Source organism: Triticum aestivum, chromosome 6B, assembly GCF_018294505.1.
Source record: "Triticum aestivum cultivar Chinese Spring chromosome 6B, IWGSC CS RefSeq v2.1, whole genome shotgun sequence".
NCBI lineage: Eukaryota > Viridiplantae > Streptophyta > Magnoliopsida > Poales > Poaceae > Triticum > Triticum aestivum.
In genome coordinates, this window is record NC_057810.1 from 21,822,790 (window position 1) to 21,894,878 (window position 72,089).

The window sequence follows — 72,089 nt, forward strand, 5'->3', positions numbered from 1 at the left end:
GTTTTACATATTTTCAATATATTTATTGCAGTAGATTTTGCGGTAAAGTTTTTTCTATCTAGCACAGTTGTTAGTTAATTTCGATCACACATGTGCTTATTTTGCAGACTATGCATGCTCAGTTAGTGGAGTTGAAAAGCAGTTAGTCATGCATCAGAATATTGCCATTAGTGTGTTTTTCTTGTTAGTGCTGAGTTCCAAGTTTGAAGTTTGGACCGATTCTCATGCAGGTTATCAAGGCGGACACCATTGATGAGGCTGTCGACAGGATTCTTGTTGAACTTGGAGAAGACACTACAAGCAGCAGAGAGAATGCCATCTATTTTGATGGATGGGATGGTCTTGGGGCATCTGCCGTTCTGCAAGTCGTAGCCAAAACCCTTGGAGTATCAAATGAGACGTCAATGAGGCCTGGAGAAAATCATCCACATTGACTGCTCAAAGTGGGAGAGCAGAAGAGCAATGCAGAGGGAAATTGTAGAGCAGCTGAACCTTCCCAATTGGGTGACGGAGATATTTGACAAGCAAGATGAGGACAATGATTTCAATGGGTTATATCAGGGCTCCCAAACTGAGATAACACAAGTTGTCAGAGAGATCTATCAAGCCACACATAATCAAAGATTTTTGGTGATTCTGCACAATGTAAGCAATGAGGAGATTGATATATTTAAATTTGGTGTCTATATATATGGATATGCCAACAACAAGATGTTGTGGACTTTCCATGGCAGGTTTCACCTTGACCCCAAGATGTTACATAATGTGAATAAGAGCATGTCAACTAATGTTGTTCTTTCAGCTTCAAGTGACCAACGAGATCCGCATGAACTTTGGTCTTATCTAGTGCATCATGAGGCTGCACAAGTTTCCTGCAATAAGAATGGCCATGGTATCATTGAAGCGGTGATTGCTGCTGAGTGTGTCTTGTACATTATGAAACAATGCCACATCGACTCTCACATCATGGACTATGACTGGGCTATCCACACCAGTAACTATTGGGTATGTGATGGGATCATCACATTGACATACACTGACAAAGCGTGGCAAGTTGGTGATGTCCTGCAACACAAGGTGCGGTTGTTGGACATTGTTGGCGAGTCAACAACAATATCTTCCTCTCACTTGGCAAGGTCTACCAAGCATATGTCGTACTGGATTTCAACACCAACTTGTGGATTTGTGTTGAGCCCCTCTGGTGCTATTGTTGACATCATGTTTCAACATTACCACAAGCTCAGTGTGCTCAAGCTCTCAAGGTGCACCTTCAGTTTCTCATCGCCCCCATTCCTCTATTGTCACAGCCTAAGATTCATGTGGCTTGAGCACTGTGCAGATCTCCTAACAAGAACAAACACCATAGATCATCACCAAAGAGATGCAGACAAGGAGGGGGAATTGGACAACAGCACCATGACCTCATGGGAATGCTTCCAAAGCTTGTGGGTGCTTGACCTGCGCTACACAGATTGGGATCAGATCTTGTCCGCAAGGGTAATGGATCTCATGACTCAAGTCAGGGAGCTAAACGTGATGGAAGCCAAGAACTGGGGCATGAGCCATTTACAGGGATGACTGCCTAACATTCCCAAGCTCCGTGTAACAAAGTCCACGTGCTGCTTCAACAATAATGTGTTGTCAGAGATGGAAAACATGGAGCTTCTTGATTTTTCAGGAAATACCATCAGACAAGGCATGACAAGCTTATCAGGGCCAGCAAACAACAGTAGCCTTGAGACTATCTCTATTGGTGGATGTGATGGGTTAAAAAGTGTCACTTTTAGGTGTTGTAAATAATTGAAGAAACTGTTCTCTAAAGGATCTTTGGGGAGTCTTGAGGAGCTGTAACTCTCAGGCACAAGAATGAAAACCATCAACCTGAGAGGAGTGGAAGATAGATCATCGCTCCCCAAGCGGGTCATCCTACTAGGCTCCGAGAAGCTCTGTGCAATATTCTGGCCACTAAGTGTGACAGAGGAAAGGTTGCCGGAAGTGTTGCACATCGACACCATCACACCATCAACGTCTGCTTATGGATGTGAGGCATTACTTGTGCATCCACATGCTGATCGATCCCTCCAGCAGCAGAAAGAAGAAATGTTTAAGGGTGGATGGCAGATTTCTCTCACGGATACAAGGCTCCTTAGGTCGCTTTCTCCTGTAAAAAGTGATTTAGAAAGATCATACTTACATATTGATATTTGTTCTGCAGCTACTGATGGTGGTAGCCACATCCAAGGAGAAAGCAGTAAAAAATTATTGCAAGTCCAACAACATACAAGTACCTTAATGGACTCCAAGTACAGAGATGCCTTGAACATGAAGGATGGCCAAGTTGCAGCACTAATGATGTGGGACTGCCCAAAGATATCTCCTTGGACAAGGACATGTATCATAAAGGTTATGATGCATGGGCATGTCAACAAGCTCTTGGAGGATGATCCAGGTGCTAGTACTAGTTCTTTATTATTGCCCAATTTTATATGTGACAAGGTTTCATCGCTCCACGTGTATGATAACCCATCCATCACCAGTGTCACTGCACCTCCTGACACGTCTCCAACGTATCTATAATTTTTTATTGTCACATGCTATTATATTACCCCTTTTGGATGTTTATGAGCTTTATTTTACACATTTATATCATTTTTGGGACTAACCTACTAACCGGAGACCCAGCCCGTATTGTTTTTTTTTTGACTATTTCAGTATTTCGAAGAAAAGGAATATCAAACGGAGTCCAAACGGAATGAAAACTTCGGGGCGTGATTTTTGGAACGAACGTGATCCAGAGGACTTGGAGTGCAAGTCAAGAAGCAGCCGAGGCAGCCATGAGATAGGAGGGCTCCCCCCTGTAGGGCGCGCCCCCTGTCTCGTGGGCCCCTCGGGCAGCCACCGACGTACTTCTTCCTCCTATATATACCTACGTACCCCGAAAACATCCAGGAGGCACCCAAAACACAATTTCCACCACCGTAACCTTTTGTATCCGCGAGATCCCATCTTGGAGCCGTCGCCGGCATTCTGCCGGAGGGGGAATCCACCATGGAGGGCTTCTACATCATCAACATCCTTTCCCCTCCTATGAGTTGTGAGTAGTTTACCACAGACCTATGGGTCCATAGTTATTAGCTAGATGGCTTCTTCTCTCTTTTTGGATCTCAATACAATGTTCTCCCCCTCTCTTGTGGAGATCTATTTGATGTAATCTCTTTTTGCGGTGTGTTTGTCGAGATCCGATGAATTGTGGGTTTATGATCAGATTTATCTATGGATAATAATTGAATCTTCTCTGAATTCTTTTATATGATTGGGTTATCTTTGCAAGTCTCTTCGAATTATCGGTTTCGTTTGACCTACTAGATTGATCTTTCTTGCCATGGGAGAAGTGCTTAGCTTTGGGTTCAATATTGCATTGTTCCTACCCAGTGACAGAAAGGGTTGCAAGACACGTATTGTATTGTTTCCATCGAGGATAAAAAGATGGGGTTTATATAATATTGCTTGAGTTTATCCCTCTACATCATGTCATCTTGCTTAATGCGTTACTCTGTTCTTATGAACTTAATACTCTAGATGCAGGCATGAGTCGGTCCATGTGTGGAGTAATAGTAGTAGATGCAGGCATGAGTCGGTCTACTTGTTATGGACGTGATGCCTATACACATGATAATGCCTAGATAATCTCATAATTATTCACTTTTCTATCAATTGCTCGACAGTAATTTGTTCACCCACCGTAATACTTATGCTATCTTGAGAGAAGCCTCTAGTGAAACCTATGGCCCCTGGGTCTATCTCCTATCATATTTGCTTCCAATCTACTTTTATTTGTATCTTTATTTTCTGCATCTATATTATAAAATACCAAAAATATATTTATCTTATCATACTATCTCTATTAGATCTCACTTTTGCAAGTGGCCGTGAAGGGATTGACAACCCCTTTGTCGCGTTGGTTGCGAGTTCTTTGTTTGTTTGTGTAGGTTCGTGGGACTTGTTGAGAAGCCTCCTACTGGATTGATACCTTGGTTCTCAAAAACTGAGGGAAATACTTATGCTACTATTGATGCATCTCCCTCTCCTCTTCGAGGAAAACCAACGCAAGCTCAAGAGGTAGCACCTCCCCAAGGATCAAAATGGAATAGGCTAATATGGTGCCGGGTGGAGAGGTGCCCCAAGTTACATATGGTCTTAACTATTTCCCGTGGCAACCATGTGGATAGCTTTTGGTTTCTGTAGACATTATGGGCGTCCGAACTCCACTCTGCACGCTACATCTTCGACATGCTAGTTAAAAGTTACTTTAAGTTCCTGAAGTTCTTGCACCTGGACCACTGCCCGAGGCTCGTACATGTTCTCCCGTTCTCCACATGGACACACAGGAGAGATGCCGCCTCCATACTAGAGACATGCACCTTGGATTACCTAGAGACCCTCGAGATATTGTACTGTAGTGATCTCAGGGAGGTATTCCCTTTGAGCCCTCATATTCAAGAGCAGGATAAAATTCTAGATTTCCCCAATCTCAGGCGCATCCACCTTCACGAGCTCCCAAAGTTGCAGCGCATCTGTGGACGCAGGATATTTGCACCTAAACTCACGACCATCAAGATCAGGGGCTGCTGGAGCCTTAGGTGCGTGCCTGCCGTCAGGCAAAACACCAAGCCGCCCAAGGTGGACTGCGAGAAAGAATGGTGGGACAACCTGGAGTGGGATGGGTTGGAGGAGAACCACCATCCTTCCCTCTACGAGCCAACCCACTCGCCGTACTACAAGAAGGCCCAGCTACCCAGAGGCACCATACTCAGGTGGGCTTTCCATCTAGTTCCACTTGTATGTATGTTCCTTAGTATATACATACACTGTGCTAGTAAGCTCTTGTGCTGAACCTAATTATTACTCTCTTTTTTCTACACAAAAATTCAGCCTAGTACTGGAGTAGTATGTGTGGTTAATCATTCATACCATTGCTGGTTTGTATGCTGCAGGTAATTGATCTTGAGATTCTTTCAAGGAAATATGAATGATTGGTCATCAACCATGCAATGCTACCTCCTACATAATAGAAGCCTTCCCGCCGTGTGTCTCTGTGCGTTGCTTAACCTACTTCCCGCTTGATTGGTTTGTGGTGTTCTTCTCTCTACATCTGTGTTGCCTTGTTGTGCCGGTGCGTCTTCCAGTTTGATTTGGTTTGATCATCTTTGCTTAGAGCTCTCGAGAAAATGTGAAATAAATCAGAGTGGGCATTCAGCACATGAGCTCATGAGGGCTCGTGCCCGTGCTTTCTCATTCTGCATGTGTGGTTCCTTATTACGGTATGAATTGTCGGGTATGGGGTGATTGTAATTTGTAAACATAAACGATGATGCTGGTGAATATATGTGTGTGTGGTGTCGTTTTTTGTGGTATTATGAATATTGTCACTTGTTACGTGCTGATTGTAAGTAATTAGCTGGGATGGTGTCTTGTTCCCATGCCAGTTTTATATATGTGCATTGTGCCATTGTGTACTTGGACCTGATGTGCTATTTTACCTATTAGGCTGGCATATATGGAGTAAAGCTCATTCACCATCTTTCAGAGATAGATGGTGTGCCACTTGTTAATATTGTGTTGGGGCACCGACCCTAATACATACTGTCCCTCAGTATAATAAATGGTTTTTTATCATTTATGCCACTGGTTACTGATACTTCTCCAACGTATCTATAATTTATGAAGCATTCATGCTATTTTATTATCTGTTTTGAATGATTACGGGCTTTATTATACACTTTTATATTACTTTTGGGACTAACCTATTAACCGGAGGCCCAACCCATATTGCTGTTTTATTGCCTATTTCAGTATTTCAAAGAAAAGGAATATCGAACGGAGTCCAAACAGAATGAAACCTTCGGGAGCATGATTTTTGGAAAGGATATGATCCGGGAGACTTGGAGTTCAAGCCAGGGAAGGCTCGAGGAAGCCAGGAGATAGGAGGGTGCGCCCACCCCCCCTTGGCGCGCCCCCTGTCTCCTGGGCCCATCGAGGCTCCCCCGACCGACTTCTTTCTCCTATATAAGTCCATGTACCGTAAAAACATTGAATACGAAGATAGATCGGGAGTTCCGCCGCCACAAGCCTCTGTAGCCACAAAAAACCTCTCGGGAGCCTGTTCCGGCACCCCACCGGAGGGGGGCTCCCTCACCGGTGGCCATCTTCATCATCCCGGCGCTCTCCATGACGAGGAGGGAGTAGTTCACCCTCGAGGCTGAGGGTATGTACTAGTACCTATGTGTTTGATCTCTCTCTCTCTCGTGTTCCCTCTATGGCACGATCTTGATGTATCGCGAGCTTTGCTATTATAGTTGGATCTTATGATGTTTCTCCCCCTCTACTCTCTTGTGATGAATTGAGTTTTCTCTTTGAAGTTATCTTATCAGATTGAGTCTTTAACGATTTGAGAACACTTGATGTATGTCTTGCCGTGCTTATCCGTGGTGACAATGGGATATTCATGTGATCTAATTCATGTATGTTTTGGTGATCAACTTGCGCGTTCCGTGACCTTGGGAATCTATGCATAGGGGTTGGCACATGTTTTCGTCTTAACTCTCCAGTAGAAACTTTGGGGCACTCTTCGAAGTACTTTGTGTTGGTTGAATAGATGAATCTGAGATTGTGTGATGCATATCGTATAATCATGCCCACGGATACTTGAGGTGACAATGGAGTATCTAGGTGACATTAGGGTTTTGGTTGATTTGTGTCTTAAGGTGTTATTCTAGTATGAACTCTTGAATAGATTGATCCGAAAGAATAACTTTGAGGTGGTTTCGTACCCTACCATAATCTCTTCGTTTGTTCTCCGCTATTAGTGGCTTTGGAGTGACTCTTTGTTGCATGTTGAGGGATTGTTATATGATTTATCTATGTTATTATTGTTGAGATAACTTGCACTAGTGAAAGTATGAATCTTAGGCCTTGTTTCCTACCATTGCAATACCATTTACGCTCAATTTTACCACTTGTTACCTTGTTGTTTTTATAATTTCAGATTACAAATACCCATATCTACTATCCATATTGCACTTGTATCACCATCTCTTCGCCGAACTAGTGCACCTATACAATCTACCATTGTATTGGGTGTGTTGGGGACACAAGAGACTCTTTGTTATTTGGTTGTAGGGTTGTTTGAGAGAGACCATTTTCATCCTACGTCTCCCACGGATTGATAAACCTTAGGTCATCCACTTGAGGGAAATTTGCTACTGTCCTACAAACCTGTGCACTTGCAGGCCCAACAACGTCTACAAGAAGAAGGTTGTGTAGTAGACATCAAGCTCTTTTCTGGCGCCGTTGTCGGGGAGGCTAGGTAAGAGGCACTCACGCCCCGTCAACTAAGCTCTTTTCTGGCGCCGTTGCCGGGGAGGTGAGTGCTCGAAGGTATATCTTTAGATCTTGCATCGAATCTTTTTGTTTCTTGTTTTATCACTAGTTTAGTCTATAAAAGAAAACTACCAAAAAATGGAATTGAGTTTGTCTCATACGCTTCGTCTTTTTAATATCTTTTGTGAGTTTGATGAAAAGGAAAATTGTGCTCAAGTTCTAGAAGAAGAAATCTATAGAATGTTTGATACTAAATCGTTGAATGATGAGCATGATTGCGATGTTGTTAGTATGAACTCCTTGAATATCCATAGTACTAATGATGATTGCACTAGTTATGATGAAAATATCTCTTGTAAGCATGTCGATTTCTGTGGAGTAGATTGGATTTGCAAGTACACACCAAATAGGGAAAATAGATATTGCAAGAGGCATAAGTATTTAGAAACTAAACGGTTGCAAGATAGGCTTAATTTTACTGCTGAAAATTTAAGATATCTTTACCGTTGTGAACTTTGCAATGGACGTGGTCATTTACATCTCCCATGCAAATTGTTTCATGATCGAATCGTGTCCAAAAATTGTGATGATTTGATCTCCCTTGATCATTACAATGAACTTAGTTTGCTTTTGGGTTATGAAGAATTGAAACGTGCAACTAAGCTTATTCCAAAATTTAATCTTGAGCATTTCCTTGATATTGATTTAGAGGAGATTTATTTGTTTTGTGTGGTGAATTGCATTGAATATCCTTATATTGCCAATCACCTAAAGAAAAGAAAGCAAATAGAAGATGATGAGAATACTAATTAAAGGGAAGAGACTTCCCAATATCCTCCTATTATTTCTTATGATGAATCAGGTAACGAGGAGGAGCTTTCTATTCAACCAATCTCATCAATAAGGAGCACAAAGAAGAAGGTTGAACCCACACATAATGTGAAGAAGAAAAATAAAATAAGGAGCAACAAAGGTAAAAAGGTATCCCTCCCAAATGATGATGCTCCTACTACTCATTGTTATGATGATAATTGCTATACTATTGGTGCTATCCATACTATTAATGATGAGAGTGATTATGCTTATGATATGAAAAGGCCCAAGCTTGGGGAAGCTATGTTTGATGAGGATGACATATTTGAGAATATATTTGCTGAAATTAATGTTTGTCCCAAGCTTGGGGATGCTACGTTTAATGAAGATGATATTTTTTGCCTCCCAAGTTTTGATATGCAAAGTTGTTATGATGATAGCATGCCTATTACCTATGATGATTATATTGATGAAAGTGGGTTTGGAAGAGTGTCAACTTTAGGAAGTAGTGATCCCACTATTTTGGAGGATGTTGCATCTTATTGTGATGAATATGAAAGTGGATTTGGAAGAGTGTCAACTTTATTTAGCGATTCCACTATCTTGGAAGAGGTTTCAATTGATTATGATGAGAACAAAGTTGCTACTTATGATGATTATTGTGATGAAACTTATGCTATAAAAAGTAGTGATGATTATATTTATAAAACTTGTCATTATTATGATTACCCTTTTTCTGAACATTACTCTTTTAATGTGGAAACAATTTATAGTATTCAAGTCTCTTATGATACTCCCACTATTCCGAATAAGAAGAATTTTGCTTATGTGGAGAGTAGTAAACTTTCTATGCTTGTAGATCATGAAAAGAATGCTTTAGGTGCTGATTATATTGTTGAATTCATTCATGATGCTACTGAAAGTTATTATGAGGGAGGAACATGCTTGTAGGAATTGCAATAATATCAAGTTTCCTCTCTATGTGCTTAAAGTTTTGAAGCTATGCTTGTTTTTCCTTTCTATGCTAGTTGATTATTGTTCCCATAAGTTGTTTTCTCACAAAATCCCTATGCATAGGATGTGGGTTGGGCTTAAATGTGCTAGTCATATGCTTCATGATGATCCCGTTACGTTTCAATGGAGCTACAAACATAGTTATTAAATCGTTAGCACCACATAAAAACATCCCCCCCCCCCCCCGCTCACCCGCTTAATTTCTCAAAGTAATATGATAAAAAGTTTAGTCTAGTTAACTGTTTAACTACTTATATCTTATCTTTTATGTGAGCATCATTGCCATCATCATGCCTAGCTAAAAAGGCATTAAAGAAAAGCGCTTGTTGGGAGGCAACCCAACTTTATTTCTGTTTCTTACTTTTTGTTACTTTTTAGTAATAAATAATTCATCTAGCCTCTGGTTAGATGTGGTTTCATGTTTTAATTAGTGTTTGTGCCAAGTAAAACCTTTGGGAAGACTTGGGTGAAGTTTATGTGATCTTGCTGTGAAAAACAGAAACTTTAGCGCTCACGAGAATAGCTGCCATATTTTACTGGAGAGTGCTTTTAGGTTGATTATTTTTGCAGATGATTAATAGACAAATTCCTTAGGTCCACCAATTTATTTCAGAATTGTTTGAGTTCCAGAAGTATACGTTTCATACATATTACTACAGACTGTTCTGTTTTTGACAGATTCTGTTTTCTATGTGTTGTTTGCTTATTTTGATGAATCTATGAGTAGTATCGGAGGGTATGAACCATAGAGAAGTTGGAATACAGTAGGTTTAACACCAATATGAATTTAGAATGAGTTCACAACAGTACCTAAGTGGTTATTTATTTTCTTATACTAACGGAGCTTACGAGTTTTGTGTTGAGTTTTGTGTGGTTGAAGTTTTCAAGTTTTGGGTAAGGATTCGATGGACTATGGAATAAGGAGTGGAAAGAGCCTAATCTTGGGGATGCCCAAGGCACCCCAAGGTAATATTCAAGGACAACCAAGAGCCTAAGCTTGGGGATGCCCCGGATGGCATCCTCTTTTTCGTCTTCGTTCATCGGTAACTTTACTTGGACCTATACTTTTATTCGCCACATGATATGTGTTTTGCTTGGAGAGTCATTTTAATTTGTTAGTATTTTTTTTTCTGTTATTTAGAATAATGTTTTGCATCTATATTTTCAATAAAAATGTCAAGGATAGCCTTTACCATGCTTGTTTTGCTAGTATACATGTTGCTGTTTGAAAACAGAAAGTTTACCACTGTTGCAAAAATTCCCTAGAAAAGTCAGAGAATGTTATAATGTTGAAACTTTTTGCATATTGAGCTCTGATAAATCTTCTACAGCATAGTAGTTTTCTCATAATTTTTGGAGTTAGGGAAGTATGATGAATCTTGCATTCTTTACAGACTATACTGTTTTGGCAGATTGCTGTTATGTTTGCATTGTTTGCTTATATTTGCATGTTTAATGATTCTATTTGAGGATAGGAGTATTAAATATGCAGAGACATTTAGTATGCAAAGTTGGATAATAATTTTTGTGATTTGTTACAGTACAAAATGATAAGGTTTTGCATTGGTTAATACTAACCTGTCTCACGAGTTCTTGTTGAGTTTGGTGTGGATGAAGCTTTTGATAAAAAGAGAAAACATGATATGAGAGGAATTAAGGAGACACAAAAGTTCAAGCTTGGGGATGCACAAGGCACCCCAAGATAATATATCAAGAAGTCTCAAGCATCTAAGCTTGGGGGTGCCCCGTTAGGCATCCCACCTTTCTTCTTCGACAACTATCGGTTAGTATCGGTTGAACCTAAGTTTTTGCTTCTTCACATGAGTTGTGCTATCCTTGCAATGTCATTTTATTTTGTTTGCTTGCTATTTGAATAAAATACCAAGATATGAAATTATTTAGCTACTCATTGATCTTCACTTATATCTTGTTGGAGTAGTTTTTCATTTACTCGTGTGCTTCACTTATATCCTATGAGTAAATTGTTGAATGACTTGATTGTCATAAATCTGAAATTTTATATGTTTCATTTGATTATCCCATGGGGAGTAATGACTTCACATCTAAGAAGTAGAGGTTTATTGAAGGTTAGCAAACATTGTATTAGTCATTTGAACAATTCATGAAAGAATGTTGAAGGAAGAGAGATTTCACATATAAATATACTATCTTAGACATCTTTTATAATTGTGAGCACTCATTAACTATGACATGCTAAAGAGTTGATGTTGGACAAGGAAGACAATGTAATGGGTTATGTTTTCTCACATCTCAGTTAAAGTATATTGTCATGGATCATTCAAATATGTTGAGCTTGCCTTTCCCCCTCATGCTAGCCAAAATTCCTTGCACCAAGTAGAGATACTACGTGTGCTTCTAAATATCCTTAAACCCAGTTTTTGCCATGAGTGTCCACCATACCTACCTATATGCGATATTTACCTGCCGTTCCAAGTAAATTTGCATGTGCCAAACTCTAAACCTTAAAACAATAATCTGTTTTGTATGCCCGAATCGCTCATGTAGCGACTAGGGGCTGTCAGTGTCTTCCATGCTTGGTGGGTTATTCTCAAGATGAGTGGAATCCGCTCATCATTCACGAGAAAAATGGCTGGTAACCGGGATGCCCAGTCCCATGATCAAAAGATCAAAATCAAATAAAAAATAATTGCAAACAAAACTCCCCCAGGTTTGATGTTAGTTGGAGGCACCCGTTGTTTCGGGCAAGCCATGGATTGATGATTGTTGGTGGAGGGGGGGGGGTAAAAAATTTACCATTCTGTTTGGGAACCGCATATAATGTATGTACTATGGAAGATACTGGGAACTCTTGGTTGTTATGTTGACAATGAGATCATACCTCTCAAAATTATTTATCTCTATTTCAAAATCGAGCTTTGGCACCTCTACAAATCCATGCTTCCCTCTGCGGAGGGTCTATCTTTTATTTTATGCAAGAGTCAAGGTGATCTTCACCTTTCCCTTTTTCACTTTATCCTTTGGCAAGCACCTCGTGTTGGAAAGATCATGATATATATATCCAATTGTATGTAAGTTAGCATGAACTATTATTGTTGACATAACCCAAAGGTGAATACATTGGGAGGCAACACTATAAGCCCCTATCTTTCTCAGTGTTTGATTAGAACTCCATAACCACAAGTATTGCATGAGTGTTAGCAATTGTAGAAGACTATATGATAGTTGAGTATGTGAAGTTTGCTAAATCAAAGCTCTGACATAGACCCTTCCTGAAAATAAGATGAATTGTAATTGTTTGATGACTGAGAATGAAGTTTGCTACTTTTCAAGAAAGTTTATGGTCTATGCTTTAACATGTGAATTGTTTGTTACTTGATCTTGAGAAGTTTTATGAGATGAACTACTATTATGAAATATACTCATGCTACAAAAGGTGATTGAAATTATCATTGATCAAACTTGTGCACCTTCTAGCATTCACACTTCATAAATTCTTTCTTTTATCATTTACCTACTCGAGGATGAGTAGGAATTAAGCTTGGGGATGCTGATACGTCTCCAACGTATCTATAATTTATGAAACATTCATGCTATTTTATTATCTGTTTTGAATGATTACGGGCTTTATTATACACTTCTATATTACTTTTGGGATTAACCTATTAACTGGAGGCCCATCCCATATTGCTGTTTTATTGCCTATTTCAGTATTTCGAAGAAAATGAATATCAAACGGAGTCCAAACGGAATGAAACCTTCGGGAGCGTGATTTTTGGAAAGGATATGATCCGGGAACTTGGAGTTCAAGCCAGGGAAGGCTCGAGGAAGCTAGGAGATAGGAGGGCGCGCCCACCCCCCTAGGCGCGCCCCTGTCTCCTGGGCCCCTCGAGGCTCCCCCGACCGACTTCTTTCGCCTATATAAGTCCACGTACCCTAAAAACATCGAAGACGAAGATAGATCGGGAGTTCCGCCGTCGCAAGCCTCTGTAGCCACCAAAAACCTCTCGGGAGCCCGTTCCGGCACCCTGCCGGAGGGGGGGGTCCCTCACCGGTGGCCATCTTCATCATCCCGGCGCTCTCCATGACGAGGAGGGAGTAGTTCACCCTGGAGGCTGAGGGTATGTACCAGTAGCTATGTGTTTGATCTCTCTCTCTCCCTCTCTCTCTCTCTCTCTCTCTCTCTCCCGTGTTCTCTCTCTCGTGTTCCCTCTATGGCACGATCTTGATGTATCGTGAGCTTTGCTATTATAGTTGGATCTTATGATGTTTCTTCCCCTCTACTCTCTTGTGATGAATTGAGTTTTTCCTTTGAAGTTATCTTATCAGATTGAGTCTTTAAGGATTTGAGAACAGTTGATGTATGTCTTGTCGTGCTTATCTGTGGTGACAATGGGATATTCACGTGATCTACTTGATGTATGTTTTGGTGATCAACTTGCGGGTTCCGTGACCTTGGGAATCTATGAATAGGGGTTGGCACATGTTTTCGTCTTGACTCTCCGGTAGAATCTTTGGGGCACTCTTTGAAGTACATTGTGTTGGTTGAATAGATGAATCTGAGATTGTGTAATGCATATCGTATAATCATGCCCACGGATACTTGAGGTGACAATGGAGTATCTAGGTGACATTAGGGTTTTGGTTGATTTGTGTCTTAAGGTGTTATTCTAGTACGAACTCTTGAATAGATAGATCCGAAAGAATAACTTTGAGGTGGTTTCGTACCCTACCATAATCTATTCATTTGTTCTCCGCTATTAGTGGCTTTGGAGTGACTATTTTTGTTGCATGTTGAGGGATTGTTATATGATCTATCTATGTTATTATTGTTGAGAGAACTTGCACTAGTGAAAGTATGAACCTTAGGCCTTGTTTCCTACCATTGCAATACCGTTTACGCTCACTTTTACCACTTGTTACCTTGCTGTTTTTATAAATTCAGATTACAAATACCCATATCTACTATCCATATTGCACTTGTATCACCATCTCTTCGCCGAACTAGTGCACCTATACAATCTACCATTGTATTGGGTGTGTTGGGGACACAAGAGACTCTTTGTTATTTGGTTGCAGGGTTGTTTGAGAGAGACCATCTTCATCCTACGCCTCCCACAGACTGATAAACCTTAGGTCATCCATTTGAGGGAAATTTGCTACTGTCCTACAAACATGTGCACTTGCAGGCCCAACAATGTCTACAAGAAGAAGGTTGTGTAGTAGACATCAGTTACGTCTCACTACTCAGTTTTACCACTAAGAATTTCAACTGCTAAAAAATGCCATCGCTTCATTAGGCGCATGCTCAAAAAAGCCACTGGATGCCATTACTGTCAGCTCAAATCTCGTTTGCCATGTTATAATGACCAAAATACCTATATGCCAACATGTTAGATCTCCCTCTACCTCACTACAATAAAGTATGGGTCCCACTTGATCCCAACAGCGTTCTTATTTTCCTCTAAAATTATTCGCTTACATACTCCTGACAAGTGGAGCCCACACTTATCATTGTGAGACAAAGCGAGCTGACATGTGGCTATAGGGGAATTTTTGTCATATAACATGGTCAATGAGTTTTACCTAACAATAATGATGTCTAATGGCATTTTTGAGCAAACATCTAATGGAACGATGGCATTTTTGAGATATCTGATGGCATTTTGAGCAAGCATCTGACGGGACGATGGCATTTTTGAGTAGTAGTAATTTCTAATGGCAAAAGTGAGTAGTGGGACACAACTAGTGGCATAAATGATAAAAACCATATAATTAATTGCATACAATTTCATTTCTTGGTGTTTTTTTTCAGTGCATCTTTGTGCAACTTGCATCCGGATGCTCAATTTGAAAGTTTCCTCGATTCGGCTGGCTCGAAAGACTCAAACCATTGCTCAATTAGCATCATGATCCTGCTGCTTTGCAATATTTTATCTCCATCAGTAATTCCTATAGCTATCCCAGCTTTTTTTAGAAAAGGGGGGCTCCCCGGCCTCTGCATCAGAACGATGCATACGGCCATAAATATAAATAAATAGGTTCTACAAAATCTCAAAGTCTGGAAATGTAAATAAAGGGAAGCTCACACAGAGGCTCAACGCAGACAGACAAAAAGCCACAGAGCCACAACTGGCTGGCAGAATAAAGATAGGAAAACTAATCGCCTACCTATTACATGACCGCCATCCAAACCGGTTGAAGATATCCCGCGCAACCATCTCCCACCGGACAGACCCAGTAACCAAACGCTCCATGGCTGCCATCGGAGTGAGTAAGGACCACAAACGGATCAGCACCATAGCGTGGAATAAAACCTGCAAAAAATGAATAGTTGTTGTTCTGTTAAAAGCCAAATCATTCCTGCAATTCCAAATTGCCCATAACAATGCACATACTCCAACACGAATGTGTCCAGCGGTATCGGACTCTATCCCAGCAAGCCACGTTCCAAACAACGAACCTACCGAGTCCGGGGGAGTAATGTTAAAGGCAATTTGCACCGTGCGCCACAAGACTCTCGCCAACGGGCACTCGAAGAAGAGGTGCTTAATGGTCTCGTCCCGATCACAGAAGCTACACCTAGTAGAGCCTGTCCAATTGCGCTTAACCAAGTTGTCCTTTGTTAAAATGACTTATTTATGTACAAACCACATAAACACTTTAATCTTCAAAGGAACTTTAACTTTCCAAACATGTTTGGAACTAGGAATGACGCTAGAGTTAATGACATTGATATACATCGACTTAACCGTAAACACTCCAGACCTAGTAAGTTTCCAACACAATTGATCGGGCCGATGGGCTAACTGAACCTCCATCAGTCTAGTCACCAAATGAAGCCAAGCTTCCCACCTATCACCAATAAGCACCCTCCGAAACTGGATATTAAGGGGAACGGACTGCATTATCGTTGCAACCAGCGTGTCACGTCGTTGAACAATACGATATAGGGACGGGTACTATAACGCCAATGGCGTATCACCAAGCCAAGTATCCTCCCAGAAACGGGTACTGTTACCATTACCGATGATAAACTTTGTTCTATTAAAGAAGGCAGCCTTAACTCTCATAAGCCCCTTCCGAAACGGCGAGTCCGCTTGTCTCACGGTCACCTGTGACAAAGTCTTGGACTGCAGATACTTGTTAGGAAGAATCTCTGCCCATGTTGCGTCTGTCTCAACAGATAACTTATATAGCCACTTACTGAGAAGGCATCTGTTCTTGACCTCAAGATTCTCAACACCCAGACCCCCTTGGTCCTTTGGTCGACAGATTACATCCCATTTGGCTAGTCAGTACTTTCTCTTAAGATCATCACTCTGCCAAAAAAATCTTGATCGGTAAAAGTCCAGCCTTTTCCGAACCCCGACTAGAACTTGGAAGAACGATAGAAGGAACATCGGCATACTCATGAGCACCGAATTGATAAGAATCAGCCGGTCTCCATAAGACATGAGTTTGCCCTTCCAGCAACTAAGTTTTTTTTCAAACCGATCCTTGATGCACTTCCACTCTCTGTTTGTTAGCTTACGATGGTGAATGGGTATACCTAGGTACGTAAAAGGTAAAGCCCCTAATTCACATCCAAACAATTGCCTATAAGCCTCTTGTTCCTCCTTGGCTCTACCAAAGGAGAACAACTCGCTTTTGTGAAAGTTAATCTTTAATCTGGACAATTGTTCAAATAAGCATAACACCAGCTTCATATTTCTCGCTTTTACCAAGTCATGCTCCATAAAGATGATTGTATCATCAACGTACTTCAGAATGGAGACAGCCCCATCAACCAGATGAGGAACCAAGCCACCCACCTGACCGGCCTCCTTTGCCCTTCCTATAAGAATTGCCAACATGTCCGCCACAATGTTGAACAAAATAGGAGACATCGGATCACCTTGCCTCAGGCCTTTGTGTGTCTGGAAATAATGACCTATATCGTCATTCACTTTAATTCCAACACTACCTTTTTGCGTGAAGGACTCTACCTGACGTCGCCAAGCTTCATCGAATCCCTTCATACGCAAGGCCTATTGAAGGAAGGGCCATTTGACTTTGTCATACGCTTTCTCGAAATCCACTTTGAAAATAACCCCATCCAGTTTTTTCGTGTGGATCTCATGGAGCGTTTCATGAAGGACCACAACCCCTTCAAGGATGTTCCTGTCCAGCATGAAAGCAGTTTGGGTAGGCTGTACCACAGCATGCACAATCTGTGTGAGCCTATTAGTCCCAACCTTGGTAAAGATTTTGAAACTAACATTCAGAAGACTGATGGGCCTGAATTGCTCAATTCTCACAGCCTCTGTTTTCTTAGGGAGAAGGGTTATCGTACCAAAATTCAGCTGAAAAAGCTGAAGCTGTCCAGAGAAGAGATTATTAAAAAAGAGGAAACATATCCCCCTTAATAATATGCCAGCACTTTTTATAAAACTCCACAGGAAAACCATCAGGACCCGGTGCCTTGTTATTGTTCATCTATGATACGGCCTCGAACACCTCTTTCTCATTAAAAGGAGCCACGAGAATATCATTCTCCACCGCTGTGAGTTGAGGAACATCCTCAACCCTGGACTCATCCAAGGACACGCAGTTATCCTCAGGAGGACCAAACAGCTGCTTGTAATACTCAGTAATATACTGCTTAAGGTTTTCATGACCTACAATTGTTCCTTCATCTTGCTCAAGCTGAAAGATCATCTTCTTTCTATGTTTACCATTAGCGATCATGTGAAAAAATTGAGTGTTCGCATCCCCCTGGACTACCCGTCGGACCTTGGCCCGCAACGCCCACTTCAATTCCTCCTCTCGAAGGAGTTCTTTGAGCCTCATCTCCGCATCAAGCTTGGCATGAAGCTCCGCGGCCGGCGGTACCGTGGTTTCAGCTTTCACATCTAGGGCCTGAATAAGGGAAAGGAGCCTTTCCTTTTCGACCTTATAAATCCCGCTAGGATGCTTAGCCCAACCACGCAGGAAGCTTCTCAAATGCCTAATCTTATTCTCCCAGCGCTGGATCACAGTCTTCCCTCCTGAATCCTTAGCCCACTCTCTGGCTTTGAGATCAAAGAAACCTTCTCGTTCAAACCAAGACAACTCAAACAAAAAAAAATTATTACCCAGGTGGGTGGCCTCACCGGAGTCCACAAACAACGGCGTGTGATCAGAAATCCCACGGAACAAAGCCTGAACTGTTACTAGAGGAAACTTCTGTTCCCACTCGACGCTCGCCAACACTCTATCCAACTTCACATACGTCGGATTTGGCATCGCGTTAGCCTAGGTAAATTTCCTACCGGAGAGCTCAATTTCTCTCAGGTCAAGACTTTCAATGATAGTATTAAACATGAATGACCATCTGCCATCAAAGTTATCATTGTTCTTATCCTCACGCCATCTAATGATATTGAAATCACCCCCCACCAGGATAGGAAGCTGCTCGGAGCCACAAATCCTAATGAGATCCGCCAAGAACTCGGGCTTGAGTTCGGGTTGTGCAGCCCCATATACTGCAACCAGAGCCCAATTAAAACCATCATCCTTCGATCGTACCCGAAACTTGAACGCAAAGTCACCCATAACCACACTTCGAACCTCGAGTGCTTTGCATCGAACGCCGAGCAAGATCCCACCCGATCTCCCTCTCGGTGGCAAGCAATGCCAATCGAAGTCAATCCCACCCGACAAAGTATTAAGAAACTGAGGCACAAAATTATCTCTACCGGTCTCCGATAGAGCGACAAAATCTAATTGATGCTCGACAGCCGCCTTAGCAAGGAATCTTCTTTTAGCCAAGTCCTTTAGACCTCTGTATTCCAAAAGATTCCCTTCATAGTTCATCATGGAATTTTTTGGCCGTACGAATCCTAGCACTGGTACGCACCGCGGAACCGGGTACACCTTCCGTTTCCACTTGCGCTTCGGGTTAACATGGCTCTGTAACTGGTCCTCACAACCCGTCGCAGAAGGTCCATGCAAAACCGTCTGAGAAGTTTCATCCTCCTCCGCCTCTGGAATAGGATGAATAAGGTCCTCACAGAAAGGATCAAGCACCCTGACCCCCAGAGCCTCAACCTCAGAATCACTCATCGGCCTAACCGCCGCTATGTTACGAATCATCTCTAAGGCCCTCTCAGCCTCTAGATCAAGAAGGTCATTAACGGAATTAGAGATTTCAGTGACATTACTACCAAGTGAGGCTCCTAAATGCTTTGCATTTTCAACAATCTCATCATTAGAAAAATGCATAATGGAATTAGAAATATTAACCGACATACCAGTAGTGACCTCAACGTCACGGAGCTTGGCCGCCCTCATGGCGCACCGCTGCTGAATGTCGTCCACATCTGGCATAGTCTGGAGGCGATCGCTCACCCGTCGCCCCTCAGACATCTGATCCTGAATCCCTCCAAACGCAATCACCTCCTCACGAGAGAACCTGGACAGGGTGGGACCTCCTGCCTCACTCCTCTGGCAAGGCTGAGCAGAAGCCCCGACCACCGGCGACGGTCTCACCCCACAAGGCGGAGCTGGAGGTGAACGGGGGGAAGGGAGTGCATGGGCCACTTGCCCGAACTCCCCACCGTGCACCGGAGAGGCCATCGCCCTAGGCGCCTCAGGGAAGGAGGGCACCGAGGTCACCTGCCCCGAGCCCCCTCCCGATGGCACGGACACCACTGGCAGCACAAACGATGCGACGGGAGAAAAGGTGTCCGAGGCCACCTGCCTCAGACCCCCTCCCAGCGCAGGGACGGACACGGGCTCCACGTGTCCCAACAGTCCAACGTCGGCAGGAGAAGGGCAACCCGAGGCCTCCTGCCCCGGGCCCTCAGCTGACAAACCAGCCACGTCCTGGGGGAGCACCGTGGTGAGCACGAGAGGGAGTGGCCTCCTGCCGACTCACCTCCCCCACTCCCCAAACCGGTACCGACGAATCACCAAGAACCCCCAGACTAGCATAGAGAGTATCCTCAAAATCCAAAGCAGGCAACACATACTCAGAGGCCTCCTCGGACTCCACCCGATCGCTCCACAGTCTCGGGGGAACAGAAGCGGGTTCAAAGGACCCAAATCTCAGAGTCGTCGTAGGCACCGAGGAAGGTGGAGCCGCTCCTCCCTCAGTCGTCGTGGTCTCGGACCCCGGTCCCTTGGACTGCTGCCGTCCAGAGTCATCGACCGGCGGATCCTTAGCCCCTGCGCTACCATCACCCTCGTGCATATCCACGTCCGACCCATGAGCCTCTGCCGCCAGAAGGCTCTCATCCTCAAACTCAATAACCAGACTAAAAATCCTGCCTCGATAAGCCCATTTGACAACCTCCGGCACAAAGTCAGTGATCAGAATACTAACCAGAACCCGAGCAATTCCGTGAGCTCTGGTAAACGCCATATCCACCCGCTCAGGCTTTCCCATCAAAATATCCAAACTGGCCACAACCTGAGCATCCTGCAATGGCTTGGGAGGGACCCCGGAGAAACGCAACCACGCCTGAGTAAGCGGCTTTCCCTGAGGCTCTACCTGCTTCCACTCGTGAAACTAAAGGACACAATCAGTTCCTGGCACTTTACACATCCCAAAACTCAGCAACCTCTGCATATCCTCCATGAAAGGAAACTCAACTCTGAACATCCTATCAGCGAGGCTGACAAGGTCCCACTGGAAATCCCGAGGGGCCAACTCTCGGAGCCTCTGCACAATCTGTGTCTCAGACACCTCCCCTCTGGTGACCTTGACTATCCCCGTAATCATACTCGTGAACTCATCAGAAACCTCTCGCTCATTCGGAGATTCGAAAAAAGTTAGCTCAGCACAGTAAACTCCATACATCATGAGTGACGGTGCCTGATCTTGCAGTAACGGACACTCCCCAGAATCGTGTGCCAGTTTACCGTAGGTATCACATAACAGAGCCACACACTCCGCAATGAAGTGGCCCTTGTCTACGCAACGATAACAAAGCATCTTTTCCTTCCTGTGCGCCCACTTGGACGCCCTAGCCAAGCTTAAAACCGTTTCCCAACAAAACGGTTCGAGGTTGTGCATTTGTGCCCACTTGTAGTCTATACTCCTCGTGTACTTGCACCTTGAAACAAATTCCTCAACGGTAAAAGAAACATGAAGATTATAGCGGCCAATCTTCTATTTAGCAAACAAAGTAAGAGCGGATTTGGTAGTTGGTATGTCAACACTTTGACAGTACATCACAACCACGCTCCAGATTTACAAAATATGAAAGGCACCAAAAAAACTATATAAATTTCGAAACAAAGATGTCCAAAACATTAAGCATGGGGCAAGACCGAGCATATATAGAGGTAATCACAAGTAGTAGCATCTCCCATACAGAAAACATTCATTGAAATATTAAACACGTTCGAAATATTAAACATGAGACGAGTCCGTAGTATACAGCTTGGACCGCCTAATGGAAAAGATTATTGTTCCACTCAAGTCTGTCTCAATCTTGAAAGCAAACAAAGCCCATATGATTCTAATCATGCCCATAATCACTCCATCACGACCTCCTTTCATCTAGGAGCACGACAATTGTCTGCACGCACGCTAAACTAGCCGACCAGAGTGGCAATAAACAGAGCAATTAACAGAAGGATACGCCAAACAAATGTTATAGATATTCGTGGCGCAACGTTCGGTGTCTGCCTCATCAGCTAGCTTGATGGTCATTGTGTTAAGCCTTGGTGCCCATCTCAATGCCATTGTCACGAGATCCATCTCACGCCCCCCTCCTCTGAAGTTGTTGATTTCCACTTCTTCGAGATGAGTCAAGGGGATCTTCGGTGATTTGGATCACGACGAGTACGACTCCCTCAACCCCGTTCTCTTGAACGCTTCCGCTTAGCGATCTACAAGGGTATGTAGATGCACTCCCCTCTCTCTCATTGCTAGTCTCTCCATAGATAGATCTTGGTGACTCGTAGGAAAATTTTGAATTTCTGCTACGTTCCCCAACAACTATAAGCCTTGCAAGCAATGTAGCTAATGAGTTAGTTACGGAATGGTGCATTACATAATGAGTAAAGAGACTTGCCAATAACCAGATTGAACTAGGTATTGAGATACCGACGATCTAATCTCAGGCAAGTAACATACCGCTGACAAAGGGAACAACATATGTTGTTATGCGGTTTGACCGATAAAGATCTTCGTAGAATATGTAGGAGCCAATATGAGCATCCAAGTTCCGCTATTTGTTATTGACCGGAGACGTGTCTCGGTCATGTCTACATAGTTCTCGAACCCGTAGGGTCCGCACGCTTAAAGTTAGATGATAGTTATATTATGAGTTCATGTGTTTTGATATACCGAAGATAGTTCGAAGTCCCGGATGTGATCACGGACATGACGAGGAATCTCGAAATGGTCGATACATGAAGATTGATATATTGGACAACTATATTCGGACACCGGAATGGTTCCGGGGGTTATCGGATATATACCGGAGTACCGGGGGGTTACCGGAACCCCTCGGGGGGTTAATGGGCCTCATGGGCCCAAAGTGGAGAAGAGGAGGGGCGGCCAGGGCAGGCCGCGCGCCCCCTCCCCCTCTAGTCCGAATAGGACCAGGAGAGGGGGCGGCGCCCCCCTTTCCTTCCTCCCCTCTCTCCCTTCCTTCCCCCTCTCCTACTTGGACAAGGAAAGGAGGGAGTCCTACTCCTGGTGGGAGTAGGACTCCTCCTGGCGCGCCCCTCCTGGCCGGCCGCCCCCTCCCCCTTGCTCCTTTATATACGGGGGCAGGGGGGCACCTCTAGACACAACAACTATTGATCCTTGAGATCTATTAGCCGTGTGCGGTGCCTCCCTCCACCATATTGCACCTCGATAATATCATAGCGGTGCTTAGGCGAAGCCCTGCGTCGGTAGAACATCATCATCGTCACCACGCCGTCCTGCTGACGGAACTCTCCCTCGACACTCGGCTGGATCGGAATTCGAGGGACGTCATCGAGCTGAACGTGTGCAAGAACTCGGAGGTGCCGTGTTTTCGGTGCTTGATCGGTCGGGCCGTGAAGACGTACGACTACATCAACCGTGTTGTGCTAATGCTTCCGCTTTCGGTCTACGAGGGTACGTGGACAATACTCTCCCCTCTCGTTGCTATGCATCACAATGATCTTGCGTGTGCGTAGGAATTTTTTTGAAATTACTACGTTACCCAACAGCAACATGCACACGGTAGGAAAACTTCAGTTATGTAGGTCTGCATGATGATATACATGCATTCATGTTGGACGAACCCGAAGATCAATTCACAGGAGGGGTGAATTACCTGCAGCATGGTAAACCAACATTGGTAGTGACGATTAAACAGATATACTTTCATTGGATACAGTAGTAAGTTGGTTTTTGTTCTAGAAAAGAGAAGCTAGTGATTTGTTCGGCATGAAAGTAAGTTTATTTGCAAGGAGGGACGGGTGATGGTACTTATTCAACCCGTCCCACTCAAGGTTATCCCACCAGTCCTTCTCGCAGTCCACCTTGGGTGGCTTGGTGTCGCGGCCGACGGACGGCAGACGCCTAAGGCTCCAACAGCCTCGGATCTTGGCGGTCTCGAGTATAGGCGCCCACATCCTGCACCCATAGATGTGCTGCAGCTTGGGGACCTCATGCAGGTAGATGCTCCTCAGATAAGGAAATTCTATAACTGTATCCTGTTTTTGGGGCCTATGGGCCAAAGGGAAGACCTCCCTCAGTTCATGGTGTTGAAAAGGTCCATCGCGTACTAATAAATGTTCACCACATATTAAAAAGTTGTTCATCTTGTTTTATTAAAAAGGTTCATGGTGTATTATAAAAATGCTATCTCCTGTTAAATAATTGTTCAATGTATATCAAAACTAATGTTCATTGTGTACTTCAAAAAACGTACATAGTTTAATAAAATATAATTATCATGTATTCTTTAGAAAGTAGATAATCAAATAAGTTTTCATGCATTTAAAAAATGTTCATGTAAATTTCAATATGTGATGACGTACTTTTAATACATATTCATGTAGTTTGGAAGGTGCTCACGCATTTTTTTAAATGATTGTTTAATTTTTAAACAGGAAATGGGAAATAAACAAAAAAGAGAAGCAAAAGACAGGAATAAATAATAGGAAAGGGCTTCCATGTCTGATGAGATGGTGCCGTGCTGAGAACCAGCAGCGAAGCAGAACGAAACGAACACTGTTGAAACTTGCAAACACACGAAAGAAAAGAAAAACAGGATGGGCTTCCAAGATGTTGATGTTTGGTGGGCTGTGATCTAAAGGCCTGGAAATTTGGCTGGGAGTTGCGATCTTCTTGACACGCCGGAGCCAGTTGGCCTGCCTGCGGAAGGTTTTCAGATGGATTTCCGATCGAGGCGTCGCCTCAGGCGCTCGCCGCCGCGTGGTCCGGGCGGAGATGACCTCATCAGCGCGCTCCACGATGACATGCTGCTCCAGATCCTCCAGCGTCTGCGCTGCGCCCGCGCCGCCGCGCGAACCGGCGTCCTCTCGCGCCGGTGGCGCGGCCTCTGGGCCCGCCTCCCCGGTCTCACCTTCCGCGACGTCCCGGCCGGTGTGGTCAAAGCGGCGCTCGCCCGTGTCCCCCGCCGTACATCCGTGTCCCTTCTTGACGTCCGTCTAGCGAGGAGTGTGTCCGACGCGTCGCGCAAGCTTGACGACGCCGGCGCAAAGTCGCTGCTGCGGGCCGCCGAGCGGCTCTCGCCGGAGGAGCTGGTCTTCGTCCTTCCGCACGAAATCGTGTTCAAGCCAGGCCCTCCGGTCAGCATCGTCATGCCTGGCTTTCGCCGAGCCACCTCCATCGAGCTGGACACGGGTTTCCTCCATGTCAAGCCCCCGCACGCGGGCGGCGAGCTCCCTGCGCTCGAGAGGCTGTCTCTCTCCGGCAACATCCTCGACATCGGCGCCTTCCTCGACCGCTGCCCATGGTTGCGCCTGCTCAGGGTCATCTTCCGTGAGGTCGAGGCCGGACCGCTCCAAGCCGCACTTGCCACACTCGAGGCCGCTGTGGTGCTCGGCCTCACGGTGTCCCTCCTTGGCCTCGAATGCGACCAAATTAATAACTGGAGGCGCAGTGTCAATGGCCTTAGCGTTGCCTCCCTTCTCCCCGCCGCGGCGAGGCTCTCTCCGCATGAGCTCATCTTCACAAACAACTCTTTCAAACGCATTTTTGCCGACCTGCCCTCCTTCCCCAGCTGTGCCACATCGTTTGAGATGGAATCGCGCACCTTCCGTTTCACACAACTACCGGCCAAAGAATTCTCAGCTCTCGAGAGGTTGTGCCTCGCGGGATGCACCATCGTAAACCTTGTCACAATGGTCGCCCTCTGCCCGCGCCTGCGCATGCTCAAGGTGATGGCAGATAGGTCCGCGCGTGATGTCACAATCAACTCGGAGTCGCTGCAGGAGCTTGATCTTAGTGTCTATGGTGATGTCAAATGTCAAAGCATCCAAATCATGACGCCGCTACTTAAGCAACTGAAGCTCGAAGTTTGTTCCTACCCAGACCTTAGGGTGTCCATCTCAACCCCAATGGTGGAGAAGGTCTCATGGTTGCTCACATATAATACTGAGTCGTCGCTTATTTTTGGTTTTTGGTCGCTTCGGAGCATGAAATTAGAGACCATAGAGAGCTATAAATACAATGATGGGGTGAACAGCAACCAAGAGGAAGATGCATGTTTGCGCCCCCCACGCTGCAATGTCCTTTCTTTGCACATATCTGCTTGTCTCTATGTATGTCTCTTGTCTACCAACTCTTTAAAAGATTTCCTTGCAAAACTAATTCTAAAGGCTCCACATGCTATACATCAAGCTAAATAGTTATGTTGTTTTGTAGAATCGTTTGGGTGCAGCAATGGACTTTGCGCCGGAGATGGAGAAACTTCCGGTTGCTAGCTTTACTGTGTTGGAGCTACATCTCAACGCAATGGGACATGTTTTAGGAGGACTTCTCCGGCATCTCCTTATGACGCATCACATCCAGACTGCTACACGAAGGCTTAAGGTTTTCCTGTGGGACTGGTCCAGGGTAATTCTCCATGCTGCTTATTACTCATAAGTAACTTGTTCAAAATACATTGTAATGTTTTATATGTTTCAGGCAACGTGTCCTGAAAACTGTCCTTGTGATGAGTCCAAGAACTGGAGGAGCCAAAGTATCTCCTTGACTCATCTCGAAGAAGTGGAAATAAACAACTTCAGAGGAGGGGACCGTGAGATTGATCTCGTGACAATGGCATTGAGATGGGCACCAAGGCTTAAGACAATGACCATCAAGCTAGCTGATGAGGCAGACACTGATTGTTGGGCCAAGAATATCTACAACATTTGTTTGGCGTATCCTCTTGTTAATTGCTCTGTTTACAACCGCTCGGGTGGACTGGTTTAGCATACGTGCATACAGTTGCCGTGCTCCTGGATGCAAGGCAGGTCATGACAGAGTGGTTATGGGCATGATTAAAATCATATGAGTTTTGTTTGCTTCCAAAAATGAAACGGACCTAAGTGAGCTAATCTTTTCCAATGGGGGGGGGGGGGGGGGGGGGGTCACGTTGTATACGAAGTCTTGGGTCATGTTTAATATTTCGAACGTGTAATATTCCAATTAATGTTTTCTGTATGGGAGATGCTACTACTTGTGATTACCTCTATATATACTCGGTCTTGCCTCATGCTTAATGCTTTGAACATCTTTGTTGTGGAACTTATATAGTTCTTTTTTGTGCCTTTCAGATTTTGTAAACCTGGAGGGTGGTTATGATGTACTGTTGAAGTGTTGACATGCCAACTATCAATTCCGCTCTTACTTTGTTCACTAAACAGAAGATTGGCCGCTATGATGTTCATGTTTATTTTACCGTTGAGGAATTTGTTTCAAGGTGGCCATGCATTGCAAGTACACGAAGAGTATACACAACAAGTGGGCAACCGTGAACCGTTTGTTAGGAACGATATTAAGCTTGGCTAGTTAATCATGCATAGTATAGCATGCAAAAAGGATACACATATACACGATGCAAATTACATTAAATATTGATAATGAAATTGCAAAAGTATACTACAATTGATGTGTAGAAAAGGGAATTAATGGTTATTGATACGTGTAAAAATACCCCAGCTCGCATGATGAATTGGTCTGATCCGCCGATTTCTAACCGCTGGATTAATTCCATTTCAGCCTTAAGATCTACCTTCAATTCTTCAACAATCTTCAGATTAACTCTCGGACATTCGCCTTTGTTTCTGACTTCCTGTATGCACTGAAATACAAGAATGGGAGATGCATAAAGCTAACAGAAGAGCAGATATGGACATCGAGCACAGGTGTGAGGCAAAGTTAAACAGCCAGTACAATGTCGAGCCTTTAGCTCAACAGAAGCCAAATAGATCATTTAGAAGTCACTAGAAGATGGGTACTGGAGAGCAAAAAATATAGATGACTCAATCGATTGTTCAAGTTTCAAAAGAAGGAATCAGTCTTTCGCTTGCACCTGGAATCAGCCTCCAAATCATGACGCCGCTACTTAAGCAACTGAAGCTCGAAGTTTGTTCCAACCCCAATGGTGGAGAAGGTCTCATGGTTGCTTACATATAATACTAAGTCGTCGCTTATTTTTGGTTTTTGGTCACTTCAGAGCATGAAATTAGAGATGATAGAGAGCTATAAATACAATGATGGGGTGAGCAGCAACCAAGAGGAAGATGCATATTTGCGCCCCACACACTGCAATGTCCTTTCTTTGCACATATCTGCTTGTCTCTATGTATGTCTCCTGTCTACCAACTCTTTAAAAGATTTCCTTGCTAAACTAATTCTAAAGGCTCCATGCATGCTATACATCAAGGTAAATAATTATGTTGTTTTGTAGAGTCGTCTGGGTGCAGCAATGGACTTTGCGCCGGAGATGGAGAAACTTCCGGTTGCCAACTTTACTGTGTTGGAGCTGTTAAACATAGTTCTATAGCGTGTCAGGGTTACATTACTTGCGCATATACAGTAGGTAGTTAGGAAGGACATTTATCTTAACCATAGTCCTTATCTCTACCTCTTTCTTCTTTCTCAAGATTGTAATCCCAACTAATATATGCGCTATCCCAGGGAGGTGCGCGCCTGAGTCTTTATAACACGCAATAGCGTTCCCACGATGGGTAAGACGCTTTCGCCTATTCACACATGGTATCAGAGCCAAGAGGTCTTGAGTTCAAGACCCTGCCAACGCAGTATTAAATAAAACGATTCTGCGGCCTACATCGATCCCATGTCTAAGGACTAAAATAGCCAAGACGTAAGGGGGATTGTTAAAATATATTGCCCACCTCACTCCATCAGTTCGGACTTTTGGAGCAACTGGTAGGTGCATCAATTCAATATGGTAATCAGAGCCTCCTCTTCCAAACCCTAGCTGCTCCACAGTCCCAAGCCATGTCTTCCTCCAGTGCCGCCCAAAGCAATCTTGGCCAGGTCACGGAGAAGCTCTCCCGGACGAACTATGTCATGTGGCGAACTCAAGTTACGCCGCATCTGAGGGGAGAATGGGCATGATGGGAGCATGGCCAGGCCACTCTCGGGGCACAGGAGGCAATGCACTCCCAGTTTGGTGCTGCTTCCGGGCCTTCCTTGATGGCTGACCAGGAGGCTACCGTTCCTACAGCCTAGGACGTAGGTCGGTGCCGGCCACATGCTCTTGTAGGCGTCCAAGCTGGCGGATGACGGTGGCAAGCTCTGGCGGCTGAAGCAATATTGGCACAAAGCGCATTATCCGCACCCACCGATCGCCGTCGGAACCGTAGAAGCCGAGGAGACGGGGCGGGTGGAGGTTGCGAAAATGGCGGAGGAACCCGCGATCCGACACGTGGAGGTACCAGCGTGTGCAGACGGCCGCGGCGCGGATGAGGATGGTGGAGAAACCTACGCGGAGGAGGATCTCGCTGAGGAGGCCGTCGTTGCCGAGCACGATGGATGCGGCGCCTGCCCTGGCCGCCGACGGTGGCCTCGTCTCGCTGTCGCCGCCCATTATCGTGCTGGGTTTTCGTCTCACGCGGCGCGGCGCCAGGGTACATAGGGGATCGAGTGAGGGAGGCTAAGAAAAAGAAAGGGAAAACCTACTGCTTGTCTTCTTGGGCCTGTTCTGGCAGTTAAGGCCCATCTCAAAGCGCAAACTACCAGTCATTAGGGCCCATCAAGGTCCGTATGGTAGTCACCGGCGCAATAAAGTGTGATTGTGTGCAACTGCAAGGTACAGAGGCTATAATAACCTCTAAAAAAAGACGTAGAGGCTATAAGACTGACATTTCATTTTATCGTCTAAAAACATATTTACACTGTGCTACCACCTTTAAGAAAATGAATTGCTACAACATATTTTTTTCCTTTGTACAGTGAAGCTATGTAGGCGTAATTGTAGGAGTCTATCTCATGGAGTACGAGACCGGTGGCGATGACCCGGGCACCAATGGCATTGTTGAAGAGGTACACCCTGGCATTGGCATCGATAACCTCACTCGGGTACACCCTCGATGTTGTCGTCGACCTCGCGCCAATCATGAAGCATTCAACTATGGAGTTGTCCACCCACCACTCTAATGAATAGCTCCTCGCCATCGAGCAGTGGCAAGGCATTGCCGACGACCTTAAAAATACTTACTTTATATTTTAAGCATGTTCATCGCGTATCTAAAAAATGGCCATCTCATATTAAAGCAATGTTCTCCTCATATAAAAATGTTGATCACCATTGAAAATATTCATGAATCAATTTTTAAAAAAACTATAAAATCATTTCGAACATTAGGAAATCTGTACAAATTTTGATAAATGTTCATATATTTTAAAGAATTGTAGAATTTAAAAATGTTTTTGTTTTGCAGGGAGAATTTAAAAATGTTGACGAACTTATAGGGACATGATTTTTAAAAATGCTCAAGAAAGCTAAAAAATAATGTCATTTTTTACAAAATACACACGAATTTAAAAATTATGAATTGGAAAAATATAAATAAAACATTTAAAATATAAAAGGGTAATAAAAATAACGAAATGACAAAGGAGAAACAGTAGAAAAAAAATAAAAATTTAGAAAAGAAAACAGGCCCCCAAAGGGTGGGCTGGCCTAATCAGTTATAGGAATAAAGTGATTTTTTATGTATGGAAAATAAAGTGATTTCGTTTGTATTTCGTTTGTATGGCCTAAACAATAAAATTATGATTTTTTATGTATGGCCTAAACAGTAGAAACGGCTGTTTTTCTTCCTGTTTGTATTTTGTTTGTACTTTTGCTAAGTTTTAAACACACCGGTTTTCGAAATAAAGTGATTTTTATGTATGGAAAATAAAAAATGTCCACGCATATTTCACAAATGTCGTCATGTATTTAAAAATATTTATCTTTATTTGCAAATTGTTTGACATATTTTTTTGAACTAAAATTTATGGGGAATTTACACTTCTAGGCGTTTGCATCTACTAAGGAACTCGTGCAATGGTGATGTTTTTAGGAACTCGTGCAATTCATGCATACTTTAATCTTTCTTTTTGTGGGTTTCCTTTTCCTTTTCTTTTAGTTTTAACACTTGTTGCGTTGTGTTGTGTGTGTGTGTGTGTGTTCTAAAAAGCTACATGAATATATTTTTTAAATGCATGCACTTTTTTAAAAAAAGCATGATGATTTTCAAAAATATTCATCAGGTATTAAATGAGTACTCACCACATTTTACATAAATCATCATGTTTTAAAAAAGAATCATTCTGTATTAAAACGTTCATCATGCATTAATTATTTTTATCTTGTTTTCTCAAAGAGGTTCATCATGTGAAAAAAAAACTGTTCATCATATTGTATATTTAATAAATGTTAGTTCTGTATTAAAAAGATGTTTGTTGTGTATCAAAAGGTGGTCATAATGTATTAATTATGTTTGTTGGATACTAAAATTATGTATGAAAAGTTTCATTGCGTACTAAAATTATGTTTGTTGGATATATTCTTGAAAAAATCATTGTATATTTAATAAATGTTCAGTTTGTACTTCATAATATTCCTCGCATAGCAAAAGTTGTTCATTGTGTTTTTCCAAAAGGTTATACGTACTAAAAAAATGTTAGTGTTGTAAAGGTTCATAGTGTTTTTTGAAAAGGTCCATCGCGCACTAATAAATGTTCGCCGCGCTATTAAGAGGTTTTTCATCATGTTTTCTAAAAATGTTCATGGTGTATTAAAAATGCATTTATTCGATGTTAAAAAATTGTTCATTGTATATTTGATAATGTTAATTGTGTACTTCAAAAAATGTCCATCACTACTAGATTATGCAAATAGCCCTAGGGCCGGATACCCTAAGCAAATGGGTGAAAACGCTAGGGAAAGGGGTTTCCCTAGTGTATCCCCTAGGGAAACTGCCCTAGGGCACGAGTGGTGGGGGAATCTCGGTTTCCCGAGGGTGAGGAAAGAATAACCTAGGTATAGTCCTCTTTCCCTTGGGTTCTGTACCGTAGGGACACAAGCGACGGGTGGCCCGCAAGCTGACATGTAAAGTTGATATCCTTTGGGTTAGTTTCACTCCCTAGGGAAATATTATGTAACGGCGACTATTGTTAGTCCACTGTACACCCCTTGGGTTTACAAACCCTAGGGAATCATTATTTCAAAATATTGCATTATTGACGCAAATTAATATTGTTATGTAGAAATTAAACTATAAAAAATAATTGTATATAATCACTTCAAAAATTAGGAAACAATCACATAAAATATATGTTTCAACCACCATCATTATACATGGCAGCATCAAAGAGTTTACACAATAGTACCACTCTCTACAAAATATGGCATCTAGCGCAGAGCACTACTTAGAACTCACAGAATGTCATCTACCTAGGTGCCAATTAGTAGCCTGGAATACATGCGCCATGCATCATATGAGTCACTGATCCAAAACATCACAACCATAACCAAGTGCACGGCGAAAAGGATAATTGTCCATTTGCTTCTAGTTAATCAACAAAAGAAGTTCAGACCACCGGCAACAAGGGCCTCCGGCCGGGCTCGCTCCATGTCAGAGGTGGGAGGATGCAAGCCCGTGTCAACCAGGGATGATTGCGTCGTGGTCCCGGCCACGTCTAGGCTCGCCGGGCATGGCTCTTCCCTGCCATCACCTGGACGGCTTCGACAGCGACGGCTCACTCCGCACTGCACGATCAAGAGGATCTGACGACGCAGGAGGCGATCGGCGCGAGCGAGTTATCAGTTCGTTGAACAGAATCATTTCCTAAAGAAAAAAAGCAAGCAGAATTCTCTGAGAACATTCAGAACTCCGAGAACGTTCAATACGCTCCCATCCAAATTATCATCATCTTTCAGATCAGAACAAACAGAACACACACACAAAACCATCACTATCATCATTACCATTCATGCTGCAAATTAGAATTTACAAACGGTTGATTATTCAAACCACGACAAACAACTCCACATACACAAATAATCACCATCATCATTCAAGCTTACATATTACAGTCAGTCGACGGCTGACTACACCACACCAAACACTCACACCCACGCAAAGACGGAGCTCATGCTGCATCAGCTGAATGCCCGCTCTGACTTATTTTCTCATTTGCTCGGAAGCAACCAGATGAACAGTGCTTTGATGGACCGAGCAAGGATGGCCAAATCAAATCAAACCAAAACCAAATGAGATGAAACTGCAAAGGGGCGTCACCGCACCAAGGCAATGCCGATGTAGAGAACACCATAGACCAATCAAGCAACACAGCAGAAAAGCTTCAGTTACGTAGGTCCGCATGATGACGTACATGCGTTCAGGTTGGACGAGCCCGAAGATCAATTCACAGGAGGGGTGAATTACCTGCGGCATAATAAACCAACATTTGGTAGGGATGATTAAACAGATGTACTTTCATCGGATACAGTAGATAAGTTGGTTTTTGTTCTAGAAAAGAGAAGGTAGTGATTTGTTCGGCACAAAAGTAAGGAGAGATGGAGTAATATGTGTGTAGCTCACCTGAGTATGGTGCCTCTGGGCAGATCGGTTTTGTAGTACAGCGAGTGGCTTGGCTCGTAGAGGGACGGGTGATGGTACTTATTCAGCCCGTCCCACTCAAGGTTATCCCACCAGTCCTTCTCGCAGTCCACCTTGGGCGGCTTGGTGTCGCGGCCGACGGACGGCAGACGCCTAAGGCTCCAACAGCCTCGGATCTTGACGGTCTCGAGTATAGGTGCCCACATCCTGCACCCATAGATGTGCTGCAGCTTGGGGACCTCATGCAGGTGGATGCTCCTCAGATAGGGAAATTCTATAACTGTATCCTGTTTCTGGGGCCCAGGGGCCAAAGGGAAGACCTCCCTTAGATCGTCACAGTACACTATCTCGAGGGTCTGCAAATAACTACAGAAGAACCTCCCTGAATTTCTGCTGGCCAAGGTGAACACATGTAAGAGCCTGGGACAGCAGTCCAGGTGCAAGAACTCCAGGCTACAAAAGGTGAGAGTTGACGTAGTAAATGTCTGTGCCGTCAGAAGCTGGGACAACCATAATGTCTCCAGACGCCTAAAGCTGGACGCACCACTGCCCTGCCGAATATTGAAGACCGTGTGTAGCTTGGGGCACCTCTCGACTCGGCACCATCTTTGACTCTGCCACCCTGATCCGTCGGGAGGTGGAGGGATATTGGTGATGGACAAGTTATCATAGACATGCACAGATGTACTCTGCTTGCATATGAAACCAGGCAATAATAAAGCACTAGTGCTAGCACTTGGGGCATCCTCCAAAAGTTTGTTGCCCGGTCCATGAATGATCTTTATCATACATGTCTTTGGTTCGTCCCAATAAAGAAATATCTTAGGGCAGTCCCACATCACCTTCACTCCAACTGGGCCACCATCCTTCAAGACATATCCATACATGGAGTCCATCATAGTCCTTGTGTGCGGTTGGACTTGCAGTAGTTTGTTGCTGCTTGTTCCTTGGATGTTGCAACCACCAACAGTAGCTGCAGAACAGATATCAATATGTACGGATGTGGCCCTTAAAAACTCTCTTACAGGAGAAAGCGACCTCAGGAGCCTTGTATCCATAAGAGAAATCCGCCATCCACCGTTAAACTTTTCTTCTTTCTGCTGTTGGAGGGCTTGATCGCTATGAGGATGTGCATGTGATGCTTCACCTCCGTCAGCTGATGCTGATATTGAGGTGGTGTCAAGATGCAGCAAACCAGACCACCCTTCCCCTTCAAATGTCTTAGGCCACAATATTGCACGGAGCTTCTCGCAGCCTAGCAGGATGATCTGCTTGGGGAGCGAGGTGGCTACCACTTCCCGGAAGTTGAGTGTTTTCACTCCTGTGCCTGAGAGGTCCAGCTCTTCAAGACTCCCCAACGATCCTTTCAAGATTATGTTCTTCAATTCTTTGCAGTCCCTAAAAGAGATGATTTTTAACTCGTCATAGGCACCAATAATGACAGTCTCAAGGTTAGTGTTGCTTGCTGAGCCAGATAAGCTTCTCATGTAACCACTGACTGAAAAATCAAGAAGCTCCATGCTTTCCATATCCGAGAACACATTGGTGTTGGACCAGCCAGTGGACTTTGTTAACCGGAGCTTGCGAATGTTACGCAGTCGTCCTTGTAAATGGCTAAAGTCCCAGTTTTTGGCTCCCATCACGCTTAGCTCCCTGAGCTGGGTCATGAGATCCATCACCTGTGCGGACAGGATCAGATTCAAATCTGTGTAGCGCAGGTCAAGCACCCATAAGCTTTGGAAGCATGCCAACAACCTTGCAGTGTCCTCCTCTTCCAATTGCGCCCCATCTCTCTTTCCTAGGTTTTGACAGTGGTCAAGCCATAAAAATCTAAGGCTGTGGCAGCAGAGAAATGGAGGTGATGAAAAGCTGAAGCTACACCTTGAGAGTTTCATCACGCCAAGCTTGTCAAAATGCTGGAACGTTCTGCTAGGAACGACTCCATCAGGGACCAGCACAAATCCATGAGCTGGTGATGCCCAGTGTGGTACGCACTCGGCATACCATAGAAAGCGAGAGGGAAATTCATTGTCGCGGTAGTCCATATTCCATCGGATATCACCTTGCAGTCTCTCACCAACTTGCCATGCTTCAGCAATGTCTGTGTCTTTCTGTATGATTCCATCACATATCCAATAGTTGCATGCATGGGTAGCCAAATCATACTCGCTGTCGACATAATGGCGGCTGGTGCAATGTAGTGTCAACATATACAAGAAGCACTTAACAAGTATTGCAGGATCAACGCTATTCTTGTATGCAACTAGTGTAGCCTCTTCACGCAGTAGATAGTACCAGTGATCTTGTGGATTTTTCTCATAGCATGAAGCTGAGAGAAGAACGTCTGTTGTATCCTTCTTCATGGCCTTGTCTTTCATATTGGGGTCCATCCGAAACCTCCCTTGGAAGGTCCATATCACCTTGTTGGTCAAATATTCATATACAGAAAGGCCAAGGCTAGATATGTCAATCTCCTCGTTGCTTCCATTCTGAAGAACCAGCAAAAACCTGCGGCCCTGTATGCTCCTCTGGATCTCTATTGCAACCTCTGTTATCCCTGCCCGAGATCGTTGATCAGTGATACCATTGAAATCATCCTCCTCGTCTTGCTTGTCAAACATCTCCAGCACCTGATTGGGAAGCTTCAGATGCTTTGCGACTTCCCTCTGAAGTGCTCTTGTGCTCTCCCACTTTGAGCAGTCGATGTGGATGACTTGCTCAAACTGCCATTTCTTTCCATTTGATTCGATCTGTTGGGCTACGGCTCGCAGGACAGCAGATGCCCCCAGCCCGTCCCAGCCATCAAAGTATATGACATTTTCTTTTCCTCTAGTATACTTGAGTTCATCGAGAATTCCTTCAACAGCCTCATCAATGGTGTTTGCCTTGATAACCTGCATGCATATGTGAAGCGGTGAGGACAGTGGCCACCAGTGCAAAGTAGCTACATACATAGTAGCAGTAGTATATATATGAAACAATATGTGATGGGCAAAGTTACGCAAGCGTGATATAATTAATTAACAGAACTCCTGAGATATAGAACACTTTACAACAAAAGATTTACCACAATCGATGCACCCATGAGGGTACAGTAACCAAAATATTTTGTAAACTAGCTCGAACGGGATAAGAAAGATAACATGCATAAGTGAACGAAAAGTGATTGGTACATGTAAACATACTTCTGTACGCATGATGAATTGGCAAGATACTGCAATCTCTACCCTCTAGATTAATTCCATTTCCGGGTCATCATTGATCAGTCAGCTCACTATAAGTCTCCAGCTGAATTCCTCGAGCTTCAGTCGATCTGTATACAAATGCAATAATATGCAAGCAAGATTAATAAAATAAAGCTCAATGACCTAAAGGAGAGCATGCAAAAAATATAATTCTCGTGCTTCCACAAAATTTAAAAAAAAATCACACGTGTATGTCATTGAGTACTGTGTGCAACTGTTAAGTTTCATGCATTTTTTAATATTTTTCTGTGCAAAAAATAACAAAATTAGAGCACATAAATATGCTTTTAGCCTCTCATGATTGCTATTTTAGTTTGGACTGCATGTGAGATTTCACCAAAACTTTGCAAATACATAGGTTACTGTAATATCTACATGTGATTGTTAATGGAATTTTTTGAATCTTCAAAACTCAGGGCCTGTTCTGAAACCATCTAACTTCTCTAAAACTTCTCATATCTAGCTTCTTATCCGGCTTCTTGCTTCAGCTGGCGATGCGAAAACGTTCTGGAGCGCCAACAGCTTCTCCCAGCGCCTGGATGACCAGACAGCCCAGCTGGGGCGCTCAAGGCCTGCTTCTGCCACCTTGGGCCGGCTGGAAAGGGCCCATTACGGACCAAACCGCTCGGGCGTCAATGGCGCTGGAGCCAGATCCTCCGAGCCATGGAGGCGCAGCTCCCTGTACCAGGCGCGACGGACGGCGGCGACGACGGGATCCGGCGAGAAATAGACTGGGGCGACTGAATCTGTAGTCGGAGTCGACGATTTGGCCGGCGGCGGGGGCTGTTGGGCGTGGCGGCGGCGGTAGGGTTACAGAGGAGAAACGAGGGGGAGGGAGTTGCCAGCGAGCGGGCTGTTCCGCGGGATCGAGCGAGGGGAAGGTGAGCGAAACGTTTTCTTGGCGGTGGCAATTCGGCCGTAAATAACAGCAGCTTCAGATTCACAAAAAGGGGAAGCTGGGAATCGGTCGCTTCGCAAAAATGAACTACAGCCCATCGTAGCTTCCTGGATTTCGGCTTCGGGAAGCTATATCATTCGGGATGGCTTCTGGCAGAATTTTTTAGAAGTGTGGAGTGGGAGATCAGAACAGGCCCTCACTCTTCTATTCTTTCAAAGTAAAGAGAGCACATTTGCTCAAGGGTAGAAAATCAATGTCCTGATAAAACTAGCATACATAGATACGAAGAAGCAGACAGGCTGATTGAGTACAGGTGTAAGCTGAGGTTTACATACCTTGGTTAAATTGAATAACTGGTACTATGCAGACTTGCAGAGAGTATGTAGCTAGGTAGAGACAGGCGCAACTAGAAGCTGGCTAGATTGGTGAGCGCTCTGGACACACAGCATGCTTCGACAAAATATTTGGGGTCCTTGTGGTTACACACAAATGCCTTAGCTAGACAGAATAAAAGCAAGCAGTACTATTCCTTACCTTTTGCTTTGCCTTTTGTCTTTCCTTGAGGACTATCTTTTGCTTTCAGTAAAGACAGAAATCAATTCAATGCTTGTAGCTGGCTTCGCTGCAAGATTTAAAGATAAAAATTTCAAGGCCTGACAGGCCATTGTCTGCACTCGCTGCTAGCTAATCAAACAACTTTTGTGTAACTTGCATTGCAATTCCAGTAAAGTATGATGACATAAGAAAAAGAATGTGGTGCAAGTTAGATTCAGGGATGCGGCTAATATCACTAATCATATTATATTATTTATAGCTTGATCTGCTACACACAAATCTACTACTCACAAGGATTGCAGTTTTCTATTCGAATGTAATGTGAGAGGCTGAAATGCTTACTTAACTTTGCTACATAAGAAATCAGAAAATGCTTCATACACTGCTACAAACTTTTAAGAAAGTTACCTGCATATAATATTGACACTATCAAGAACTGTTGAGGCACACTCCGAAATGTACTAAATATCGACACACAATTTTTGCGCCCTTCACTGCATCTGTCAGATATGGTCAGAAATATCATACTGTCAAGCTAAAACATAAGTTAGCCTGTTGTACAGAAATATTGTAAAGCAAAAAAGCTACATGCTGCGAAGAAATATTTGGGCTGCTTTGTGCTTATCAGTGTGCACAAATACCTTAGAACGCAGAATAAAACAAGAGGCAGTATCCTTACCTTTTGCTTTCGTTTTTCTCTCACATTGGGATGATTACCTTACGCTTTGCTAAAGACGGAAATCAATTCTTTGCTTGTGTCCAGCTACCAGCAGGGTTGAAAGATAAAGATAAATGATTGCAAGACTGTCCCTTTACTATTGGATCCTCCTGCTAATCGAGCAACTTTTGTGTCTTTCAGGCCATCTGCCTGTCAAGTAGAGCATCCAGCTTTGGGTGTTAGATTGCATTGCAATTCAGTGAAGTAGGATTCTATTGGGGGTAAAATGTACTCCTGCCAGTTATGTTGCGGAATGTGGCTCATATCTCTAGTGTACTATGTATAGCTTGGAGAGATGTGCTGCGCGGATTCCTATATGTGCCCTATAATCACAAAAAAATTCTGCTCTCTTTCCCTTTGGAGGTGATGTGAGGCTGACTTGCTTAACTTTCCGATAAAATCAGAAAATGCTTCACACACCGCTAGAAACATCATATGGAAAGTACATGCAACTAAAAATGGTGACCCCTCGCACTCAAGCACTCGAATCTTTATGTGCACCATTTATCCTTGCTCGAAATCATCCAACTAAATTTACTAAATATAGTAATACCCATTTTATCCTCCAAGAGAGAAATTAGTAATAGTACATCAGTAAAGTGGAGCAAAAGTACAAAAACAGCAGGACCTGAATTTCTTTTAAGGTTGCATTATATAGTTAAGCAGCTAGCTTACGATGTAAATAATTGCTTTCTTAGAGGCTAGGGCGGGACAAAGTAAGAAAAATAACCTGATGCGGAAAGAGTGTAAGACTAAACTATGCACAATGGAAACACGCCTTTGCTAACTTTTTTTTATCTAGAATGGAATAGTTAAGATAAGCAAAACAATTAGATTATGATCTTGACAAATATAAGCACATGTGCATGATCTTGACAAATATTTAGAATTGTCAAGCCACTCTGAACTGCACTGAATATCGAAACACAATCTCTGCACCTTTCATTACATTCAGTCATATACGGTCACAAATATTACATGGCCAAGCAAGAACATTTAAGGTTTGTCAATCATGGTTAAGCTAGTGCTTCAAAATCTAGCAATTTACTATATGTACTCGGAAATACTACATGGTTAGGCAAGAGATACATTTTGTGTTGCTTCAAATCCGTGCTTGTGCTCTAATGTGCTTCATGGCACAGTTTGCAACAAATAATTTGCAAGGAGCATGAGCTGTATCAGGCCTCCACTAAAACCATCAAACAAAATTCCATAATCAGGTCTAGCAAGGAACATTTTGGTCACCTACATAAAGCTGTACTGTTGTGTGCTTACTCTCACTGTAAGTTCTTAATTTGAATAGGGCAAAAAAGAATCAGTGCTGCGGCCAAAATGTTACCAATACAACCTCACTCCGGCAGCATGCAGAATCGAAATTCCTACTTACCGGAGGGATATCGAATGGGTGCCAGTGTGGAGGCAAGTGGTCCGGTGGCGCAGCCCAAGCATAGCTCTGAAAGCCATAACCAGTTATCGGAAACAACACTCATCGAGCCCAAGTAGAACTACAAGTGCAATGAAAGAATGTTAAAAAATAACCTCCTCGGAAGCAACAGCATCCCAAACTATCCACAATTCTCTATGCACTGCTCCATTCACATGTTGAAGAAATAACAAACCTTCAGGAGCACTTGTCTTGAGTAAATAATTTAGTTAACACCAATACTTGATATGAATACTGCCACCGAAATCATCATCTTCCGGATCAGAACAGAAATAAAACATGGATAAAAGTACCTCTGGGTCTCAGAAAGACTGTATCATGACTTTGGAAGATGATGATCTCGGTGGCAGATAAGTGAACCTAGCAATGGATTTATGATCAAACTGAAACTGTTGCACACTATATTTTGTTTACAAAAAATTACAGTCAGTCCATAACTGATTGTTGACTACCAGAATAAACTATACTGTATTCTAGATGCACATTATATTATATATGTAGGAACTGAATAAATGTTGCTGTGATCTCATTGTCGAGAGTTCCACTTAGCTTCACTGCACAATGCAGCTCAGCTAGCTAGTTGTGTCTGTTCTACAAACAAGCTCTGCATGCCCATGCTTCACTTGCCACCTTGTGGTCTAGTGGCATGCAAGATTTACAATTTGGTACACTACCACCAAACTAGATACTAAGCAATTTCTGCCAGTACAGCCAAACTGCTTGTACCCGACAAAGACCATCTACGTCAACAGGATGTGCCTCTTCAACAACAACACCAGCGCCCGGGTCACCACCACCAGCCTCATCATCCATGAGATGGACTCCTACAACCAAGCCAACATGGCTTCACTGTAAAGAAAAATGGAAACATCACTTTCTTTATTTTATAGCATATAGTACATGTGCAGTATCCCTTCTGAATTTTTGCTTCACTTTTCCTATCTTTTATTTTTCTTTTCCATCTTGGTTATCTCTATTCATTCACCCGCAAAAAAAAAGTTATCTCTATTCATTGTCAAGGCCTTTCAGTAAGTTGTAATAGCTAGTGGAAGATGTCAGGTTACAAAGCTAGAGTTGTACATCACACCAGTCCAATTTCGACAGAGAATTTTTTTTACTTCCAAATTTTCAGTTGGTCAATACTGTCTCGGGCAAACAACAATTGCAGGAGGACAGTACCGATGTAACCATAAAATGCGCAAGAAATACATGTGATTCTTCACATACTGGATAACACTTTCCACTGTTATATATATCAGGTATCTAAAATACACTCACCTGGCCATGCTGGGGTTCTTGGGCATGCAGCCAGTGACTTCTGCAATTCCTGATATTCAGATTGCAGTATAACTGTTCTTCAGGGGTATTTCTCCAGTAAGCAGTAAGTTCTTCCCAGTACTTGCTGCAGCTTGTTCTCCAGTATAATGGTGACAGAACTGCAATGACCTTGCCCAAGCAGCACTGACAGAAATATACCCTTTACATGACTCACATTGCCATCAAGTACCCATATGGCAACCAGGCACTAAACTTCAACAAGGGATTGGTTCAGGCATCACATTGGCATGTTTTAGGCTGCCTGTGGAAACACTTCGGTTGCGTAACAAAAGTCTTGGAGATTTGGAAGCCAAACTCAGTGGATGGTGATTCATCGCTTTGTTCCCTTTGCTGCTTGGTGCAAAGCCATAAGTGGGATCTTCTTTCAACAAACTTGAGGCCCATCTCTAATCCATAACCGAAAAAATACCCTGCACATTTTGCAGTTAGTAACCACTTGATGTGTGCAACATCAAACATTACGTAAAATGTAAAGAAAAAACACTGCGGGGATGGAGCTTTATCTGGCAAGAGGTTAAGCTCAGACTACCATCATTCTAGTTATGCTAAAATGAAATGAAAAGATTAAAACTCAGACTGTTAAGGCAGAAGAGTGGTGGTTTCTTCTGTCAATGTGCCGAATTTGGTAATTAGTGCACAGAATTACAAAACTTGGGATACCCTTCCACTTTGGTAAACAAGAGCCAATAAGGGTATAGAAGAAGTCATGCACAATCCTTATACCAAACTGCATACTGCTGTTAGCAAATGCGGATTCTCCCTTTGTCTGTCAGATCCATACCAACCAACAATTAGGAACAAAATGTTAATCAAAACAATCTTCCAGAACTATAGTTTCATGATGACATAAACACACCTCTTATCAGTCTTGCACCTGCAGGGAACATGATTTGTTCGTACTGTGTCACACAAACCCAGTTGATGGCCAGGAACTATTATCCATGATTGGCTTCATTCAGCTTTCCTCATTTTCTTCCAGTAGCACTTCTGACTTTAGTTAAACTTGAAGCATGTGCGGTGTGCAGCTTTAACAAACAGTGGAATTACCAGAAGTCCCCACAGGAGCAAATGCCATTGCTAAACTTGTGAAATCTGACAGCATCTCTCATGAGAATATCACGACCGGTTATCTTCGAGATGAACTTGGTAGCATTGTGGCAATCCACACACACCCGCAGATTCTTGACAACCCGGATCGGCATTTCCTCTGGAACAAAAATTAAGCCAAAGGCAATTGCAAGCTTCTCGCTATGATTGCTGAGCATGTGAACCTTCTCGGCATCTGCCACATCATGCAGCACTGAACTGACATCAGGCTTGTATCCTTCTTCCACCATCTTAGAGTTGAGCCACTGGAGCTTCTCATAAATTGTTCCGGAGAAGGGGTGAGACTGATCGTCAGCTGAAAATATGTGAACTTTATTCTTATACTTGATCCAGCTGCAGCCTGGTTCCTTCTTCACTTGCCTATCCCTCATTCCGCGCCTAAGCTGGGCAACCTCACTCCATTCACCTTTAGTAGCATGCATGCTGCACAGCAAGACATAGCTCGCTGGGTTTTGTGGGTCAGTTTTCAAGAGATTCTCAGCAGCCCATTTCCCAATCTCCATGTCACCACGCAACCTACATGCGCTAAGCAATGTTGCCCATCCAATTGCATCAGGACACCGTGGCATCTGCCTTATGAACTCCTCAGCTTCTTTTAACCTTCCTGATCTGCTATACAGGTCAATCATACAAGTATAGTGATCATCCAAGGGCACAATACCATGGTTCTCCTGCATGAACTGGAAGTAGCTGCGGCCTTTCTCCACAAGCCCTGAACGGCTACAAGCAGAAAGGACACCGATAAACGTTACCCCGTCAGGCTTCACACCCTTAGACAACATCTTCTCAAACAAATCTATGGTTTCTTTTGCCTTCCCAAACTGCGCATAACCTGTTACAAGGGCAGTCCAGGAGACCTGATCCTGAAACGGCATCTCATCAAACAAGCGGTGTGCGTCCTCGATACTCCCGCACTTACCGTACAAGGTAACTAGTGCATTAGACACTGTAATGTACGGCCTCAACCCTGAGACAAGCGCCATGCAGTGGAACTGTGCTCCCTCTTCCAGGCTTGCTAGATTAGCACAAGAACTTATAACACTGCCAAGGGTGAAATCATCAGGCTTAATCCCATCCCTCTGCATCTCCAGGAACACCCTCACAGCCTCCTCGCTGCACCCGTTCTGTCCATAGCCAACAATCATTGCGGTCCATGAGATGATGTTTTTGCAGGTCATCCTTCTGAAAACGGCTTCTGCCAACCTGATGCTCCTGTACTTCGAGTACATGTCAACAAGCGCGCTTCCAACAAAGATATTGTCATCATACAGAGTTCTGATTGTGTAGGCATGGATCTGCTTCCCCTCTTCTGAGGCAGCAAGGGCGCCACAGGCTGTAAGGATGCTTCCGAAAGTGTACTGATCAATGCCAACACCCTCGGCCCTCATCCGCCTGAAAACATCCAGCGCCTCCGACTGCAACCCATTCTGCGTCAGCCCTGTAACCATCGTAGTCCAGGTGATGGAGTCCCTGTCGACCATCGCCTCAAACACCCCCCTGGCCTCCTCAACCATCTTGCACCGGAGCAGCCCCGTGATCATGGTATTGTACATCACCACATTCTTGCCCTCCATCTCATCAAAGACCCGCTTGGCGTCCCCGATGAGGCCCATCTTGGCATACATATCAACCAATGGGCTCCCGGTGAAGGCGTAGGCCCCGAACCCGAGACGCAGGATCTGGCAGTGCACCTGCCGGCCGAGCGCGCGGTCGCCGAGCGCCGACGCGGCCATGACCATGCCGGACATGGTGATGCGGCTGGGCCTGACCCTGGCGCCGTCCACCACCGCCTCCTCCCGGAGCAGCGCCTGGTACGCCCGGGCCGCCCGCGCGGGGGCGCCGGCGCCCGAGAAGCCCGCGATGAGCGCGTTGTAGGACACGGCGTCGCGCTCGGGCATGGACGCGAAGAGCCGCTCCATGTCGGGGAGGAGGCGCGCGCGGGCCAGCGCCGAGAGCAGCGCGTTGCGGGTGAAGAGGTTGGGGTCGGGCATTGCGTCGAACAGGCGGCGCGCGAGCGGGAGGCGGCCGGACCTGGCGTAGGCGGCGAGGAGGTGGTTGAGGAGGTAGGTGGGCGGCGGGTGCGGGAGCGTCCGGAGGACGAGGCAGTGGACGGCGCCGGCGACGCGGGCCCCATCGCGGCCGCCGCCGGCGGCGGCGGCGGCGGCGGAGGAGAGGAGCGCGGCGTAGTGGTTGCAGAGCGGGCGGCTCATAGCGGGAGCCGGCGCGGGCGAGGGAAACCGGCTCAGTCCCAAAGCCCTTCGCGATCCATATCGTGAAGGTTATGGGCCTAGCACGCAGGCCCATTTCTCGTTTGACGCGTGGTCATGGGCCTCCAGTTATATATCTACTCCCTCCGTACCAAAATATAACAAAAAAACGCACTTATATTATGGGACGGAGGGAGTAATAAATTGTACACCTTCCGCAGGTTTTGCCACAGCAAATACAGCTTGTTTTAAAAAATACAACTATGAGACGGTCCAAAATTTGAACGATCGGCACGGATTTTTTGTCGAAAGAGACCCTCTGCCGACTGGAATTGCCAAAAAAGACCCCCGCGGACGAAATTGACAAAAGAGACCCCCTCACAAGTGGCGGCAGGCGCGGCAGGTGACACGTGTCACCTGCCGCCACTCCACGAGGCGGCCGGCCCGGCACAACGGCTCCTGCACAGTGCAGCGTGCCGCGACGGAACGGGCCGCGCCACGTGGGCCCAGCCGCCACCGAGTGAGGCGGCCGCCGCTGCCGCTGTCGCTCCCCTGCCGACACAGTCTGATGCGGGCCCAGGAGGTGGGCCAGGCCGCCACCAGCCGAGGCGGCGTGCCCTGTGATGCTGCACGCGCGACAGTGCGCAAATGGCGCTGATTCCGAGGCGCGACAGTGTGCAAACTGGCAGCGGTGACTCCGACGCGCGGGAATATGGACGCTTTTGGTTCTTTCGCCCGGGAATCAGTCCTGCCTTTGTTTCTTTTGCCTCAGCGGATGCGATGGCACTGGGAATCCGATGCTGCGGGAAGCTGTTGTGCCGACACTACAGGGATTCTCTTCCTTTTATATAGTATGTTTCTGCTCCGTGCGCAAGCACACTGGCATCCTCTTCAACCTTCTGAGTGTGTAAGAACAGAGAGAAAGAAAAACTCAACAGGCACTTTCACTCGTGATTTAGGGCGATTTGGAGTTGGATTTTGAATATGTTGAAGTTGAAGAAAAGATAGACGAAGGTAAGATCTATCCATTTTTGTTGGTTTGGTTTGCATGCATTATGTTTTTACCCTTTTTGTTTAGTTCATAACTATGTGTTATCTATTTTGTTAGGCATTATTTCATCACTTTTTGGAGTCATTTAGAGCTTCAGGAGTACGATTTGCCTAGCAAAGTGAACTACGAAGTTGAAGATCAAGGTATGAGCTTTGCAATAAATTGATTTTTTTGTGCATGCAAGGTGGTAATTAGTTAGTCTTTTAGCTCATCATTAGCTATGCAATGTTAGTGATTAGAGGTTAGAAATAATTTCGGAGGACAGATGTAGCATTTATAATATATTTTTTAGAAGAGTAGGTTGAAGATGTTGTATCAATGTTAGGTGCGTCCATTAGTATTGACATGCAAGAAATCTTAATACGGTAATTAAGAAACACTTGTACTGTAATTGTTCATTGCATGTGGTATGTTATTTCATGTGGTATGTTTATTAATAAGTCTATAGTTAGGAGGCTGCAGGTCTACTTTGTTATGTCGAAATAATCTAAATTTTGTATGTTACGAATTTGTGCTAATGTACTTGATGATGTATGTAATTAGGTAAAACAATTCATCTCAGTAGCAAACAGAGTTTAGAATATTTTAAGGGTAGTTAGAGATAAGCAAACAGAGTTTGAGTTTATGACGCTAGTAGACGAGTTTGAGAAAAATTAGATCTCTAAATACCTGTTAACCAAACAACCCCGGAAAGTCTAAGCAAATGATTATTATTTTTTGTAACAAAAATATGATTATTATTTTAGTCGTATGATATGTAAATGTTGTCATCGTACTACTACTAAATGTTCTGTTACTAATTGTTTGCAATGTAAACATGTATGTTGGTTAGGTACTATGGAAAATTTAGTAGTGTACTATGGGAACGTCTTACGCGACGGTCCATTGGGGGTGGATGTGTCCTTGTGCGAGTCGACTACAGTTGTAGTGAGAGACATGGTCAACGTGGGTTACGCAGCAGTTAGAAGGTGCATCCGAGAGGTGTTTGGCCCAGGGATGCAGGGAAAAAAATGGCAATGGAGGCCTTTATCGTTGACGGAGGAAATGATGGGACAGTTGCCCGTTGGGGTTTGCGGCCGGTCACAGGTGATCGGTCGTGGGGGTCGTACATGAGGTTTGCAAGCAATCCCAATAACTCAATGTATGGTCAGCCGATGGTGTATGTGGATTTCATTTCAGTCACTGATGTTGCCGGATGCAGTAGCAGGGGTGGTGAGGTCGAGTTGGCCATCACATCAGCCCCTAGCGTCGGCCCATCGGAACCGACGGGCGGCCAGCCTGTGTATGACACAGGATATTGGTCTGCGGCCGTTGACATGAGAGAACACGTGGAGGGATTGCCGGAGGCGCTAGATGATGATGATCATTCTTCTGCGTCTTCGGAGTCAAGCGAAGAAGAAGATGTTCCTCCTCAGAGGGCGGTCGCGGCGGCACTGCAACCTGGGTTTTTACAGGATATGAGCATCACCAATGAATTTCACTCTGCTTCTGGCCTAGGAGCGGGGAGCCTGGAGGTTGGGCAAGTTTTCCCAGACAAAAAGTCTGCTTACCAGGCAATGGGTAGCTATGCAATCGGCATCCACCGCCAGCATAGAGTGAAGCAGTCTGATAAAAAAGAGTTGAAGGTCATATGCATCCACACCGCGAAAGGTTGCCGCGAAAGAGTTCTCGCTAGACTGAAGCCTGGGGTATGTCAGTCATGGCATATCACAAAAATAGTGGAGCATACCTGTGAGCAAACTGGGACTCTTTCAGATCACTGCAATGTGACAGCAAAATATGTGGCACAGACGATGGAAACAATTGTGCAGGGAAGTCTCAACATTAGTGTTAGGGCTCTGCAAAAAGATGCAGGGGATCTAATTGGATTCCCTGTTAGCTACAGCAAGGCTAGGCGTGCGAAGGAAAATATATTCAAGAACTTGTATGGTACCTATGAGGAGGCATATTCTTATGCACCTATAATGCTCCATCATATAGCAACTGCTAATAGGGGGACTCAAGTTTGGCGGAGAGAACGTCCAAACCCATTGAACCCGGGTGAGCTAATCCTGTACCGCTTATTCTGGGCATTCGCCTAGACTATACAAGCATTCAGGCACTGTCGCCCGGTATTATCAGTTGATGGTACCTTTCTCACTGGAAAGTACAAGGGCACACTATTGGTGGGGATTGCAGCGGATGCAAATAATCAGCTTCTTCCTATTGCATATGCATTGGTCGAGAGCGAGAACAAAGATAGCTGGTTGTGGTTCCTGAGCTGCGTGAAGATTGGTGTCGTGAAAGAGCGTAAAGGTGTTTGCATCATCTCTGATCGCAACACTGGATTATTAAGCGCTCTTGAAATAATTAAGGCGTCGGAAGAAGAGTGGGGCTGGCCCGATCTAGAGGGAAGGTGGTGCATGAGGCATTTGGCAGCAAACTTTTACTCCAAATTCAGAAACAAGGATTGGTTCAAGTTATTCAAGAGGATGTGCATGCAAAAAACTGTAGCCAAAATGAATGCGATCTGGGCAGGTATCAATGGTGAGATTGACCGCGCGGCCTTGCCTCAGAGAGAAGACCGGAGGGGTCGTAGGACGTCCATAAATTTGAGCTAGTGGATCGGCGAGAATTGCCCTCATTTGGACAAGTGGGCGCAGGCTCACGACACCGGGGCTCGGTATGGAATAATGACCAGCAACATGTCAGAGGTGTACAATGGTGTTCTTAAAGGAGTGCGAGCACTGCCTATCACAGCCCTAATTGAAGAAACTTGGAACCGGACCCTGTCATACTTTGCAGACAGGGTCACCGTCGCCAAAGCACAAGTTGAATTGAACAAGCCATGGTCCGAGAAGATGCAAAGACATCTGGACGAGAAAGCAAAGAAGTCACAAAGTCATGGCTGTAGGAAAGTGGACGCACTTAGGAATAAGTGGGAGGTCAATGTGCGAGCCAAGTACGTTAAGGGTCACCACATAGGATCAAAAAAGCAAGCTGTCACCCTTGGCTCAACCTCCTGTGAGTGCACTTGTAACAAGCCCAAGCTTGAGGGCTACCCTTGCAGTCATGTGCTCCGGGCGGCTACTGATCAAAAAATCAGCGTCGAGCCATACATATCGCCGTACTTCAACATGTACAATCTGTACAACACTTGGAACGGTGAGTTCTGGGCTTGGGGCATTGATATGAACTACAAAATGTTGTGGCCAGATGGGCCGAAATGGGTTCCGAACGCCAACTTGATGAGAACCGCAAAGGGACAACGTCAGTCTAGGCGTCATCGCAATGACATGGACCATAGCCAGATGGGAGAACCAAGGCGATGCCGCGTTTGCAGGTGTCCTGGACATTCACGCAAAGACTGCCCGTATCGAGCCAACAACAACACATGATGTTGATATTGAAGGAAATATGCCCTAGAGGCAATAATAAAGTTATTATTTATTTTCTTATTTCATGATAAATGTTTATTATTCATGCTAGAATTGTATTAACAGGAAACATGATACATGTGTGAATACATAGACAAACATATAGTCACTAGTATGCCTCTACTTGACTAGCTCATTAATCAAAGATGGTTTTGTTTCCTAACCATAGACATGTGTTGTCATTTGATTAATGAGGTCACATCATTAGGAGAATGATGTGATTGACATGACCCATTCCGTTAGCCTAGCACTTGATCGTTTAGTATGTTGCTATTGCTTTCTTCATGACTTATACATGTTCCTGTAACTATGAGATTATGCAACTCCCGTTTGCCGGAGGAACACTTTGGGTGCTACCAAACGTCACAACATAACTGGGTGATTATAAAGGAGTACTACAGGTGTCTCCAAAGGTACATGTTGGGTTGGCGTATTTCAAGATTAGGTTTTGTCACTTCGATTGTCGGAGAGGTATCTCTGGGCCCTCTCGGTAATGCACATCACTATAAGCCTTCCAAGCAATGTAGCTAATGAGTTAGTTACGGAATGATGCATTACGGAACGAGTAAAGAGACTTGCCGGTAACGAGATTGAACTAGGTATTGGATACCGACGATCAAATCTCGGGCAAGTAACATACCGATGACAAAGGGAACAACATATGTTGTTATGCGGTTTGACCGATAAAGATCTTCGTAGAATATGTAGGAACCAATATGGGCATCCAGGTTCCGCTATTGGTTATTGACCGAGAATAGTTCTAGGTCATGTCTACATAGTTCTCGAACCCGTAGGGTCCGCACGCTTAACGTTACGATGACAGTTTTATTATGAGTTTATAAGTTTTGATGTACCGAAGTTTGTTCGGAGTCCCGGATGTGATCACAGACATGACGAGGAGTCTTGAAATGGTCGAGACATAAAGATTGATATATTGGACGACTATATTCGGACACCGGAATTGTTTCGGGTGATTTCGAAGAAAACCGGAGTGCCGGAAGGGTTACCGGAACCCCTCGGGGAAGTATTGGGCCTTAGTGGGCCTGAGGGGAGAGAGAGGGCAGCAGCCCATGAGGTGGCGCCCCCCCCCCATGGGGAGTCCGAATTGGACTAGGGAGGGGGGCGCGGCCCCTCTTTCCCTCTCCCTCTCCCTCTCTTTCCTTCCCCCTTCCTCCTTCCTAGTGGGACTAGGAAAGGGGAATCCTACTCCCACTAGGAGGAGGATTCCCCCCTCCTTGGCGCGGCCCCTAGGGCCGGCCGGCCTCCCCCCCTTGCTCCTTTATATACGGGGGCGGGGGGCACCCCATAGACACACAAGTTGATCTACGAATCGTTCCTTAGCCGTGTGCAGTGCCCCCCTCCACCATATTCCACCTCGGTCATATCGTCGCGGAGTTTAGGCGAAGCCCTGCGCCGGTAGAACATCATCATCATCACCACGCCGTCGTGCTGACGGAACTCATCCCCGAAGCTTTGCTGGATCGGAGCCCGGGGATCATCATCGAGCTGAACGTGTGCTGAACTCGGAGGTGCCGTACGTTCGGTGCTTGGATCGGTCGGATTGTGAAGACGTACGACTACATCAACCGCGTTGTGCTAACGCTTCCGCTTACGGTCTACGAGGGTATGTGGACAACACTCTCCCCTCTCGTTGCTATGCCATCACCATGATCTTGCGTGTGCGTAGGAAATTTTTTGAAATTACTACGTTCCCCAACAGATATATATGTACTCGCCATGTCTATTTATATTTCTACTCGTTATGTGTACTTATATTAAATTTAAATTGAATCTCTTTGTATTATTGTACTCCTGATGTTAACTTCAGATAATTAATGTAAATTGTATCTCTTTGTATTTTTTAAGTTAATTTTGATTTTCATTTGTATTTCCGTCTTCCTCGTAATGTATATTTGTATATTTGTGTGCAGGTTATGGATGACGTGCCAGTGCTTTTGCAGGGGCCCCATGACGCCGGCCACCGTTGCCACCTATTTTTGAAACCAAATACTAAGCATGATTATCGTCCTTTCAGACTTCGAACCATAAAGAAAACATGGCCAATACACAATTTTTTCCTTGCTCACCTTGACGCTTATGGACTACAAGGTTTTGCTAGGCTCACATCATGCGACGACCAAGTACGTTTGGACCCATCCCTGTTGACATCCCTCATTTACCGGTGGAGACCTGAAACCCACACCTTTCACTTTCGTTTTGGAGAGCTTACACCTACACTGAAAGATGTTTCTATGATCACTGCTCTACCAATTATAGGTGAGCCGGTAGTCTCTCCACGAGTGTCTCCATCTTGGGCATTAGATATAGCAGCCCGTCTTGGGATGGAAATGCCAGAATCACAACGTTCCGTTAACCCTCGGGGCATCCCCCTCATCTGGCTTCGTGATAACTTTCTTAATTTATCTAGCTTCGCCAATGAGGAGACGAGAAAAAGACATCTGTTTGCGTATTTATTGTGGCTCCTCGGGAATCTATTTCCAAATTCACATGGGGACGTTGTTATCCCTGATCTCATCTACATTGCAGAGAATATGGTAGATGAACCTTTACCCGAGCAGCCAAAATACAGCCTCGGTTCTGCCATGCTATCTCATACATACAGAGGCTTGTGTGATGCCACGCAAAAAACCTCTTTCGCACAAAAAGCTCCATTACTTTGTGTCGCCTATGAGTTTCTACAGTTGTGGTCCTGGGAATACCTCCCTGTAGGACGACCTCATATAGTACAACCCGTATACCCATACGACTTTAGCGAGGGTGCCAGCGCAACTATGGCCACCAGGTGGACAAAGGCACGGAAGCGTTGGTCTCCAGATATTGCAAAAAATTGTTACCCTATGTACCACCAGCAGTTTGAGATACTTGATGAGGCAGAGGTCACATGGAACCCATGGACTCAGGACCAGCTACAAATGGTCTTTGATGCTCGACACTTCACACCAGGCATGTTGAGCGATAGTGCATTCTGGCTGACTCACTGCAACTTATTATTTCTGTGGTGTGTTGAGCCTTACAACCCAGAGCGTGTAATGAGACAGTTCGGTCTCTATCAAGAAATTCCACCACCTTTTCCTAGACGTATCGACGAGGAAACACATAAGTAAGATGTGACATCCCTAAATAGTTAGTGTCATTTTTAATTTACTAAACTCACACTTTGTTACATAATTTGCAGGCTAACCAATATGGGCAGGGGTTGGAGTTTATACGATTGGAGGGAACAGAACATTGAATGGGTACACAAGTGGGAAAATGAAGCGCTAGCGGATATAGTGCATCAACTTAGGTATATTGTATTTACATTATTTTATGTATACTATTTTATTACGATGATCATACGATGCGTGAAGATGCTTTGCTTTCATCACAACGGTTTATGTAATAATTTAATTTTGCAGACCATACGATGGAAGTACAGATCAAGCGTACAAACAGTGGTACTGCATGAACACACGTGCTAGCCTGCCCAGTCAGCCAGCTACTATACCAACACATCTCACACAAGAGGAGCAGACGCGGAGACATGTTGAGCTGCATGCAGCTTACTATCGTGACCAGATGGTAATCACTTGTAACTTTTTTAGGTCCATCATTTCATAATCATTTCAACTAAATAACATCCAAATATTGTTCAGCTTGAAAATTGCAATGAAGTAGGGCAGATGGCTACGGATAGCATGCCGGCCCAGGGCCCATTTTGCAAGACATTCCAGAAACTTCTTCAACAATACTTGGCAAAGAAGTTCAGATGCGGTAGAGGCGACGACGTTGTCACTGGAGCATACAACATGCCGGTACCGAGGTCAGCCAGACCAAGTGCGGCGCCGTCGTCCAGACCGAGCGAGGCGCGTACGAGCCATGGGCAGTGGGGGGAGGGTCCGAGTACTAGAACGACATTGCCACGACAGGACTCATCTCTGCCACTGCATCGCTCTTCTTCGATGCAGCTTCGTCAGGGGCAGACATCTCAGGACCATGGCACGGGCTTGGAATCGATGCCCGAGCAGTTTCTTTCCCCTAACCCATATGCGTACACAGGATATGATGCATACACCCAAGGTGAGGGATCTCAGCCGTATCTCTCCACGCGAAGGATCCCCATGCCCGAGGAGACTCGTGTACCAGATTTAAACCAGCACCACGTATAATGGCCAGACAGTATAGGAGAGGGATATAATCAGGTAGTCATGTTTACATTTCAATGCATTTACAATGATATCATATATTATCCTCTAACAGTTTGTTTAAAATGTTTATATGTGTAGGACATACCTGATGTTAATTGGGGCGATGAGAACACCCAACGTGGCGTCAACACAGGCCTCTGGGGAGCATCACATGATCATGGCGTCAACACAGGCCTCCGGGGAGCTTCACATGATCATGGCGACACGGTTACATCATTAGTTACAGAGTTCTTCGGAGGGGACGTTATTGGCCCATCTTTTATCCCCGCAGAGTCACAACCATACGCCTACAATTACGCTTTAGGTTCGCAACAAGGATTCGTGACTCCACCACCTACGCAGGACTCACAGACACATGAAGCCGAATTGGAGTACGGCCGCGGTCTTCGTGTAACTCGGCCACCTAATCGCTTGTCGCCTTCCGGTCGTAAGGAAAGGCCAGGTGGTCGTCGTAAGTAGGGTAATTCATCTATCCACATGCGCGACCCATTGTATCTACATATGTCTGTATCAGACTTTTCGATTTGAACATCTATGTATGCTGAAATAAAATGCACCAGTCAGGAACAATTTTCCCCGCCTATATCTCCCGCCATACTATCCGCTCCACTCTTTTGCTTATGTTAGGCCCGTTTCCCGCCAACCCCTTCCCGCCATATCTTCCTGCCACCCGTTTCCCGCCAACCCCTTCCCGCCATATGTTCCCGCCAACCCTTTCCCGCCAATACCGCAGTCGTTCTTTCCCGCCATTTTCTCCTCTCTACTTATAAAACCCCCTTCAGACGGAGGTGGATAAGCATTCGAGTGTAGTGTAGTCGAGATGTCCCATTATCCTTTCGATCGTAGTTTTCACCCTGGGATGAGCAGCACTCTTCTGAGGCTAGCTACCGATTTCAGGATGGACAATAGGATAGTTCCATGGGACGAACTCACCGGTAGTGACACCATAATGAATGAGTTGGCTCACCAATTACGTAGGTCTGGGTGGCCTGAAAGGACCTATGAGGAGGAACGCAAAGAACTTCTTAGGTTGAATGCAAGGTGGAAGAAGGTAGTGGAGCCGAAGAGTGAAACTTTTAGAAGGACTGCAGAAAAGCATCCATTTTTATGGACTGAGGAGAGCGAGGACGAAGATGATATCTTCATGTCGCCGCTTCCGGGTTCTGCAACGTCAAAGGGCAAGAGTTCTGCATCGTCCAAGGGCAAGAGTACTGCATCCTCGAAGTGCAAGAGTTCTTCATCGTCCAAGGCTAAGAGTTCTGCATCCTCGAAGGGCAAGAGTTCTGCATCGACGGAGGATGACGATGATGCCTTCATGTAGTTTTTAAGCTGTATTCCACTTGTACCGTTTAATTCAGATGTACTTGCATTATTAGTTTGTACTCTCTTATTGTAAGGCATTATGTTCTATCTTAATTTCATTTTGTAGTTGTTGCACGATGTTCGATAATTAGTGGAGGGAAAGAAAATGCCACTACTTTATTCTAAAACTATATTTTTTTCCATCACGACAAGGTATAATTGAAAATAAGATACAACACGACAAGGTACAACTGAAAATAAGATACATCGTAGAATTTAAATAAAGCTACATTTAACTACTGAAATAAAGCTACATTAAACTGCAGAAATAAAGATACAAATGATTGCGAAATTTAAAATACTACCACAGGAATCTACTGAGTCCAACGTGGATATTTTCCTTTTCCATCGCCAGCTTCTTCTGCTGCCTTGGCCTGACGAGCCCTTTCTTTCTTTCTCTGCCTCTCCGCCTCACGAGCCTCCTTTGCTGTCGTTCCTGCTCCTCCATGCGACGAGCCTTTTCCCTGTTTTTCTTTCCTAAATCCTGAAAAAACCGGTGTTGCTCCGCATAGTATTCTTTTAACTCTCTCTCTTGCTCTGCTTTCTCCTCAACTTCTGCCTTCTCGCGTCGCTCTTCCGCATAGAAACTATTCCATGCACGGCGACTTCTTTCACGAATCTCAGTCACTGCCCAAGCCGGCATCTCCGTGTCAATCCAACGATAGTACATGCACAGAGGCAGAGGAGACTACAACAAGAAACCAGAATGTTATTAAAGAATCTATCAAAATACCAACAATATCTATTTGTGATGGTTAAAGCATACCGGAGGCTTGTCGTACTCTGAAATAGCTATGGGTGGATCTTCCTCATAATTGGCGCACATGAAAAACTTCATGCCTAACCAATCTGAAAAATCCGTAACCTCCTTCACCTTGCAAAGATCTCCACACCAACACCGCGGGACTGCCATCCCCGGAGGCAAACTTGCATTCTTCATTTTCCTCGGCCTAATGCTTTGATCCGAGCAAGGCAAACTCATACCGACCGAAAAAATGTGTTACACACTTTGCGCAGTGCCGATTTCCAGGATGGCTGGACGAGAGCCTCAGTGTCTCCTTTTATAAGATCAGACGATAAATGATGGCGAGAAAATTAAGCGGGGAAATTTAGGATCCCTGTAGTGTCGGCACAACAGCTTCCCGCAGCATCGGATTCCCAGTGCCAACGCATCCGCTGAGGCAAAAGAAACAAAGGCAGGACTGATTCCCGGGCGAAAGAACCAAAAGCGTCCATATTCCCGCGCGTCGGAGTCACCGCTGCCAGTTTGCGCACTGTCGCGCCTCGAAATCAACACCGTTTGCGCACTGTCGCGCGTGCAGCATCACAGGGCACGCCGCCTCGGCTGGTGGCGGCCTGGCCCACCTGCTGGGCCCGCAGCAGACCATGTCGGCAGGGGAGCGACAGCGGCAGCCTCACCCGGTGGCGGCCGGGCCCACGTGGCACGGCCCGTTCTGTCGCGGCACGCTGCACTGTGCAGGAGCCGTTGTGCCGGGCCGGCCGCCTCGTGGAGTGGCGGCAGGTGACACGTGTCGCCTGCCGCGCCTGCTGCCACTTGTGAGGGGGTCTCTTTTGTCAATTTCGTCCGCAGGGGGTCTTTTTTGGCAATTCCAGTCGGCGGAGGGTCTCTTTCGACAAAAAATCGGTTAAAAATGGATGTACTTTGTTCTCCAGAATGTCTGATGAATCTAAAAGAGTGAATTCCGGTTTTTACCCCCTATTTTGACATTTTTGACACTACTTACCCCATTTAGCGAAATTCATCCATTTTACCCCATTTAACAAAAGTTCTGCCACGATTTACCCTGTTTAAAATTTCATGAATGTTCTGGCAGACAGGTCCCAATTGTGAAGTCTAGCTGGCATGCCACATCGATGGTTTTTTCCTGCTTATTTTTCTCTCTCGTGAACCAGTCCTCACGGCTTCTCCCGACCGGACCGGCCCGATGGAGGTCACTTGCGTCTCGTCCAACGCATAATGCCTGAGTCGACCATGCTCCTTACTCACACCTAATAGATTGCATCGCCCGTCCAGGCTTCTGCCCACACGTACCCGTCAGGCTCGCTCGAACTTATGGTTAGGGATTGTCAAGCAACGGCAGCGGCGTGATTTCATACCTCCTCAAGCGGCGTTATATATGGTCGTGACATCAAGGCAAGAAATGACCCCGTGGAATACGGCTCCGTCAATCTCGCCGATGTATGGGCGCGACATCAAGGCAAGAAATGACCCCATGTAATCCGGCTCCATCAAGCTCGCCGACGTCGGCGTGGGCGCGTCCATGTACATGCCCCCATCAGGTTGTGCTCGGTTGCAGATCTATGGGGGCCGCTCGTCCAACAAATCAGCGAGGTTGGTGAACAAGCAAGCCCTCACGTCGTACCCCATTCCACATGATTTTGACCATCTCCATCATATGTGTATTATGAAGTTTTCCTGACTCATGCATTGACCGGTGAGGCGTTTGATTCAGACAGAATTAAAATGCTTATTAGAAGATCACGTGTATACATATCACCCATCTATAACTGACGTACATTGATTTAAAGTTTTTTCACCATTTTGAATATTGTTGAAATCCTTTTTTTTCTTTGTTTGCAGCGTGTGTGTGATTCGAAGGAAGGCGAACAATGTGTGCTATGAATATTGGAGGCCAGAGTGGTGCGGCCTAACTTACGCCTTGTGCGTTGGACGCGAGCGACCTGCTCTGGCGATCATATCAGGCCAGCCCAGTCGAGCGAAGCTGCGAGGACTGGTTCAACGTGGAGAAAAATAGGTAGGTAAAAACTGTTGATGGGGCATGCTAGGTGGACCTAACAATTGGGACCTGCTCATCAGAATGCTCGCAAAATTTTAAAATGGGTAAATTGTGGCAAAACTTTTGCTAAATGGGGTAAAATGAATGAAATCCTGCTAAATAGGGTAATTAGTGTTAAAAACATCAAAATAGAGGGTAAAAACCAGAATTCACTCAATCTAAAAAGATATTGTGCTGATCAATGTATATGATGACCCATGCCCACACCTGCGGCTAACACATGACGAACATGCTGTACCACATGCTGGCTGAGTCCACCATGGATGACTTGGGGACTGGTGGGAGAGGAGAGGAGAGGCTTATGATCACCGACGGAGCTTACAAGAGTGTCCTCTACTCTGACGCACTCGGCAGCAAGTGCGTCCCGCATGTTCCAGTGCCCGGCGGTTGGCGGCTTGCACGGTCAACGATGAGGAAGGCTGAGAATGGCGTAGAGAGAAGAGTTGAGCGGTGGAGAAACCAACAGGGGTTGCGTGCCGGCATGCTCTACTCTGGCGAGCATATTCCAACGCCCTGACGACCAACGGTTGCCCTGCATCTCGAACTCTTTAGGCGGAGGTGGCTAAATTTTGCGTACGTCGTGTGATGCGGTCCGACCATAGATACTTCTATAAATATTGCACGAGACATTTCTTAGGTAATTTCTATTGATAATTCTATAATATTATATTTTATTATCGGGGACAAAAAATACTACACATTTTTCTGTTTTATGCAGAATTATTGGAAACACATATACATCGCGCATTGAAAGGCGGAATTATACTGAAGATTTTGAAGCACATGAGTATTTAAATCCTAGACGCCAATGCGTGTGCTCAAACCTAGTAGAAGAAGCTCACGTACCTACATATTGTTACTAGAAGAAGAAGGGTAACCATATTGGCCCCATTTCACAACATGAATCGTACAGGGTTTTTAGGCCACCAGGTTACCCTTCTCCTTCTAGTAACAATATGTAGGTGGAAATTCAACGCGCGCGGACCCCCTTTCCCCACCCCCGCTGCCGCTCCCACGAGCGGGCCGGGGGAAACCTAGCTCCGCCCCCAGCCTCTCCTCCTCCGGCCTCCTCCTCCCTCGCCGCCGCCTAGGGGTGCCGCTGGGCGAAGCCCGGTCGGCATGGGCGGCGGCGGGGTCGCTCCATCTCCTCCTCGCGGAGCTCCTGGCCGGCGTGGGACGGCGGGCTGCAGGAGGCGTCGGGCTGTGGCGGGGCTCGACGGCGCGGATCCGGGAGCTCCTGGTGGTGCCAGCGTGTCGGCCCCGCTGGTGCCTCGTGGTGGCGCGGCGGCTGCCTGGTGGGGCGTGCGTGGGCGTGATTCGGCGGCGGATCTGGCCAGGCGGCGCGGGCCGCGGGCGGTGTGGGCGGCGGCTGGGGTCCGGCTTCGGGCTCCCGGCGGCTGAGATGGTTCCTCTCCGTCGCGGGCGTGCGGCGGTGGTGCGGCTCGGCCGGTGGCGGTCCGGCGACCTAGTGGTGGTGGCCGGCGGTGATCGTGGTGGTGGTGCTTTCACTTGGCGGCTCTCTGTGCGGGGAGGCAGGGGAGCGGCTTGGACAGGGGCGGCGGCGCCGACGGCGTGCCGGCTGCAGCACGAAGGCGGGAACTTTACGGGCCTCGGAGATCCCGGCCGGGCCTGTGCGGCCACGGGCCTGGTATGTTCCTGCTATTGCGTCCAGTCAGCTACCGTCATCGACGGTGGAGGTGGGGCCCTCCCGCGTGCCGACGGTGTTGCTGCCCTAGTCCCGACTCCTCTTCTTTACTGTGCAGGCCATGCTTCGCGGTGCCGTGGTGAGACAACGTGGGAAGCTTCATGTCCGGGTTGGCGCAGGGTGGTGGTCGGTTTGGTGGCGAGCTTCGGAGTGCCTGAGGTGAAGGTTGGGATTGGGAGAAATCCCTGTTGGCTTGACCGACACTGACGCGGTGGCGCATGAGGGTGCCGTCGGACCTTGCTGGAGGGCATCGGGGCTACCCTTCCTCTCTCCTCACCGCGTATCGGGGGAAACCCTTGGCAGCAGCGTCGTCATTGAAAGTGCAATCATGCCCTTAATCATATTTTGATGTTGATGACAACACATATGCTCGGGACTAATCATGTTTATCAAGTATATCTCAGGATTATGCTTCAAAGACCATGTGCATGGATCATGACTAGGGACAAAAAACATATAACTCAAGAATGGAGATACAAGATGTTGACTTCATTTATGGTTTGTTCTTGAGTATAGGGATCCCGCACTATTAAGAGGGGATCGATGGATCTAGTGAAAAACTTGCTCAAAAGCTACTATTTCTATACCTTGCCTTCGGACGTCCGATGTTCTACGGACGTCCGGTCCTTCTTGATTGCCCGGACGTCCGGCCACTTCCGGACGTCCGGCGTTCCACAACAGAAGCATTTCTACGAATGTCCGGAACTCTCCGGACGTCCGACACTTTCATAACAGAAGCATTTTTACGGACGTCCGGACCCTCTGGTCGTCCGTGCTCCGGATGTCCGGCCCTGCTCGGACGTCCGTATCTTGTACACTGGGTTGTGACTCACATTTTCACAGCGGCCGGTCGTCCGATGACTGTCGGACGTCCAGACCTATTTGTGCCTCCGGACGTCCGACGTTCTCCGGACGTCCGGCCCATCCTGTACCCAAAACAGTCACTTCTACCCACCACCTATATATATATACCTTTCCCTTCCACGGGATAAGGTTGACCATTCACCTTGAGCCTATCAAGAACACTCCTCACTCTCTCTCTCATTCATCCACACTAAATCCTAGATTCCCAAGTGTTCTAGGAGCATTTGAGAGAAGTTCTCCAATCAAGTGATAGATCCACTCCTTCCCCTTCTTTGCACCAAAGGAATTCGTGACTTGAGCAAGTTTTGAGCTTTTCCCCATCGTTCTTGTTACTCTTGGAGGTTGGTGACTCCTAGGCGGTAGGAGTCATTCGGAGAGGAATCGAACTTTGTGATTACCCTCGGAAAAGTTTTTGAGGGTTTGGAGACCACCCCAAGGTCTACCACTAGTGGTTGAGAAACGCCTCCGTGGTGTTGTCTCAAAGGGAGAATAGGGTGAGCCTTCGTGGCGTTGGTGTGCCTTCATGGTAACATCCACCTCTCTAACGGTGACTAGCTTCCCTCCAAGGAAGTGAACATCGGCATACATCCTCGTCTCCCGGAGTTGCGGTTATTCCTAACCCTAACTCTCTACTTGTGGTTACTTGTCTCTTTACACTTATGTACATTATATTGTGCTTGCCTACTTACATGTTTGTGTTGTTTGCTTAGTACTTTGTGCTCACGTGCAATTGTTAGGCTCATCTTCATATTCTGCATTATTGCCTAAAATTGCCAAGTAATAATTAAAATTTTGTAATTGTACCTATTCACCCCCCCTCTAGGTCCATCTCGTCCTTTCAATTGGTATCAGAGCCTCGTGCTCTATTCTTGTGGCTTAACCGCCCTAGAGCGAGATGAACCCAGATGGGACTCCCCTGATTGTAGATCCTAAGGATAAAGGCGAGGTTTCTTCTGAAGTCAAGTCCTTTACGTCTCAGGATCTAGAACGGGCCCTTGCTAAGCAAAAAGAGGAGCATGATGCTTCTCTTGAGGCCTTGGTCCAACTGAGATTAGCCACGTTGTCCGTGGTACTTGCACCACACTCAAGTGGTGCGGGTTCGAGGCCAACCGTGCTACATCATCACTTGGTCAACAACCTCCTAGCAATGAACACGCTAGTGTTCCTTGGCTTTATGCAAGACCTCAGGTTGAGAAACCAAGATATAATCCTCAAGGCAAACCTCCTTTACTTAGTGCTACTTCCGATTTTGCTTTGTGGAGAGTTGCTATGTAGGATCATCTTCGACATGGAAACGATGAGATGCTGGAGATTATAGAGTATGGCTATCATGTGGTTGATCCAAAGAACCCCACACCAAGAGAAATATATGACAACAACCTCAATGACACGGCAATCATGTGTATAAGGAGAGGTATGGATGAAAAGCAAAGGAGACCGTTCATACACATCAGAAGTGCCAAGGAACTATGGGAAAGGATTATACGATCCAGGACTGGCACTTCTACCCTCCGGAGTGCTCAATATGAAATTGCGAAGGGCCAATTGCAAAACTTTTGTATGGAAAAAGGTGAAACCCCCAATCAACTCCTTGAGCGTCTCATGACTCTCACTGCGGATATTGAGTCATGTGAGTGTGACAAGACACAAGATGGATTCAACATGACTAAGAGGTTTCTTGTGGATAAGTTGCTTCATGCTCTTGCTCCATATCATCATCAAATGGTGTGGGATATAAGACAACACCATACCTTCAAGGAAATGACTACAGATGACATCATATCCACCTTCCAACAATTTGAAGAGTCAAAGGCTAATGCCACAAAACATCTTGCCATGCATGGTTCCCCATCATCAAAGATCAATCTTGCATTGAAGGCCAAGCAAGTATGTGAAGATGAGCAAAGTGAAGAAGAAGAAGAAGATGATGATGATGAATATGGTAATGAGATTGAATCCGACGAGGGCCCTTCGTATGAAGACATGGCTCTTTTTGTCAAGAAGTTTAGCGCCGGAAAATTCAAGGGAAGATTTAAAAAGAAGAAAGTAAGAAAATGCTACAACTGTGAAGAAACCAATCACTTCTCCAACGAGTGCCCTTATGAGAAGAGAGAAGATAAACCAAGGTTTCCCAAGACCTTTCCCAAGAAGAAGTTGCCAAATCCTTTGAACTCCAAGCTCAAGAAGAGAGATGGAAAGGCAATGGTTGCTCAAGAAGAATCTGATCCGGATGATGTTAGTGGTGTTGCCGGAGTTGCTCAAGACTCTCAAAACACGTTGAGGTTAGTAAACAAGAGTGGTGACGTGGTCACCTACAACTACATGAAAGATTACAAGGGCAACGCTCACAAGTGCCTAATGGCAAAGGCCATGGTTGAAGAAGGAGAGGACCAAAGCTCTTCTGACAAGGTCAAGGTAACTCCACGATCAAATCCTCCTCTTTTCACACCTTCTACTCCTAGTGATGAGTATCTTGATGCGGAGGATAGCTATGAGGATGATGATCTAAATGATCCTATGATTGCTAAACTTAATAAGTTCATGTGCTCCCTCAAAGGAAAGAAACTCACTATGTTTCGTATGCTTATGGAGATGGTGAGTAAGCACACCATCACCATTAAGGAACTCGAAACCCTCGTCATCGAGGAAAAGGAAAAGTGCGAAATCCTTGAGCGGAAAGTCCAATATGAGGAAGCACGAAATGACGAACTATGCTTAAAAATTGGTGCAAATATTGATGTTCACACTAATGATCTTGCCTCCTTGAAAAAGGCTATTGACTCTTGTGAAGAGTTAATGAATGATAAAAGTAAGCTTGTGAAGTCTCATGCTTCTCTATCTAAGGATTGTGAGCTTCTATACGTGTCTCTCAAGACTAAGGAAGGAGAGCTCACCGTTCTTAGAAAGAGTTTTGAGACGCTCAAACTTACTTATCTTGAAACTTTAGCCAAGACTTACTCTTCCCCTATTATAAATGTTGATGCTTGTGCTACTAACTCTAGTAGTGATCTAGCATCTATTCTTGAGGAAAATCGTTTTCTCAAGGCTCAAATTGAGAAAGGTCTCATGGCATGTGCTCAAGGGCAAAAGAATCTTGATGAGATTTTGAGCCAACACAATGAGGTGTTTGCCAAAGAGGGACTTGGGTTTGACCCGAGCACAAGCAAGAAGAAGACGTCCTCCCAAAAGTGCACGACTCCTCTAAACGAAACATTTGTAAGAGAAGGGCACAAGGAGAAAGGTAAGGTTGTGAGTGGGAAGGCCACAAGGGGCATGCCCACTCTCAACAAGCCTAAAGAGTTCATGCCTCCTTCCTATGTACTACGTAATACTAAGGATGGAGAAGTCTTTGCAAAATTTGTTGGTCCTCGAAATGCATTCCAGTTCTATGCTATTTGGGTCCCTAAGACCCTTGTAACTAACTTGAGAGGTCCCATTGCAAAATGGGTGCCTCTAACCAAGTCCTAATTGTGTGTAGGTAAGCTTCTCCGGTGGAGTGAAATGGGTGATTGATAGTGGATGTACAAATCATATGACCGGAGATAGCAAATTGCTCTACGATTTCATGGAAGCTATTCAACTATTCATGAGAATTATGTTTGGTGGAGGTTCAAAAGGACAGGTACTCGGGTTGGGCAAGGTGGCTATCACAAACGACATGTCTCTTGCAAATGTTATGCTTGTCCAATCCCTTAAATACCACTTGCTTTATGTTCGCCAATTGGCTTTTGTTGGTTATGATACACTCTTTGGACTAACGGATGTGAAAGTCTTTAAGAGAGATACTCTAGAAGTGGCTTTTGTTGGAGAGTTGGATGGCAACCTTTACACGGTTGATTTCTCGAAAGAGAGCACATTCCATGCAACTTGTCTAATGGCCAAGGCTGACAAGGGGTGGCTATGGCATCGCTGGCTAGCCCATGTCGGCATGAGAAATCTTCAAGATCTCTTAAAGGGAAATCGCATCCTTGGACTAACCAATGTCTCTTTTGAGAAAGATTGTGTGTGTAGTGCATGCATAGCCAGGAAGCAACATCAATCAAAGCACCCACCCAAGAACATAGTATCTACTTCAAGGCCCCTGGAGCTCCTTCATGTGGATCTTTTTGGGCCTCCTTCATGGGATAGTCTTGGTGGGAAAAAGTATGGGCTTGTCATTGTTGATGATTACTCAAGATATACATGGGTGTTCTTCCTCAAGTCCAAGGACGAAACGAAGATCACCTTCATTGATTTTGCCAAGCAAGCCCAACGCAAGTTTGACAAAGAAATCCGGGCAATAAGAAGTGACAATGGCTCTAAGTTCAAGAACTATACTTTGGAAGAATTTCTTAGTGATGAAGGGATTGAGCATCAATATTCAGCTCCATACACTCCTCAGCAAAATGGTGTAGCCGAACGGAAGAACCGTACACTTGTAGAGATGGCAAGGTCCATGTTGGATGAATACAAGTCACCACATAGTTTTTGGGCCGAAGCTATCAATACCGCATGCCATGCATCAAACCGGCTCTTCCTCCGCACTATATTGGAAAAGACTCCATATGAGCTTCTAACTGGAAACAAGCCAAATGTCAAGTACTTTCGTGTATTTGGGTGCAAATGTTTCATCCTCAACAAAAGAGACCGGTTAGGAAAATTTCAATCCAAAACAATTGAGGGTATATTTGTTGGTTATGGATCAAACTCTCACGCCTATAGAGTCTACAACAAATCCAATGGATGTGTTGTAGAAACTTGTGACGTGGTGTTTGATGAATTTAATGGCTCCCATGGGGAGCAAGTTGATCTAAGTGATGTAGGTGAAGAAGATTCTTCTCAAGACATTTTGACCATGGGTGTTGGTGCACTTCTTCCTATGGAACAAGAACCTCATGATGATGAAGAAAAAGATGGAGGTCTCACACATCATCAAACTACTTCAACATCCATACCACCACAAGCTCCTATTTTTCAACCGATACCCTTAGCCCAAGTTGAAGAGGATGATCAAGTCTCTCTTAATGATAATCATCAAGAACAAGATCATCATCAAGAGCAAGGACAAGAAAGTCCAATCATTGATGATGAACCTCAACAAATGCAACATGAACAAGAAGATCTTCCTCCACAGGTGAATGATCCATATGTTGAAGAAGTGGATGGTGGACATGAAGTTGAACCTCGTGAAACCCTCACCTCCATCATGCCTCGAGTGGCCGGTCGTGTTGATGTTGACAAAATCCTCACCGGCATCTCGGAAGGTAGAGTCACTCGTAAACATTTGAAAAACTTTTGTGCTCACTTCTCGTTTGTGTCTAGTATTGAGCCACTCAAGGTACAAGAGGCATTGATGGACAACGATTGGCTTGTTGCTATGCAAGAAGAGTTGAACAGTTTTGAACGCAACCAAGTGTGGTCATTAGTCAAGAGGCCATCTATCGAGCACAACGTCATTGGAACAAAATGGATTTTCAAGAACAAGCAAGATGAAAATGGTGTAATCATCCGCAACAAGGCAAGGTTAGTGGCACAAGGGTACTCACAAGTTGAAGGTTTGGACTTTGGTGAGACCTTTGCCCCCGTTGCCCGTCTTGAATCCATTCGCATCTTACTTGCTTATGCCACTTTCAATGGTTTTACATTACATCAAATGGATGTGAAGAGTGCTTTCCTTAACGGTCCTCTACAAGAAGAAGTATATGTGTCACAACCACCTGGGTTCGTTGATCCCTTTCACAAAGACTATGTGTATAAACGTCATAAGGCTTTGTATGGCCTCAAACAAGCACCTCGTGCTTGGTATGATCATCTGAAGAAGTTTCTACTCGATGATGGTTTTGTGAGAGGGGTGATCGATCCCACTCTTTTTACTAAGAGGGACAAGGGTGATTTGATCCTATGCCAAATCTATGTAGATGACATCATTTTTGGTTCTCCTAACATTCATTTGTGCAAGAAGTTTGCGGCTTCAATGACCAAGAATTTTGAAATGTCACTCAATACGGATTTGAAGTTCTTTCTCGGATTTCAAATTCAACAATTTCAAGAAGGAATTTTCTTATCTCAAGCAAAGTACCTCAAGGATATTCTAGAAAAGTTTGGTATGTCTGATGCTAGTCCATGCAAGACACCCATGCCAACCAAAATTACTCTCACTGAAGACACAAATGGTACTCCTTTCGACCCATCTACTTACCGCTCTATGATTGGTTCATTGCTTTATCTTTGTGCATCTAGACCAGACATCATGTTCAGTGTATGCATGTGTGCTAGATTTCAAGCTTTCCCTATGGAAAGTCATCATAAGGCGGTTAAGCATATTCTTAGATACCTTGTTCACACCCCAAAGTTGGGCCTCTGGTACCCCAAGGATGCTAAGTTTGATCTCATTGGGTACACGGATGCGGATTGGGCTGGAGACAAAGTGGATCGTAAGTCCACATCCGGTGCATGTCAGTTTCTTGGACGATCCTTGGTAACAAAATTGTATTGCTCTCTCTACCGCAGAAGCTGAATACATTGCTGCCTCTAGTTGTGCAACTCAGTTGTTATGGATGAGGCAATCTTTGAAGGATTACGGTATCACCTATAGAAATGTGCCTCTTCTGTGTGATAATGAAAGTGCCATCAATATTGCTGAGAACCCCAAAGATCATCTCCGCACCAAACACATTGATATTAGGTATCATTTCTTGAGAGATCATGTTGAAAAGGGTGATATTCACATTGATCACATTGGCACTGATTTTCAACTAGCAGATATCTTCACCAAACCTTTAGATGAAGCAAGGTTCTGTAAACTTAGGCGTGAACTTGGTACCTTGGAGCTTGACAACATTATGTGAAATCTAGTACCCATTCATGCATGAATCTAATGTCTTGTCATGATGTAGGCATATACTTAGGGGGAGACATTCAATTCATGAATGTTCTCACCCTACTCAATGCATAAAAAGAACCAACACTCTCAAAGTATCCATGGGTCTAGACCTATGGTGCTTTAACATGATGGAGTAGTGACTATGCACTCAAAGTTCAAATCTTTCCGTGTCATGTCATGTATACTCAGACATTGTGGCATTAGCCACCACTTGTAGTATATGGCTATGATTGGGTGAGGTAGGGTATTAGTTACTACATAAATAAATTTTTACTGTGGACAAAAATTGCCTTCTCCTCATCATGATCAGCACTTGCACCTTTGCCTCCTGTCAAACTTCTGGCGTCGGACGTCCGTAGGTTCCGGACGTCCGTGTGGTTCTTCAATGCCGGTCGTCTGTAGGCATCCGGACGTCCGTAAATTCTTCTCTGATTACCATCGACCGGTCATCCGGCCTCTCTGGACGTCCGTAAAATCCACTCTGGTTCCCTTAGTTGGCCTAGACGCCGAAACGACGGACGTCTGTAAGACTCCGGACGTCCGTAATAAACTTTCTGTTACAATCTGTCCGGTCGTTCGAAGCCGTCGGTCGTTCGTAGAATCATCTCTGTCATCCTCTACTTTCTATTGGTCCCTAAACCGGTCGTCGTACCCCCCCCCCCCGGACGTCCGAATGCATATTCGACTCCGGTCGTCCGTAGGGTCCGGACGTTCGGACGTTTTTACTAGCCACTATATATACTACGCGGTAGGGTTTCTCAACTAACCACATCCTCTATCCGCTATTTCCCCACCGCCGCCGCCGCTCCTGCCGTGTGGCCACTCACCGCGGCCGCACGCCGCCGTGCCCCTCGCCGGGGCTTCTCTCCGCCGCGGATCTGCGGCCCGCTTGGTGCTGCTCCAGCCCGTCCAGCCCGTCGGCCACCTGCTCCAGCACGCCGGTCGTCTCCTCCGTGTTCTTCCTTTCAAGGTAGGGCACAACCTTCCCCCCTCATGCATTCACCCTAATCTATGGAGGGGTGTTGATATGTGCCTTCCTTCTCCCCTAGGTCATGATGCCTCGGTCCAAGCACTTAGCTCGCAAGCAAGTCGCCGGAGGGCCGGCTCGTCTGTCTCGTCGTGGTGGCTCCGACGACTCCCATGAGGAAGATCGCCCTCGGAAACGTGCTGCTCGTCTTCCCAGCTCGTCCAGTGATTCCTCCTCGGAGGGGTCGGACTTTGAGGATGAGCTTGAGGAGGTGGATCCGTCCCCGATGGTTGGTGTTCGCGTCGCTGCACCCAAGTCGGGCACTCGTCATCCAACTTTTCACCCTCCTCCTCCTCCGGTGCAACCCCACGGTGATGCTCGCCACATCTCAATTGAGCCTCCACTGCCACTTGTCCATCATATTAAGCGTTTCAACGAGGTGCCAAAAACTTCATATCTTAAATTGCGTCGTGATATAGATCAATTTACTGTTGTTAGGGATTCTCAGGATAGTCGCTTTCGCACAAATGTCCAAGCCGACATCTTCACCATGATTGTCATACCTAAGGGCTTGTCACTTCATGTTTTCATTGATCTTGAGCACATTCGCACTCATCCGGAGAAATATCCGGGAGCCATTGAGCTCATTGAGTCGTCCAATCTAGCTGCTCCATTCGCCTTTCAACATGATTTTAACCACGCTGCCATCCATCAGTTTTATGCCACATGTTACTTTGCTCCTGATAACACTGTCACATGGATGACCTCCGACACTGCACTCACAGCTTCTTATGCTCAGTTTGTCACTGCCCTTGGATTTCCCGACACTGGGTTCAAAATCCACAAGGATGACCCCAACCATAAGCCCAAGGGCATTGCGGTCTGTGCGGATCTCCTTAGACCTATATCAACTTTGTCTGCCACTGAAAAACAAAAGGGTCTAAACCAAGTCTCCATTTGGCGCTTTCCATTCAACATCATTTATCAGTGTATCATCCGCACCATCTATCCCAAGATGGGTGACAAGGGCTCCTGCAGCAGCTACTGCATTGATCTCATGCATCGCATCTTCACATCTCCTAAAGGGAAGATCAATGTTCCACACTTTCTATGGCATGAGATCCGCCTTGCTAGCTTCGAGCACAAGAGGGCTTTTCCTCATGCACCTTTTATTCAGGCTTTTATCGAAAGTGTAGCTCCCTTTCCTATTGCCCGCACTCATGTATATGAGTGATGGGTCATTCCCGCTCACATGGCGGCTGATCATGTTCCTCCCCCTCCCGCTATTGCTAGTCGCACCGCCGCTAGTGTTCCTTCTCATGCTACCCATCCTCCTTCCAGTGCTGCCCCCTTTGGGCGCATTGCTCGTTTTCTTGGGAAGGCTCACTCAGCCATGATGAAGATGTTCACCTACCATTGCTCCCAACACCACGATGTGGTCACTCGCATGGTCACTTCCAAGAACGCTCTGAAGGCTCGTCTGAGAGACTCAGGAGTGTATGATGTGAGTGACGATGAGCGTCTTCCCGCAGACCCCCCTTCTGACTTTGGTTTTCCCTCCGGTCCTGAGTGGGCTGATTTCTTCGACGAGGCTGGTGGCAGTGGTGTTCATGATGATGATGATGAGGATGATCTCTAATGCTATTATGTTTTCCCCCTAGTTCTCTATTTTTTTGGATACTTGATTCCAAAGGGGGAGTAGGCTCCATATGCATGTTATTCTAGCTCATTATGTAATCAAACTTATTGTTATGGTTGTGTTTTAGCTTGTACTGAACCTATGTTATGAGTTTGTTGAATCTGAGATTTGGTGAATCTACATGCGATGAATCTATATGAAGTTTAACTCTTGATTATCGTGTGTATGAGATTTGTTTATACTGGAGGCATCATTTTGAGGGGGAGCCCTCATCATTTTGTTTTAGTAGTATCTATGGTATCACTTTGAGGGGGAGCTTGCTCGCTACTCATTCTTATTATGGTTATTGAGTTCCACAACAAATACTTCCGATTACTATTATGAGTATGCATATGAGTTGTCATCAACTACCAAAAAGGGGGAGATTGAAAGTGCAATCATGCCCTTAATCATATTTTGATGTTGATGACAACACATATGCTCGGGACTAATCATGTTTATCAAGTATATCTCGGGATTATGTTACAAAGACCGTGTGCATGGATCATGACTAGGGACAAAAAGCATATAACTCAAGAATGGAGATACAAGATGTTGACTTCATTTATGGTTTGTTCTTGAGTATAGGGATCCCGCACTATTAAGAGGGGATCGATGGATCTAGTGAAAAACTTGCTCAAAAGCTACTATTTCTATACCTTGCCTTCGGACGTCCGGTGTTCTACAGACGTCCGGTCCTTCTTGATTGCCCGGACGTCCGGCCACTTCCGGACGTCCGGCGTTCCACAACAGAAGCATTTCTACGGATGTCCGGAACTCTCTGGACGTCTGACACTTTCACAACAGAAGCATTTTTACGGACGTCCGAACCCTCCGGTCGTCCGTGCTCTGGATGTCCGGCCCTGCTCGGACGTCCGTATCCTGTACACTGGGTTGTGGCTCACATTTTCACAGCGGCCGGTCGTCCGATGACTGTCGGACGTCCAGACCTATTTGTGCCTCCGGACGTCCGGCCCATCCTGTACCCAATACAGTCACTTTTACCCACCACCTATATATATATACCTTTCCCTTCCACGGGATAAGGTTGACCATTCACCTTGAGCCTATCAAGAACACTCCTCACTCTCTCTCTCATTCATCCACACTAAATCCTAGATTCCCAAGTGTTCTAGGAGCATTTGAGAGAAGTTCTCCAATCAAGTGATAGATCCACTCCTTCCCCTTCTTTGCACCAAAGGAATTCGTGACTTGAGCAAGTTTTGAGCTTTTCCCCATCGTTCTTGTTACTCTTGGAGGTTGGAGACCCCTAGGCGGTAGGAGTCATTCGGAGAGGAATCGAACTTTGTGATTACCCTCGGAAAAGTTTGTGAGGGTTCGGAGACCACCCCAAGGTCTACCACTAGTGGTCGAGAAACGCCTCCATGGTGTTGTCTCAAAGGGAGAATAGGGTGAGCCTTCGTGGCGTTGGTCTGTGAGGGAGTCCTGGACAAGGGGGTGTCCGGATAGCCGAACTATCATCATCGGCCGGACTCCAAGACTATGAAGATACAAGATTGAAGACTTCGTCCCGTGTCCGGATGGGACTTTCCTTGGCGTGGAAGGCAAGCTTGGCGATACGGATATGTAGATCTCCTACCATTGTAACCGACTCTGTGTAACCCTAGCCCTCTTCGTGTCTATATAAACCGGATGGCTTTAGTCCGTAGGACGAACAACAATCAGACCATAGGCTAGCTTCTAGGGTTTAGCCTCCTTGATCTCGTGGTAGATCTACTCTTGTAACACACATCATCAATATTAATCAAGCAGGACGTAGGGTTTTACCTCCATCAAGAGGGCCTGAACCTGGGTAAAACCTCATGTCCATTGTGTCCTGTTACCATCCGCCTAGACGCACAGTTCGGACCCCCTACCCGAGATCCGCCGGTTTTGACACCGACATTGGTGCTTTCATTGAGAGTTCCTCTGTGCCGTCACCGATAGGCTCGATGGCTTCTTCGATCATCATCAACGATGCAGTCTAGGGTGAGACCTTCCTCCCTGGACAGATCTTCATATTCGGCGGCTTTGCACTGCGGGCCAATTCGCTTGGCCATCTGGAGCAGATCGAAAGCTACGCCCCTGGCCGTCAGGTCAGATTTGGAAGTTTGAACTTCACGACTGACATCCGCGGGGACTTGATCTTCGATGGATTTGAGCCACAGCCAAGCGCGCCGCACTGTCACGACGGGCATGATTTAGCTCTGCAGCCGGACAGGACCCTGGAGGCCGCACTCGAGTCCGCTCCGATCCTCAATTCGGAGCCGGCTGCGCAGATCGAGGACGTGTGGCTAGACACCACCTCGGGGCTGCAACCTCTACGGCGATAGAGCCGAACACTGACCTTGTCCCTCATGAAGCTCGTGACTCCGAGGTGCCGGACTCCTTGCCGGACTCCGAACCTCCCG

The 72,089-nt window shown here is 45.4% G+C and overlaps 3 protein-coding genes across 5 annotated transcripts; 1 reads left to right on the forward strand and 2 right to left on the reverse strand.

Annotated features, from left to right (window-relative positions):
- Nucleotides 1-24,534: 24,534 nt before the first annotated feature.
- LOC123138653 (uncharacterized) lies at nucleotides 24,535-26,584 on the forward strand. Its single transcript, XM_044558594.1, has 3 exons — nucleotides 24,535-25,929; nucleotides 26,033-26,224; nucleotides 26,297-26,584. The coding sequence occupies exons 1-3, from the start codon at nucleotides 24,535-24,537 to the stop codon at nucleotides 26,582-26,584; spliced, it is 1,875 nt and encodes a 624-aa protein (XP_044414529.1).
- Nucleotides 26,585-32,569: 5,985 nt separating this feature from the next.
- LOC123135456 (uncharacterized) lies at nucleotides 32,570-38,284 on the reverse strand. 2 transcript variants are annotated; one of them, XM_044554540.1, is made up of 4 exons: nucleotides 37,912-38,284; nucleotides 36,420-36,547; nucleotides 33,217-36,128; nucleotides 32,570-33,060 (listed from the first exon to the last, which is right to left on the reverse strand). In XM_044554540.1, the coding sequence occupies exons 2-4, from the start codon at nucleotides 36,429-36,431 to the stop codon at nucleotides 33,057-33,059; spliced, it is 2,928 nt and encodes a 975-aa protein (XP_044410475.1). In that variant the 5' UTR covers nucleotides 36,432-36,547; nucleotides 37,912-38,284; the 3' UTR covers nucleotides 32,570-33,056. The 2 variants fall into 2 exon arrangements, with proteins under 2 accessions (XP_044410475.1, XP_044410474.1); XM_044554539.1 differs by having other exon boundaries at nucleotides 36,420-38,284.
- A 2,281-nt stretch (nucleotides 38,285-40,565) lies between these two features.
- On the reverse strand, nucleotides 40,566-44,775 carry LOC123135457 (putative pentatricopeptide repeat-containing protein At1g68930). 2 transcript variants are annotated; one of them, XM_044554542.1, is made up of 3 exons: nucleotides 42,289-44,775; nucleotides 41,373-41,842; nucleotides 40,566-40,918 (listed from the first exon to the last, which is right to left on the reverse strand). In XM_044554542.1, exon 1 carries the CDS (start codon nucleotides 44,747-44,749, stop codon nucleotides 42,476-42,478), a length of 2,274 nt encoding a protein of 757 aa, XP_044410477.1. In that variant the 5' UTR covers nucleotides 44,750-44,775; the 3' UTR covers nucleotides 40,566-40,918; nucleotides 41,373-41,842; nucleotides 42,289-42,475. The 2 variants fall into 2 exon arrangements, with proteins under 2 accessions (XP_044410477.1, XP_044410476.1); XM_044554541.1 differs by having other exon boundaries at nucleotides 40,566-40,943.
- Nucleotides 44,776-72,089: the final 27,314 nt, after the last annotated feature.

Excerpts from the sequence above, each read along its gene's own strand:
- LOC123138653 (XM_044558594.1), top strand. The coding sequence starts at position 24,535 with ATGGATTTCCGATCGAGGCGTCGCCTCAGGCGCTCGCCGCCGCGTGGT. Across the intron at positions 25,930-26,032 it reads ACATATCTGCTTGTCTCTAT|AATCGTTTGGGTGCAGCAAT; the intron begins GTATGTCTCTTG and ends GTTGTTTTGTAG. Across the intron at positions 26,225-26,296 it reads TCCTGTGGGACTGGTCCAGG|GCAACGTGTCCTGAAAACTG; the intron begins GTAATTCTCCAT and ends TATATGTTTCAG.
- LOC123135457 (XM_044554542.1), bottom strand. The coding sequence starts at position 44,749 with ATGAGCCGCCCGCTCTGCAACCACTACGCCGCGCTCCTCTCCTCCGCC.